Source organism: Curcuma longa, chromosome 4, assembly GCF_044706935.1.
Source record: "Curcuma longa cultivar G26 ecotype Majalengka, Jawa Barat chromosome 4, ITB_CL_G26_1.1, whole genome shotgun sequence".
NCBI classification, from domain to species: domain Eukaryota; kingdom Viridiplantae; phylum Streptophyta; class Magnoliopsida; order Zingiberales; family Zingiberaceae; genus Curcuma; species Curcuma longa.
In genome coordinates this window covers 19,949,477-20,019,604 of record NC_133864.1, presented here as the reverse complement: position 1 = coordinate 20,019,604, position 70,128 = coordinate 19,949,477, and the positions used below count along the sequence as shown (strand labels likewise).

General features: G+C 37.4%; 7 protein-coding genes across 8 annotated transcripts; 2 read left to right on the top strand and 5 right to left on the bottom strand.

The window, feature by feature from the left end:
- Positions 1-10,222: 10,222 nt before the first annotated feature.
- Positions 10,223-10,835, bottom strand: LOC141826145 (uncharacterized). Its single transcript, XM_074713392.1, has 3 exons — positions 10,776-10,835; positions 10,470-10,673; positions 10,223-10,379 (listed from the first exon to the last, which is right to left on the bottom strand). The coding sequence occupies exons 1-3, from the start codon at positions 10,833-10,835 to the stop codon at positions 10,287-10,289; spliced, it is 357 nt and encodes a 118-aa protein (XP_074569493.1). The 3' UTR covers positions 10,223-10,286.
- A 2,842-nt stretch (positions 10,836-13,677) lies between these two features.
- LOC141828561 (uncharacterized) lies at positions 13,678-18,705 on the top strand. 2 transcript variants are annotated; one of them, XM_074716015.1, is made up of 3 exons: positions 13,678-15,488; positions 15,578-15,770; positions 17,207-18,195. In XM_074716015.1, the coding sequence occupies exons 1-3, from the start codon at positions 13,987-13,989 to the stop codon at positions 17,228-17,230; spliced, it is 1,719 nt and encodes a 572-aa protein (XP_074572116.1). In that variant the 5' UTR covers positions 13,678-13,986; the 3' UTR covers positions 17,231-18,195. The 2 variants fall into 2 exon arrangements, with proteins under 2 accessions (XP_074572116.1, XP_074572115.1); XM_074716014.1 differs by lacking the exon at positions 17,207-18,195 and adding an exon at positions 18,209-18,705 and having other exon boundaries at positions 13,681-15,488.
- Positions 18,706-20,652: 1,947 nt separating this feature from the next.
- LOC141825925 (uncharacterized) lies at positions 20,653-21,796 on the bottom strand. Its single transcript, XM_074713186.1, has 5 exons — positions 21,419-21,796; positions 21,135-21,329; positions 20,981-21,046; positions 20,820-20,885; positions 20,653-20,742 (listed from the first exon to the last, which is right to left on the bottom strand). The coding sequence occupies exons 1-5, from the start codon at positions 21,785-21,787 to the stop codon at positions 20,653-20,655; spliced, it is 786 nt and encodes a 261-aa protein (XP_074569287.1). The 5' UTR covers positions 21,788-21,796.
- A 13,183-nt stretch (positions 21,797-34,979) lies between these two features.
- Positions 34,980-42,790, bottom strand: LOC141828187 (putative protein S-acyltransferase 22). The gene is made up of 9 exons (XM_074715563.1): positions 42,197-42,790; positions 41,978-42,091; positions 40,621-41,010; positions 38,865-38,933; positions 38,716-38,787; positions 38,366-38,494; positions 38,189-38,269; positions 37,615-37,809; positions 34,980-36,169 (listed from the first exon to the last, which is right to left on the bottom strand). The coding sequence occupies exons 1-9, from the start codon at positions 42,236-42,238 to the stop codon at positions 35,399-35,401; spliced, it is 1,863 nt and encodes a 620-aa protein (XP_074571664.1). The 5' UTR covers positions 42,239-42,790; the 3' UTR covers positions 34,980-35,398.
- A 1,648-nt stretch (positions 42,791-44,438) lies between these two features.
- LOC141826648 (eukaryotic translation initiation factor 5A-2) lies at positions 44,439-47,644 on the bottom strand. The gene is made up of 6 exons (XM_074713914.1): positions 47,572-47,644; positions 47,344-47,487; positions 45,846-45,968; positions 45,715-45,771; positions 45,561-45,635; positions 44,439-44,744 (listed from the first exon to the last, which is right to left on the bottom strand). Exons 2-6 carry the CDS (start codon positions 47,464-47,466, stop codon positions 44,643-44,645), a joined length of 480 nt encoding a protein of 159 aa, XP_074570015.1. The 5' UTR covers positions 47,467-47,487; positions 47,572-47,644; the 3' UTR covers positions 44,439-44,642.
- A 7,245-nt stretch (positions 47,645-54,889) lies between these two features.
- On the bottom strand, positions 54,890-58,917 carry LOC141828092 (uncharacterized). The gene is made up of 4 exons (XM_074715453.1): positions 58,857-58,917; positions 57,908-58,134; positions 56,985-57,732; positions 54,890-56,740 (listed from the first exon to the last, which is right to left on the bottom strand). The coding sequence occupies exons 2-4, from the start codon at positions 58,130-58,132 to the stop codon at positions 55,023-55,025; spliced, it is 2,691 nt and encodes an 896-aa protein (XP_074571554.1). The 5' UTR covers positions 58,133-58,134; positions 58,857-58,917; the 3' UTR covers positions 54,890-55,022.
- A 3,008-nt stretch (positions 58,918-61,925) lies between these two features.
- On the top strand, positions 61,926-65,828 carry LOC141828381 (glutamate-1-semialdehyde 2,1-aminomutase, chloroplastic-like). The gene is made up of 3 exons (XM_074715809.1): positions 61,926-62,212; positions 63,846-64,019; positions 64,631-65,828. The coding sequence occupies exons 1-3, from the start codon at positions 62,036-62,038 to the stop codon at positions 65,696-65,698; spliced, it is 1,419 nt and encodes a 472-aa protein (XP_074571910.1). The 5' UTR covers positions 61,926-62,035; the 3' UTR covers positions 65,699-65,828.
- The last annotated feature ends 4,300 nt before the right edge of the window (positions 65,829-70,128 follow it).

The following is a 70,128-nucleotide window of genomic DNA, read 5'->3' as shown; positions in this document are numbered from 1 at the left end:
TTGGCTTGGTGTTCAGCTAAGTCCAGTTCGTTATAAGTCAGTGTAGTCTATCAGCTTCTTCGAATGCCTCTATCTCTATTCTATCTACGTCAATTTGTGATGAAAGCGATTCCTACCTTGGGTCAGGAGCTCTCTTAAGCTCGGAAGTCACTGAACTCTCTTCCCTTGTTAAAAAATGGTCCCCCCTCGGCAAAAATCCTGGCTCCGCCCCTGAAAATATCTCCTATTAAAATCTCAAAACAACAACCAAATATAAAAAATATCATCATCCTCGACATCATCATTCTCGGCAGATACTTTCTATTTAACTTTCTGATCCTTCCATACTTCTTCTTTCCCTATATCAGAAATAAAACATAACAAGTATCATTTTATAAAAATAACTATAATATTTAAGTACTTAATACTTACTTCACCGTCATCCTTGATCTCACTAGCCCTAGTTGAACCCAAAATAATCGTACTAATCAATAATAAAAATATGTTCAAAATAATAATTCTAAGAAAAATAAAATTTATACACAACTAGGCTTATGAAGAATCATCATCATCACCAGAACCAAGAGGAATCTGACTCAAAATGAAACCTAACTAAAGATGTCGCATTATGAGATCTTATTGTCGGTGCATTTCTATCATTTCTTGATCTCTTTGCAATATTATCCCTTTCAAATTGCTAACCTTTTCAATTATATTTTCTATTTGTGCCTTTACTGTTGGTGGGATGGAAAAAGATGTACCAGCAACTCTATAGGTTCTACTCAAAAAACACATTCCCAATATCCTTCCCCCCTTTGGATACCCCACTCACCTCCAACTATATATTCAGATTATTTCCAACAGAGGGCTCATATCCATCATTGTCATCACTAGCACTTGAACTTCTCTGTGCTACCTCTAGCACATCATATTTCTCTTGTATTGTAATAGAAACAAATTTAATAAGTCAGATAGAGTAGGTATTAGAATCAAATTAAGTAAGAAATTAAGATCCAAATTTAATCAAAATCTTAATTGCTCTAGCTCTATTTCCGCTCCAAGTCTTATCTTTCTTTTAAAATGTGCGGGTAAAAGTGTATATAAATAATGACTCCTTCCTCATTTTCTTAACTAGTCTAAAAATATATTGTTAGAAATAATATAATAGTTTAAAATAAATTAAAAACTTAATGTTTATAAAAAAAATTATTAATCTATGTATATGCTCATCAATATTGATTGAGCCTCCCGTATATATCGTAGATGAGTCTCTAGAATTATAAGTTTGATTTGCTTTATTCTGGTGCCTCCTTTGTTTGTTCTCCTCTGTTTGCCAAAAATCGATGATCCTGACCCAATTTTCTTTGGTGATGCATGGTGGTATTTTCTCTTTAGTTTTCATATGATTAAGTACATGTTAAATGTGATCCCTATATTTTTTTTTAATGATTCTCCTTAAAGATGGCTCCCAATTGAATGCCCGCTAAAATTTAAAAAAAGAATTAATTATATATTCATTTTAATTTCATATATTAACTGAAGGGGATATATACCTTAAACTTATTCCACCATAATTATTTTGTGGGTGTTGGAGTGCTAGTATATGTCATTGAAGTCCCTCCTCAATATAGTTATTCACTATTTTATTGATCTCGTGAATAACACATACAGAATTTTAAAATCTATTATAAAATTCCAAACAAACATTGTTAAATAATTAAGAAAGTAGTTGAAAAATACTAAATTTTTAAATATTTATGAATCTCCATGAAGGACTATATACTCCTGAATATCTTGCAACTCAGTAGTGGACTGTTTGACTGAAGGGCCTAGAGACCGTAACGGCGACGGATTCGATGAAGGTGTATGAGATGGTCCTGCCAAATCAGGGTGGGACGTAAGTACAATGCAAGATACCGAAGCAGACTAGCCAGGAGTACTCCGTCTATGACCATCACATCGAAACTATCAACTAAAATTGTTAGGAGATAAAGTAATAAATATTTATTACATAATGAAAAATATGAAAAACTTACCATATTTGCTAACAGATCAAATTAAGTAGGTGCAAAATCAAACACCTAAATAATGTCACTTATAATGACTTATAAAAAAATTATAGTGCATTAAAAGACAGTATATAGACAATTAAGTAAGCAACGAGTTATATAAATGTATAGATTAAAATTAAATTTACTTATAAAAAAATATTATCATTTTTAAAAGATCTCCTTATTTTTTATTATATAATAACATTAAAGTCCTAATTTTGACATTCTCATAATGTTAAAATAATATATTCCTCGATCTGAAATGTATTATTTACTTCCTCTTATTGATATGACCTAAGTCCTCATGTTCTTGGGCTCTCCATAAAAGGCTTCATGCCAATGGAGATATCTTCCATCCTTTTAAACTTATGATCTTTTCCATATGTTTTAGATGTGGGACTATGTTTATACCCTTGCAACTCAACAATCCTCCCCTCAAACAAAGGACCACATGCCCCCCTCAAACGAAAAGCCTCCGTTTGATGTCCGAATCCTCGATCCACTAGGACTTTCTGCCTCTCGGTCTACCCGACCTACTAGGACTTTCTACCCCTCGATCCATCCGACTTATTAGGACTTCTTATTTAGCCGCAATTATGACTTTCTGCCTCTCGGTCCACCCGACCTACTAGGACTTCCTGCCTAGCCGCAACTAGGACTTTCTGCCTGGCATATGGTTAAATATGGTTAGATCTGGATCATGGCTCTTCCGGCGGTTAGTTTGGTGAAGAGCGGCCTCGCTCTAATACCACTTGTTAGTACCGATGAAATCAAAATATCTCCACAATAACATGATATTGTCCACTTTGGGCCTAAGCCATCATGACTTTGTTCTTGGGCTCTCCCCAAAAGGCCTCATGCCAATGGGGATCTTCCATCCTTTTAAACTCCTGATATTTTCTATGTATTTTAGATATGGGACTATGTTTGCACCCTTACAACCCAATAATTATGTGATTACGCGACAATGCCTCTCTAATAACTTGAACAAAATTATTAAAATTATCTTCAGACATATTATGCTCTGCTATGACATTCAATAGTCTTGCGGTGAAAGATAATTTAATATGACTGTCACAACCAGCCTACACAGATTTATCTACAACATTTAATATTTTTTAAAATTTGAGATTTGCCTCATTATTCATGTTTTCATGAACACTTTGTTCTTCTATCCGCTCCAATGGTGATATATAAGTAGTAAATATTTGTTCCTCTATTGGAGGACAACTAGAACTTACAAAACTTGGTTCGGAAAAGAAATTATGACTTCATGTATCAATTATCATTTTTTGATATTGATTTAATTGATTATAATAACTCCGATCACCACTAACTGAGACTTGTATATTTTGTCTAAAATTCTCATCAGATATGAATGATTCACCATGGCATATCCAATTAGTAATTCAGATTAAAACCAAATCTACAAAGATGTTCTCGAATTTTATCAGACTGTAAAAATTTATCATTATGATATTTTCTGCACAAACATCTTATCTTATCCTCATCTATAAACTCAACAATACTAGAAGCAAAATTCAAAAATTATTTCAACTCAACAATAAATTTATCAGTTAAACTCCTACGTTTAGATATGTTCTTTTTATATATCCAACTCATTTCTTTTTATATATTTTTTGTTTTCAATTTATTAACATATTAAACAAAACTATTGCATTTAAAAGTTACTACCTTATTAACAACAATAAGATAATTCAATTATGCTAAATTTCTATAGCAATAAGATAAATTATACCTAAAGCAAGTGAACCAAAATTGAGCGGATCAAAATACTTGAAGCCCACGTCAAAATTAGACCTGCATAAATAACATTTCGAATTCAACATTATAAAATATGTAGAAAAATATAAACTCATTTAATGAGTCATACAAACCCCTTTTTAACCTTAACCCATCTAGAGAAATTTGAAGCATAAAATTTAACCAATTTGATAAAATCTTTTAATCTTAATTTTTGACCCAATTGCTGGAATCTAATTGTATAATCTAGTACAATAGTAGAAATATTCCAATGGTTCCAACCTATCGCCCAGATTGTGTATAGGAAAATACACAATCTGGGTTGGCGTCCCAACGACGACAATCGGAGTCCCAATGATGCCGACCGACGCCCCAACAACGCCATATGCCAACCCACCCGCGACTAGCCTCTAAGCTCTGTATCCGACTGAAAGGAAACTAGAAGAGAGGAAATATTAACCTTAACATGACGGAGATGCACGTTGGGGCCAGGTCGACGGAGGAGAGAATCGGAGGAGAGGGGGCCGATGGATGAGAGAATCGGAGAGGAGGGGGCCGATGGAGGGAAGATTGAGATCGGGAAGGGGAATTAGGGTTTGCTGTCGCGCGTGGGAAAGAAGGGGAAGGAAAAAGATCGGGATTGGAAGAAGTTTTTAAGTTTTTTTGCGATGAAATTTATAATTCATCATCAATTTGATGATGAATTCTGGGTTCATCACCAATTTGGCAATAAATTTTGGATTTGTTGTTAATTTTTAACATATTTTAGGGTTCATCGCGCGCGGTTCATTGACACATGTGGAAAAGAAGGGGTGAAGAGTGTTAGGGTTGTTTTTGTGACGAACCCATAATTCATTGAAAATTTGGCAATAAATTATTTGTTCATCGCCAAATTGGCGACGAATTGAATCCATGATTCATCGCGAATTTGTAAACATATTTTATGGCCGTTTTCGTGATGAATCTAGAATTCATCATCAATTTGGCCACGAACTTTGCGACGAAAGAGATTTTGTTGCCAAATATTCGACAAAATTATTTCATCGCAAATGTCGTTCATAATTAGCGACAATTACAATTTTTGTTGATAATATTATTTTCATTTGATGACATATTTTATTCGTTGCAAACATTCATCACAAATTTCATATTATTTTATAGTATCAACTATTATGGCTTGTCCTCAACTGTCAATTTTAGCTTCGATTAAGTCTCAATTGTCGATCTCAGCCTTGGCTTGCCCTTAGTCGTTGACCTCAGTATCGGCTCAGTCTCAATTGTCGACCTTAGTCTCGACTCAGCCTCAAGTGTCGCCAACCATATCTTCGACCCAACCTAAGTTGTCAACCTCAGTCTCAACTCGATCTCAACTGCTGATCTCATCCTCAACTCGCCCTTAAGCGCTGACCTCATCCTCGACTCGCCCTCACCTTAACTCAATCTTAGGTGCCGACTTTGTCTACCTCTAAAGTTATTCAACATCGACCTCATCTCCTTATCCGTTCTCGATTCAAGTCCACACCCTATTGGGCTCCATTGAAGATGCGAGGTACAGGGATAAGGAGGCGATATAACCGCTTCATTCATGGGACCATTTCTTTAGAAAAATGGAGAGAACGGTAGCGCATATCTTGGAACATACCATAAACAGATACGCACATTCCAAAGAATTGACACATTGATAACTTTTTAAAAGGTTGTTCACATCCATAGGCACATGTACACACAGGCACAAATCCTAATTTTTCTTAGTCACTTTTTTTTGTAAAAAATCTCTAACTTGATCATCGAAGTAGTCTGCCAAGATCCATCCACAGTGTCATTCTAACTGTCTTTTGAAGTATTTTTCTCATTCTTTTTGACAGCGATCTCTGAAGAATGTGCACGTCAGTCCGTTCACTGACCGGTAGTTTGACTATCTATGATATTTGGCTGAAACATCAATGACAAAATCCAATTTAGAGTTGTTCGGAATCTTTACAGACTCACAAGTGAAGAACAATTTGTGGATATTGCTTTCAAATGGGGCATTCCTTTAAGAGCTGTGGAAATAAATACCATTCCACTAATGCAACAGAATCGATGGAGCATCATTTGGAGCATACAGTCTGTATGTTCCAATTTCGAGCTTGAAACCATGTCATCACTATATTATATCAGTTGTTCAATTCACCATTGAGGAACATGATGATACATTCCTCTACATTGATTCCCAGACTAGTTGCCACTCTGTACCAACCTGTTTTAGTCATCTTACAGTGTCTGGAACAGTGGGCTACTGATTCTATTTCATGTAGGAGTGGGTCTGACATTTTCATGTCTTTGCTAATGATTTTCTGTTTCGTCTTGAGTTTATAATCCAACCAAACATAGAGTTCATAATTCTGGAACTTGCTTAGCAACGTTGCTGATCTGAGAATTCCATAAGTCTTTGTCAGGTTTTTTAAATCTTAGTTGGAAGCATGAGTAACTGATAGGTACAACATATATAATAGCTGTTGACTCGAGCTTTTATTATAGTTTATTTTCAGTCCACTAAACAGTGAGAAGCAAGCTAATACATTAAACTTCAGCAACTTCTTCTCAAAAGTTGCTAATATTTGCTCCTGGAGCCATGCAAACAACCCCTTCATCCAACATTGACTAGCACAAAAAAGCTTGCCTGTTACCTTCATCTTTTCCCACCATTTATGTCTGGCCATCATTTTGTATCAGACTTAGCCAGCATCACCATAATTGAATCCCCCACCTTACCCTTTTTATCCACTCATCATTTAAGAACATCATCATTTAATCATGCAGGGCGACCAAATGAAACGGGGTTATGAATTACTGTGCATGGATCAACATGAGATTTGAGGAGAAGCAATTCATGTGGAGCTTGAGAAACGGCTATGAGATTCGAATGAATAGTGGCTGTCTGAAGGAGAGACCAGTGTGTGTGTTTTTTTTCCTGGAAGAAGCCAAGAGCTAATGATAGGGGGTGCTTTGCTTTACTCGCTATGATTTCATTTGTCTCTAGCCAACGAAAGGCCAACCTCGAATTAGCTGTAACGAAGATCATGAGCAATGCTCTGTTCACCATTATTGCAAAATGTGGAGTTAATGGAGGAGAAAGCGAGATAGTAAGTGGAAGAAAAAGCATAAAAAGATCGAGGGAAGGGGGGCGTCATTATTGCGAATCTTTGGGACGGCCGCTTCACCATCATCATCATCATCACGTGGAGGTGGCGCCCCAGACGATCAACGTCATCATCATGTGACGCCACCCTCCTCCTCCTTGCATCTCCGGCAGCATACCTCCTGTCTTTGCTCGCCTCTGCCAACGTCCCTCCTCTCTCCTCTGTTTTTAAAAGCAGAATTGTTAAAAACGCAGAGAGAAAAAAGAGCGCAGGGTCTAAAATCTCTCTCATCTTGCAGGCTATAAATACGCCCAATCCCCCTCAAGCCACAACGCCATTGCCACAAGTTGAGACCTTGTTCTGTCTCGCTTATTTCTCTCGTCCAATTCTCTCATAAGAAGGTACGTAATAAACCATGCAATTGCTAGCTAGCTCAACTTCTGTTACTGTTTGAGCAATGCGTTTCAGAAAGTTGAGTTTCTCAGTCAACTCTTTCCTAAAACCCAGATTGATTTCCTGTTGTTCGGAGAAATCTTATTTAAGATGCTGAATGGAAACTTGTTTTCTCAACTAGAATTCCATACGACTCTTATTGGAACTTGGCCATCTTTTTGCTTGTTGAATTTAGTTTTTTCCATGCTCATGCTTATGCTTATGCTCACGCACACAGAGAGTCGAGTCTTTGTCAGGTCACAGAGAAGCTTTGAGATTGATTTACTTTAGAAGGTTCAGTTCAGGTTCAGGTTCAGTTATGCATGTCTCTGTTTGCTGCCTTTTGCTTATTTTTGTTCTTGACTAGATTTCTCATGCTGCAGTACTTTACTTTTTCTCTTCTTTTGGGGAAAAGTAACCAGACATCTTCTTAAAAATAAAATCTTTTTTGGATCCACTTCCACTTGCAGACAGTCTAACTAGAGTCAGATTTAAACAATAATATATTACTTTCTTGTCTCAAGGTCTGCATTCCCTTGATGGAGAGGCTCAACACCAATCTCTACTTGCAGAACTGCTGCATCATGAAGGAGAACGAGAGGCTCAGGAAGAAAGCACAGCTTCTGAATCAGGAGAACCAAGCTCTGTTATCTGAGCTGAAGCAGAAACTGGCTAAAACCAACAGCAATGCTACCTCCAGCCCTAACCCTAAACTTCCTGACCTCAACACTCCACCTCCAGCTACCAATGGAAGCAGCAAGCACTCATCTCAGTAGCACTTTTGTAACTTATTTTTGGATGTTCTGGTTTCTGATAGAACAACAGAGTTTTGGATCCTAGCGAGGCCTGTAGGCTATCAAAGCAGTTCGTCATCTGTATCATCTACCCTAAAATTTAGCTGGAACAAGAAACCTTTGTGGTGTTCAAAAAGAATATAATTCCAACCTATTTGGATATGCTCAAGAACTCTATGTTTATCCATTGGCTACGCTGTAGTTGAATCTGAAAGAGAGTTGAAGTCTTTTCTCGAGATGTAATGATAGAAAAGTATTGCTGAGGGGACGAAGCGTCCAAGATTCGCTGTCGTGTAAATTCTGTGTGAGATTGCGAATAAGTGAAATCATTAATGAAAGGAGAGAAAGAAATAAGGTCAAAGACAAGAAGGTTGCAGTACTTGCACTAGATTCGCACAACGGGGAGACATGACCTTCGGTCTCCAACCACATCGATCGAAGTCGTTGACCTCGGGTAATCGTACGTCATGGCACTCGAGTTGCATGTCCTATCACAGATCTTGCCCGCAATGATCATGAAGAATATATATGATTAAAATGGGACAAATAGTAAAAGTCAAAAGCAATGGTGAGGTTTTGGTTTGTTTTACCTTGTCTTGTTTTATAATAAAGATGGTAACAAAGCAATGAATAAAACACTTATAAAGATGAGTAGTTGAAAGATTCAGATCGATTATATTATGAATTCTTCTACGTTGTTCATGTCTGAGATCGAAGATAGTGAATTATGGATCAGTTGTCTTCGGAGATTGATGAGTTTTCGATGATCTAGTGAAGAAGGAGCTTTGAAAATTTTTCATCAAATTCTACTATTCTTGTTGAGATTACCTTATGGATCCGTCACCAGTCACACAATACCAAGATAAAAGAAGGTAAGCTCAGAGACTTGTAAGCACCAACACAGTGAAGAGGAAGGCCAGAGGTGTCTCTGACTCGACGATTCCGATGTTCAAGTCAATCACTAAGGAGAAAAAGGAGAAATAGCTGAAGGAGAAGCAGGTTTTAAGATTTTGTTATTGCGTATCTGTGCTTGTAATATCAGGAGGTTATATAGGAATTATACCAGCTTGTCTTATCGTTAATTAAGTAAAATATCTGTGTAGTGAAGTTTTGTCAGAGGAGCTGTCTTTCGTTGTCAAAGGATCTGTGTAGTGAGATCTTGTTAGAAGAGTCATCTTTCGTTATTAAGAAGAATATTATCTTGTCAGAGGAGACATCTTATCAGGATCTTATCGTGATTATTATGGTATGAAATGCCCCTTCATTGTTATAATAAAGTCGCATCATTAGTCATGATATATGAGACAGATTGTCAGGTCCCATAACTTCTTGAGCGAAGGCGATGTGACTGTCTGAGAGATTTGATTGCGACGTGACTGACTGAAAAAGAAAGACCGAAAGGAAATCAACATGGCTTGAATATAGGAATATTGTACTTGATGAGTCGGGAGTAGGACTCTTGCTTTCGACACCTTGATATTTAATTTAGATAGAACGAGGAAGCTAAACTGGAAGTTAGATAGATCAGAGAGTTAAACAGATCGTGTCTGTCAAAGTCTGAATAGATAGGTGAATGGTCAAGTAAATGAGCGAGTGATCGAGTGAGTGGCCGAATAGAGATCTGGATGAATTGAGTGAGTCAGAATGGATGGGGTCCAATCAACCTTGGGTGATGGTCGAGTCTCCCTCCGCTTGTGCACCATGTCCGGATAAGTCACATTCCTTTTGTCTGACATGTCCCGACTAAAGATTGATCTTTACGGGCCAAATCATAATACCCATAACATCTATCATAATTTTTTTAAAAAAATCGACAAATCTCATATGTAAATTTTACTTTTATTTCGGATACTTTTCAAATATAAACATCTTCTAGAAACTATTAAGATAGCAACAGAGGAGATCTTCAAGTGTCTGAAACAAGTGTGGGCAGGCAGGAACGACCATAGATTTTTTTCTTCAAATAATCAATTTCGTAGGAAACTTCACACTAGAGTGCAATTAATATAGTGGTTTTTCCTTGTTCAAACATGCAGAAAGCCGCAGGCGCTCTCGACGACTCAGGCCAAAAACAAAGCACAACGGTGGCCACATTAAATGAAGTAATCAAATGCACGGAACAAATTGCTTAAGAAGCTCAACGTCTAATGGGAGTCCTCATTCCCAGCTCCCAGTCCCAGAGTGTTCTTCATAGCTTCCGCCGCCCCCGCCGCGGCGCCCATCACCTTCTCCCCTGTCTACACAACCACAATTATATGCATTCTAGTCAACCGTCGATCAACACATGCAAGCAAGCATTCATCAGACAAATCTACTGCTAATTTTACCTGCTGCATGAAGCTGCCCTGCCCGGCTTGGGCCGTCTCTCCTGCGGCGGAGTCCGCACGGGCGGATTTCTCCTTGCCGGCCTCCGCCGTCTCCTGAAGGCAACTCCCAGTCCTCTCCGCCACCCTGTCCTTTGCCTCGCACGCCGTTCCCTTCGCTGCCTCCGCCGCTTCACGCCCTTGCTCCATCACGCGACCAGTCTTCTCCTGCATTAATCCGTGCGCGACGAAGAACCGTCAACATCGTTTAAAAAAACTAAAAACTAAAATTAATTGCATGAATTTGTTTGTGAAATCGCTATACTGGACCTCCGCGCGGTCTTTGGCTTCGCCGGCTTGGAAGCAAGCGTCGTCTTGCTGGGATGCCATTGATTCCGCGCGAGTCCTCTCGATGGATAACTTATCAGAAGCGTTTGCGTTTGCGTTTGCGTTTGCGTTTGTTTGGTCGATCGGAGAAGTGGCAGGCGCCGGAAATTTATAGCGAGAGGGACCCTCCGCCATCGGCCGACGCATGCCCTGCTTGCTTCCCTTGGTCGACACGTTCCGGCACACGCGTCATCGTCTCGATTCGATTTGACCGAAGAAGAAAATATAAGAAAACGCTTCAGATTAATTTTACTCAAACCCAAGAACCTCACGGAGCTTGATCAGTCAGATTGCGCAGCGCAGCTCTCTCTGTTCGTTTTGCTTTTACCCGGCGGAATCATACTCCTACTGCATGACATATATAATCAAAAATCAAACTATCTATTGAGTCAAAAGTCAAAAGTTAAAAAAAATAAAATTTTCTGAAAATTTATATGTACAAATTTTGATTATCTCGATCAACTCGGTAGCTCTATTACTCGATAGCTTAACCATTCGATATCTCCGACAGTTCGACAACTCTATTACTCGGCACTCGGCCCCACCACTCGACAGCTCTTCACTCGGCATCTTTCGGTAGTTCTCGCCCACTCGCTATCTTTCGGCAGTTCGGTAGTTTTGTCACTCGGCACTCGCCCTCCATTCGATCAACTCTGTCACTCGGCAGCTCGACCAATCGGCATCTCTCGACAGTTTGGCAGCTCTGTCATTGGCAACTCGGTCATTCGGTAGCTCTGTCACTCGGCAGTTCAGCAAGTCTGTCATTGGACAGTTCAGCAATTCCATTACTCGGCAGCTCAGCTACTCGGCAATTCTGTCACTCAACAATTCAGCAACTCTGCCACTCGACAGCTCAATCATTCGGCCTTTCGATCCATTCAGCTACTCATCTAAGTCTCTTAGCCACTCAGCCACTCATCCAAGTCTTTCAGTCACTCAGCTATTCATCTAAGTCTCTTAACGCCAAACAGAAACAGAGATATTCAGCGATTGTTGCAGAATAATCTAGGGCGATTACAGAGTTGTCAGATCTGGTCCTCTTGGATACTCCTTTCTTCTGCACATAATGCCAAAAAGAAATAGAAGCAATCAACCCCATCATATTTGATCTCCTTGTACACTTCCATAATAATACCGCTCTAACAAACGTAGAGATGCCCTCTCCACGACTATATAAATCCTAAACAAAGTTTTCTCAAGGGAGTCTCTTCTTCTTCTTCTCGGCTGGCTGGTTCTACTTTCTAAATTCTTTTTCTTCTTCTTTAGCATTTTTATTTTCCCTTCCACGGAATACTAATTTGCGCGTCGGAGTGGCCTGTTGGAACTCTCCGACACCATTCTCACTTTCTGTTGAAGTGCATTTCAGATTCTTATCTTCCTCTCCCTCAAGCTCTGTCAGGAAGTCGCACACGTCGAATCGTTTGTTGACAGGTGGCTTGACCATCCACGACATTCAATCGGAACAAATTGGAGGCTTGTGATGTGGCGGATCCTAAGTGGTCTTATGTGGCAGTGAAGGTCAAGAGGCAAGCTGACATGGTCAGTCAAAGGGTCAACAGTCAACCTTAGGTGGATTGGCCCGACCCTCCTGACCTCTACGAATCCGGTCACTTAGCCTATCTCTCAGCTACTCCCGACCTCTACGAACCCGGTCACTCGGCCTATCTCTCGGCCACTCCCGACCTCTACGAACCCGATCACTCAGTCTATCTCTCGGCCACTCCCAACCTCCACGAACTTGGTCACTTGGCCTGTTTCCAGACCACTCCCTCTCTCATCCCAGAAGGTGCCAAAAGGCCTCAAGTGTGCGAATCCTGTTAGGCCATAAGACGGTTACGAGGTTGTCAGAATTGGTCCCCTATATCCTCGTGTTTGCACCTACTGCCAAAAGGTCAGAATATTCTGCATTGTCGAGCCATAGGGCGATTACGAGGTGGCCAAAGTTGGTCTCCCAGATAGCATCTGTTAGGACTACTAGCAGTAATTGTCAGAATTTGCCCCGTCCATTACGACAAGGATCTGTCCCTGTGCCAACGTGAAAATCCCTTCTGGTAAATATATAATCTCTTCCACATGTATGAAAATTCTTTCTGAAATCTGGAGCTACTTCATACACACTTCTTCTTTTTCTACTGACTTGAATGTTGGAGTGGTTTGTTGGAAATCTTCCGCACCTTGTTAATCTGTTCTCTTAGCTTCCTTCTTTAAATTTCTTTATCGGCGGACTTGATGGCGACTGATGACTTAACCGCCCACACCATCCAAACAGAACAACCCACACTCTCGTGTGCGAGCGCTGGCAAACGATGGCTCCCTTCTTGTCTCCCCCAACGTTCTGGTTCGCGCGTAACATCGTACGCGAGGGAAGAGGGAAAGAAGGGTGAAGATAACAGGGACAACAGGGCACGTGCAACGCATGTGATGTTGCGAGCCGTACAATGGACCGAGTTCTTGATTTTTTGGATTGTCGTCTGCGAAAAGGTGGAATCTGCCACTTTAGCGGCCTTATCCTTGTCCTCTTCTATAAATCGGTTACGTCGTAACCAACTCGACGGCCCCACGAGAACTGATTTTTTGGGTTGTCGAACTGTAGGGAGGAGACCGGATGAGGCAATTGGGAACGGCCTAATTGGGTTAAACCTTGCTGTAAATAAATATTATTGGGTATGATAGCTACAATTTAAAATTAAAATTAGACCGTGTCCATCTGGATCCAGAATCCAACCCAATCATTTGACTTGTCCACCTCCATCTTGATAAGAACACGTTAACAAATTATTATTTGATTGCTCACTAATTGCATGGCTTATCTTGCGCACATGGTCTTTATGGGTTTCGGATCTGGCAGTGCCGGACCCAAAATGCCACCGATATACCGATAGCTACCACGCTGGCCTTTCAAACCCCACCTGCTTAGCGGATGTTATTTTAGGCATAACCATGATCGATCCGGTAACTCCGATCCAGTTGCCGCTCGACGCCACCACCATCGTCACGACGCGCCACCGTGGCCGCCACCACCACTTCCTCTTTTTCTCGCCTCGACTCCGGCCATCTCCCAGCTCGGATCTTGAATCGAGCAACATCGGATGGTAAATCATGCCTAGATCGGACTGAAGAAGGAGGCGCGGCGGTGGTTCTTGCTCGGATCGACATGGAGCGGTTGCCGTCGGTGTCGCTGCGACGGGACCCTTCTGGGAGACTGCCGAGCACGGAAGCAGTGGCCATGAAGCCGTGGGTGTTGGCCTTTTGCATCATCCGCTTCGACCTGGAGCAGGGGCAGATGGTGGAGGAATGTTTTCCCCCGGATGCCCTCCCTCAAAACCAACTCCTCCTCGTCGCCTTCTCCTCCTTTCCTGATTCGATGTCTCATCACCACCTTAACCCTAACCCTAACCCCGCTCGCCGGACCTCTTCGTCGTCCATTCACGATTCCATCTTCTCCTTTCGCTTCCCCGGCGCAGCCGCCGGGGAGTTTATCTACGGGTACGTCTTTAACCGGAGGCGCCAAGACGAGCGGCTACGCCGAGGCGGCGAGCAGAAATCGGTTGTCATCCTCTCCGGTTGCCCTTATTCATCCCTCTTCCGGCCCCTGCTCCAGATCCTTGGCCCCCTGTGCTTCGACATCGGCCCCTCCGCCCTCGGACTCGTCGCCTCTCACGTTGCCGCCTGGCCGCCTCCCGTTCCCGGTACCCTCATGGACCTCCCTATTGGAAGCGCCGCTCTCCGGGTACATCTACCACCGAAGCCCAACGATCCGGCCGCCCCTTTCCCCCCTACCAACCCCTCCGTGCCCCACGGTCTCTTCCACGACGCTGACCTCTTCGGAAGCTTCCGCGGCCTCCTCCTCCACCTCTGGACTCTGTGGGAACTCATGCTCGCTGGAGAGCCCATCCTTGTTTTCGCCCCCACTCCGCCGCAGTGCTCTGAGGCTGTCGCCGCCCTAGTAAGCCTGGTTGCCCCGCTTCCTTTTGCGGTTGACTTTCGGCCTTACTTCACCATCCATGATCCTGACTTCGCCCGGCTCAATTCTCTCGGCGAAGGAGAGGCGTTCCCACCAATGGTCCTTGGAATTACCAACCTCTTCTTCCTAAAGACCCTTCGTAACATTCCTCATGTCGTCTCTGTGGGAAGCACCGGCGCTAATACCACACGGAATCTTTCTGCTGGAGGCCGTTTTGCTTCAACCGGGGGCCTCGGGAACAACTTTGGGCCGGGAAAGCTCAACCTTGACCAGCTCTCCCTGAAGAAGTTTTCCCCTTCTGGCTTCCTGAATGCGATGAAGCTGAGAAGAGAAGGTCCACTATGCCTGATGACGGAGCACAAGGAAGCTGTTTGGAGCCCCCACGCAGCAACAACGAAGCCAGACACTGCAGTTCTTAATAGGCTGATCGACTCTCCAAGGGTTGAGGAGTCTATGTCAGTGGCAAATAATGAGATATTGCGGCGTCATTTTCTAGAGCTCACGACAAACTTCCTTGCTCCTTTCGGTCCTTATTTGAGGGCAACCACCCCTTTAGAAGGAGCTTCTCCTTTTATGGAGCCGCCACCTTTGCCTCCGTTTGATGCTCATGAATTTCTCAATGGGTTGGCCACTCGAGGGCCGGGGAAGTTCTTGTCAAAAAGGATGAGGTCGAATTGGCTGGAGCTGTACAGGTGACAATGCTGATTGTTGATGGGCTTCATCACACTTTAACATGCTAGTAATGATTTTTGTCTTGTTTCTGATTGTTTTTCTTCATCAGACGGTTTTTGGAAGGGAAAAATTTTATGCCCTGGTTCCAAAAGAGGCGGGCAGTTGCAGAACAAGAACAGCACAGGTTATGGAGGCAGGCTCGGTTGAACACTGACATAAATAAGCTTATATCTACTATGTCCGAAGTCGAGATTGTTGATTCTTTCAATGCTATTGAGAGACATTTGATCGCTGAGATACAGGTATCTTCTTCTATCTGATAGATAAACTGTTGTAAAAAATTAAAACTGTTGTTTTTGATATGTCCACCAATTAAAATTAAGAAACAAATATCTCATGAATTTCATATTACAATAACACAACTGGTATTTTATTTAAACATTTTTTTGTGGTATTAACTCTCATCCTTCTTTGTCTTATAATTAAAATGAAAATTTATCTGCATCCTTTTGTTTTATTGCCATCTAACCTTTCATCATTTTCTATTTGCATGTCTTGCAAAATAATTTCTACTTGTATGTATGATATTACTTTTTGTGCAGTACAAAATGTATTTCATTATATCTGTCCATAATTTAACAGCAATGGGATTTTTTTCATAATATCTGAGGAATTGTTTTACGCACTTTGTTTACCTTGCAATGCCATTCACCTCTGGTGGATCTTCCTTTATGTCTTCCATATTACTTTCCTCACAGAGATATAACTATCCAATTTCCTACATAAATATCTCGTAAGTGTTATAATGCTCTTCTAGAAACTTGCTTATACAAAATCAGATCCAATTGGAGTTTGAAGTGTGAGGATATGACGGAGATCAGTTACAGTGGGTTTAATTCCTTTAGTTCAAGGTTGTAAAAGTTGTATGCAAGTGGTATGCTGTGATAGCACATAGTGGATATATGCTATGTTGATATACAGATTTTCTTTGTTTACAAATTATTTAAAATTGGTTACATTCAAAGTATTCTAGTGGCGGAAAACAGGAAAATTAATAAATTGAGTGCATTGGGTTTTTCTTCACTTAAATTTGGTAGTATATGGACTTAATAATGAGATCTGAATGCTAAGAATATTACTGGCACTATGTCCTTACATAATAAGGGTAGATCTGGTGACCATTAAGTTTCTAGCACTCAAAACCTAATGAGATTTTCTATCTATCCCGTGTTTGTCTACAGCAAAAAGTACCTATGAGCTCAATTGGTGGTTGGGGAAAATCATTATTATTGTGCTTTATTGGAAGGAATCAACGTGATCTTTAGATCCTTAAGTAAGGTTAGGTGACGCTTGAGCACCTGTATCATGATACGTCTCAATTAAGTGTTCTATGTAGGTGCTGGTCATTAGAGTATGAAATTCATGTTTTAAATCCTAGCCTTTAGGATGTTGGTGCTAAAGTTTAGTTTCTTTATTCTAATACCTCTTTCTTAAGAATGAATATATAGATCAGAGAAGCTTTTTTTAATGTTATGTTGGTTGTATGTTAGCCTTTGCCAATAAAAAATCCTTATATAGTTAATTGCTTTATTTCTTACATAGATTCTAGTATCGGTCTAGGGAAAATATATAATTCAGTTTATGCTGCTGCTCGAACTGTTCAAAATCACTTCAATTTTAAGTGTAATTGACTTTGTATGGTTTATGATTGCTCCCTCATCACCTTCAACCCTAACAGAGGTGTCACCCTGTTGGAACATAGAAGGTGCTATTGCCTCTTACAACCCCTGATCAAGATAAACTTTGAAGCTAGACCTCTTTGTTCGTGGGCTCGGAATCCATGTAGCACATGAAACAAAGGTCATGACTCCTCACAACTATCAGCCCTCTATTAACTCATAAATTTTTATCTTTGGGAGTTTTAATGGCTCCCATATGATCATGGTGGAACCAGGAAGAATTTGAGGACTTGTCTTATTCATATTATTCATCTTAAATATTTTAAGCGTTAGCACCCTATGATTGAACTTTCAGCTTCTGTGTACTGGTTATCTTGGCAATGACTGTTCTCTAATAAAATGAATGAAGGAAAGAAGAGGCTATTCTTCTATTTTCATTTTCTCCTAGTTCAGGCTTAATTTATTACCTGACAAACAAATTAGAGTTGAAGGTCATTATTTCTTAGTTTCCAAAATAATGGCCTTATCATTGTTGGTTTTGCCATTTAAGCGACTTATATCCATTTTTCTTGATTTTGCCTCTTTTTTGACTTCTTTTACAATTAGTTGTTATTGGTCTTCAGCAATAACATTAATTTATCCTAAACTAACAAAGTTTGTTCTCTTGAGGACTCTTTGCCCATTTTCATGATTTCCTCTGAGAGGATGGATTGGCATCCAGTCCCTTCAACATTATAATAAACTTATTACGTTTTCACTGATTAATTTACCATAGGCATTCGCTTCTGCTCTGTTTGCATGACGTTGACAGTATAGCTGTTAAAAAGGTGTTCTGCTCAACCAGATATTTGTTGGTTGGATCTTTGACATTCCATCTGTTCGATTTTCTATAGTTGCTTGGGAGTATAATTAACTTGTTGCTTCTTTCATCTCCGAGCACAAATGCAAACATCAAATTAATATGTATAATCTAGAACCTTAATCACTCAACAGTAGCACTGCTCATATGCTTCGCTGAAGCATGGTCCTGCGGTTAATATCTTTTGCATGTTCCTATGCAGCAACAGGGATCGGCTACTGAAAACTCTCCAACAACATGCGAGAAGCTGAAAGGAGATCTTCAAGTTGTATTTAATATGCTTCCAAAAGACATGCAACAGCTCATGCTTTCGAATCCTAAAAGGGCTGCTCTCCTTAAAGCCAGCACAGAGCCAGTGAAGACTCCTAAGCATTCTGCTATGCGGTGGATCGGTAGCTGAGGTGAAGGTGTCATTCCTGGTGAATCTGAATGATCCAATTGCAATCTTGAACAAGCTTGACCCTTTGTTATGTTCATGGAGGAACTAGATGTCAAAGGGTAAAAGGTTCAAAAATGAAAGTGCAGAAGAGAAAACAGTGAGGCAAGTGAGGAGAAAGAATCAGGAGCAGCCCAAAAGTTTCCACATCACTTGAGCTGAGTCTTCTCTGTACGATTATAATGAATATGTAATTCCATTCTTTCGATCAATTTATTGGAGCAACAGCTACACGAAAATGAATCACTCATGATTAGGATTTATTTCTTCTTTGATTGAACTGCTTGGATCCTCTTCTTTTTGTATTATCCTACTCACTTGGGGGGTCCAATGAGATTGCCTAACTGTAGCATGCCTCGATTATTTGTCTTGTTGCGCTTGTAATGATCCTTCTTGTTACCCATTAAGTGTATGTTAAATATGCTTCTTTTTACCTATTGCAGTTAGAACAATGATCCCATACTCTCTTAGTACTCATCAATTTTTTAGCATTATCGAATGATAAAATTTATTTATTTTTTACACTATTAAATTATGGAAATAAGCAAAAATGCGCATCTTATTTTTTGAAATCATTAGCATGATGTCCTATTTTGATTTGATGATGTCCTATTTTGATTTTTTTTATCAAAAAAGGATGTTTCATCCTTATGTATAAATATCCAACTATCATTTATTATACTATTCTCATTATTATTTCTTTTTTATATTTTTCGTTTAAATCTTGAATTGGGAGTGTGTTATAGTAATGAAATCGTAATTGATATACAGTTGTAATAGTTACGATTTCATAATTGTTACAATTGAGCTATCAAACAGTTGTAGTAGTTATAGTTTTGTAACTGTTACATAGTTGTAATAGTTATGAAATTGTAACTATTACAATTGTAAATGTTAAGGAAATTTTGAGATGACATAATTTTTATCTCGGTTGAATCACAAGATACATAATATATTAAATCAAAGTTCGTTAAGAAATTTATATTTATTACGTGTAATTCATAACGATCCAATTTTAAATAAAAAAATATTGTTTAAAGGCTTTTTTAAGGCTCCGAAGAATTATAATCCTCTTTATTTAAGGTTATTTTTTATGTTATAACAATTACAATTTATAGTAACTACAACGATTATAGTAACAGTTATGAAATCGTAACTGCCATAATTACATCTGTTGTAACAATTACAATACTATAGTTGTAATATGTATAGCATCTACGGTTTCATAGCTGCTACATATGTGGTAGTAACTACGATATCGTAACTGCTATAACATGTCAGACTGATTGAGGATTTAATATAAATGAAATAATAATGAGAACAATATTGAGGATAGTTGTGTCATTTTATATGGGATAGTCACCTTTGATTAAAAAAAAATTAAAATGGGCGTCCTTTTCACAATTTGAAAAACAAAAAAAAAAAGCCTTTTTGATTGTTTTTCCAACAAAACCCTAAAACAAATTTATTCAAAAATTCTTTAGTTCTCCTTAGACTTTATAAAAGTTTGTACAAATGCCTTTTTGAACGAGGCTGATAATTTTTCTGTAAATTAATGAAAAATAAAGAACAAAACAAACAGAACAAACAAACGTTTTTCTTTACAACTCATTTTATCTGCATGAAATTTAACGCGATCACGAAATGACATGCATCATTTTGCGTGTGTTAAATATTACCATTACTTCTCTTCATTCCAAATCATTTGCCATTAAGCTCTAAATTAGGTTCTTAGGCCTTTCAATTCCTTTACTGCTCCTATTATTCATCTGCAGCAATCCAGAATGATTAAGGTTCACAACCACACATGCTGTGCTATTCCTGTTTTTCTAGTGCCAAGCTAATGAATCTTCCACTCTTCTGTTCCTCTGTGCCAAGGTTTCAATTTCTATTTTAATAATTGTTTACTAATCCTCAAGAATTGTCATTTAATTCATGAAAAAGATCAGTTGACTTTGCATCCGTAATCGTTCATCCATGCATTAACTTCAGATGAGTTGACTTTATATGATTGAGATATATGTTTACTTCTTTCAGCAGAGATGCCCATGGGATTGATATATACCTGTATCGATATTTTTATCAATAGTACAAACTTAACATGAAAGACACTCAGTGTTGAAATGAGATTATATATATATATATATATAAATCAAACAATTTTGAAGATTGAAAAAAAAAAAACTCTAAATTGCCATTTGTTCTGAATGTCACAGTTGAGAGATGTTCAAGTCAATGCCAAGGTTCATGCCATTGTATGCAATGGGAGCATACATCCACAAGTCATCAGAGCTCAACAGCTGCACAAGTTAAATTATAACTTCTTCAGATACTGAAAATAAATTAGAGCAGAATTAGTAATGTAATTAAGTATAACCTTAATTTGGAGCTGCAAGAACTTGACATACTGAACTGCTTCTTCAAGCATTGTGCTAATGTCTACCTGTTACAGTCAATAATCTGTTAGCTCTTTTGTTTATTAACCTAGCTGAGCTTGAGGTTGAGGAAGAGGAATTAGCAGAATTCTGAGATGCTTACTTTTGTCCCATTTGGAACCAAGTTTTGCAGGGTTTTCAGCCTCTCATTGATCCTTTCTCTCCTCTTCTGTATTTTGGAAATGAACTTGAAGAATGAACAAAAGGCAAAGATAAATCTATAACCTTTTTTCTTGTAACTAAATTTTAAAAATTACCCTTGCGTACAGGCTTTGGGGATCAGTTGCTGCTCCTCTACCAGCTCTTTTCTTTCCATTCGTTGCTCCTTTCTGCTCGTTGGAGTCATCCTCCGAGCTGTAGCAACTGGAATTCTGTGAATTTGTGTCCTCATGCACAGCGCCGTCACTCTTCTCGATCCTCTTGGACAGTGAATTCTTCCCTTTCTTGGAAACCTAAGAAACAACATTTTTTAATCATACACAATCTAATCTGTATATTACCGCGATGCTTCACAATTGAAACAAGGAGTGGAAATGCTCACGGTGGCCGACTCCTTCGCCTTCTTCTTAGGAACTTCGAACATCGTCGTATCTGCATGATCCTCACCATTCAACTTTCTCTTCATGGTTGGTGAAAGTGGAGGCAGAGGCTCCGCCGCCATTTCCGAGCTCACATTGGTTTTGCTCAAGTAGTTATCTCCTACATAATTGGCATCTACATGAGGAAGAACACTAGCAGAGCTGGTGGCGGCGCAGCTGCCTTGAGTCGGACCAAAAAGATCACAGTAAGAACTGTGATCAGACCAAAACATCTCCTGAGAACCGAACAATTGCGCCATGACTTGGGATTCCTCTCCCACCATTGCAGCATCAAATGAGCTCCAGCTCGAGCCCAATCCCTGAAAATCCATGTTCGCAATGAAGACTTTAATTTGAGGTGGAGGAGAAATAATAATGTTGGTGTTGCAACCTTATTCAGGGAGAATTTATATACAGTAGCCAAAACATTGACTCTTTCATTTCACCACCATGTACATGCTCATCGAGTTTTTATTCAGACAATGACAATACAGCTAAGGAAGCTCCAATTATGCATTATAAAATCAAAGGAGGCAGGATTTGCTGCCGGGGAATATTTATAAATGGGAAGTTATATATGATCTTGCTAAAAAAAAAAGGGAATTCAAATGATTGAATGATGACGAAGTGATGGTTAATATCGGGCAATGGAGGATGGAAAGGACGTGGGAAGAGGATGAAGTCGTTAAGGCGAATTGATGCTTAGAAAACTGATAAAGAAATATTGCAGAAGATCGAAGTCGGCAAGTCATGGCGAGAGCTCAAGAACTGTTGCTGTTTTATGCCCGACAAGGAGGACGCACAGTGGCCCACTGTTTCTTGTTTGTTCTTGAGTTCTTAACCTCACGACCAAACTGAGATTCTTTCAGACTCAACGTCGAGTTGGAAGACAGTATCAAACCGAACCCCAAGAACCTCATTAACTCACGTTTATCTGTAAAACCAACACGTAAAACAATTTGTTGCATAAAAAACCTCATTACTTTATGCGGTCGTAAGAAATTTTTCAATGAGTTATAAAATTTTGCCAGCTCGATCGTTGGACGACAAAGTCGACGACTGCAACAAATTAATTCCATAAAAATTAAAGTATACGCACAACAACATGCCCTAAATTTAACTTCTGATCATAATATCATATTAATTTATCGTAATTATATTCCAAGTGAAGGCAAAGATGAGTGGCTCTTGGAAGAGGGCTAAGAGTCGATGTAGTAGTAGTTAATATTGTGCTAGCTAGAGCTGTTGCTTAGTTGGATATATATCATCTTATCTATGGACTCTTTAGTGATCCACAATCTCTAGCTATATCTAATTTCTGAGATTAATCCTTTTCTTTAATGATCGAATTACTTAAAGTCTTTTAATGACAGTTGTAGTCAGTCTCATTTAGGCAACAAAAATCATAAAGCGTGCGGGTTTATTGCATTAAAATCGAATAAAATGGCAGAAGACATGGTTCATACAAATATCTTATCGATTCGCATGTTCCATCAGTGATTAATCAAGTTCAGCTTGAGTAATAATTGAGTATATTATTTGGTAAAGAAAATTATATAAGGCTGTTGCAGGTAGAGACTCTGTAGGCGGACGCCCTCATAAGAATCCATATATATGGGCCTCGTACTAGTAGAATGCACTGAACCTGGTTCGAGGAACAGTCAGATGTGAACTGGCCTGCCACGGATAGGGATAGGGAAGGGATAGGGGGATAAAGATAATAATTTTCTCTGAATATGAAGATTTTTAGATATAGATATGCCATATTCGAGATTAAGTAAATAAATAAATATTTATATATATATCTTCTAATTAAAAAATAAAAAAATAAATATGATGTTCTCTTTATTATTTTTCGATTTCATCTCTTATAGTCTATAAATATTTATTTTATTTTTATTAAATTTTATTTTTTTATATAATATTAATTCTAATATATTTTTATTGTATGATGATAATTAAATGAAATAAAAAAATTATTAATATAGAGGATATTTAATTATATATGATGAATGTAGAGATGAGGATAGATATTCATCCTCCTATTAATAACGAGGATGAAAATTAAATACTCGGTAAAGATGAGAATGAAAATGAGGATGAAGATGAGGATAAAGAATATAGATTCTAAATAGAGATGAATATAATAAATAAAGATAAAGATGAGGACATGAAAATAATATAGATTTTAAATGAAGATGAAAATGAGATCAAATGATATAGATTATATTCTTATTAAATCCGATTCATTATCCATCCTAATTAGAGAGAGTTATATTGTCATTTCACTTCTTGGGAAAAAAACTGACTAGTTGTGATGTGCGCCACGATCTGGCCTCACCGGTGTCTTGTCGCTTCCGCATGAGCTCGCCAGCCTTAATGCGCATGATGATAAATTTCAATCAGTCTCATGGACTCAATCTTTGGAGATTATTCAACCGATTGGTCATATGGAAGTTTCCCACCGACCACCAGGCTAAATCGGGAAGCACATACGACAGCCAAATCCAGATGCCCAGCATCCTTTGATTGCGTTCCTCATTTGAAAAAAATTCTATAAATATGTCATAGTTGAGAATCAAATCGTGGGTCTTTAAAATCGCAATTTGAATGTCCTATCATTATACAGTTACCGACGGATTGGATGTAATTGTGCGATGAAATCGCGGCGGCAGTGGGCGTGGGTCAGATGATAAATATATATATATATATATATAGAGAGTTTGCGCGAGGTCAAACGGTTAGAGAGAAAATATTGTGCTTTGGGCTGTAATCGATTTTGTAAAAAAAATATATCTATATTCATTCAATATATATATATAATTAATTAAATAAATAAATTTAAATAATTTATTAAATTAAATAAATAATCTTAAACATATATATTTAATTTATTAATATTCATGAATCATATTTATCAATAAAATTTTAATCAATATTTAAATATATAAAATTTTTTAAAATGGATAAATAAATTTATATTATCAAATTTATTTAATAATAAACTAAATAAATTTAAAATATAAAAATTTCAAACAATCAAATAACTTTAAATTGAGAAATCAATAACATCTAAATCCACTAAATTCAAGTCAAACTCAATAAACTCATCATAAAAAATAAAATAAAATTAAACTTGAATAATCATTTCAATAACTTAATTCATTTTAGATTTAACTTGACAAGTTTACTGTCCTAATTGTGCTTATGAGATTATAACTTAATTTTAAAATTTCCTTATTTTGTTGTTGGTTCAGGTTCGTTATGGATCTTTGGCTTCGATCCAAAGTATGGTTAGAGGAACAAGTAAAATTAATATTCTAATAAAACACATTAATTACAATAATTTACAGATTTTTCTGAACGCAATTTGATTCAATCCAATTATAATTCAGAAATAAAATCCAAAAATTAATTGAATATGCCTTCGAATTAATTCAAAAATAAAACGGAATTAACCAATAAGAAAAGACAAAAAAGGATTAAGTTCTTGAATTGAATAACCCAGTCAGAATTTTTAGTTAATAAATTTCCTTAAAATTCTCAGTCAAAGAAAAGTTCCTTATAAATTAGATCGCAACAGACATTTAAAAAAAAAAAAAAAACCTTTCCTCCTTGTTTTGACCTCGTTCTCATTAAATCTATAAATAGACCTTGAGTCCATCTAATTGTTTACATACAGACCTTGAGTCCATCTAATTGTTTACGCCGCTGCCTTCGCCGTTTACGCCGCTGCCTTCGCCGCTTGGGTTGGAAGTGTTGGTCTTCGATTTTGGAAGAGAGGAAGAAGAAGACGGAGATATCCATGGACCTGGAGAAGCCCGCCGTGGACGTGAGTGCTCACGTCGGTAGACTCGTTTCGTACTGTGTGTTTTACTTTTACAATAGATCGTCGTAATTAATTAAATGCTCGTCGGAACTTGTATGCTCTGCAGGCTAAATTATGGATGGGCAACAGAGCGCTGCTCGTGGAAGAGCAGCGGCAACTGGAAGCTCAGCTACAGATGGTGAATGAAGAGAACCAAATGCTGCAGTCGTTATTGAGCGACCGTGCCGCTGAGAACTACCGCCTCCGAAGCGAAATCGCCTTTCTTGAAAATCAGCCTGAAAGAAATCAAGAAGACAACCTACAACTTGCGATCGCTGAGTCATCCAACTCCTCCAGCTTCCGTGCAGACGAGGGTGCAGTACTGCCGACATCCGGGTCCAAAAAAGGCAAAGAAAAGATTGAAAATTGTCCGGAGAACAACATGGACAACAAGAACAAAAAGCTCAAGCCGTTTCCTAACAATTCCGACGAGAACCCGCAAGAAGCAGCCAAGATTAAAAAAGCTCGCTTCTCCGTGCGAATCAAATGTGAAGCAGACAAGGTAACATCATGTCGACAAGTTTGATTATGATTCTAATTTAATGGGGTTAATCATGTGTGTAGAATCAAGATGGCTGCCAATGGAGAAAGTATGGGCAGAAGACGTCTAAAGGAAACCCGAAGCCCCGTGCTTATTACCGCTGCTCGATGGTCAAAGAATGCCCTGTTCGAAAGCAGGTAGTGTTTTTAGTTGATCAGATGATGATCTATGTCTTTGACTTCTCCCATTGATTGTTCACTGGATTCGATTCATAATGAATTTATAGGTGCAAAGGTGCGCGGAGGATAAGTCGGTTTTGGTCGTCACGTACGAAGGCGCTCACAACCACCCGCTGCCACCGGCGGCTTTAGCGATGGCGAAAGTCACCTCCGACGCTTTGGCGATGCTGTCGTTGGGCTCCATGCAAAGCGACAGCATGTTTATGAACCCGTCGCTCCCCTTCCCCTACGGCAACGTCAGCCTCTCCTCCTCGACGCGGTTCCCCACCATGATGCTCGACCTCACAAAAGACCCCAACAACCGGGGCTTTCCCTCCGGCCAGTTCCCGCCGCCGACATCTTCCGTCGGCGGCGGCGCTTCCCAAGTGGCGGCCGCGCAACCCAATGCCCAAACGTCCCTGCAACCGAGCAGCGCTAATGGCCTGCCGCCTTCTGTGTTGAACACGTTGAGCAAGAACGTGATGGTCAATCCCGACTTCATGGCTGCAATTCATGCGGCCATCGCTGCAGCCATCAACAGCGGCGCAGGGCCAAGTAATCAGCAACCGGCAAACGATAGCAGTTCGACAAGCTCGGATTAATTTACCCCTATGCAGGTAGTGAGATTTTGTTCATTCTCTGTTTTTACATTTCTGTAAACTTGAAATTAGATGAATTTTCCTTAGAAACAAATTCGATGGATATCCATCTTTCATTATGCGGACTTTTTAACGGTAGTCTTTGAAGGGTTAGGTAATTAGAATAAAAATCCAATCGTTCTGTTAAAAATGTATTTCTTTTCGGACTTATAAATCATTTTCATCGTCAAACAAGTATCAATATCAATTTTGAAATTGCTTATAATAGGTTCAAAGTGTTCAAACTCGCAACTCAAGACTGAGACAATCTTTGTGATAAAGCCACCAACTACTATTATTTCAGTCGTAGACTTTTCTATTTTAGCTAAGTTTTGAATAAAATGGATATCCATCTTTCGTTATGCATCCAGCGTTCTATTATGTATCCATAAAAGATTTTATAATTAGCCTTCGGTGCAAAAGATACCGATTAGAGGTGATAGATCATCACTTGGATAAAGATAAAAGTAAAGACAATCAGGAAGCTAGGGAAGGGAACCTTAATTGTTTAAGGGCACTTGTCAAGAATGCAAAAGGGCAAACAAAACTCCAGACCTTTACTGTCACAAAAATTTAGAATATAAAAATTAGGGTTTTGCTTCGTGTTGAATCCCTCGCTCGACCTCCTTTTAAAGGCTTAATCTGCGCTCTTCTCACCGGTGGATGCAGGTGCGAGAAGAAATCACGGTGGCCCTTCATTCTGGTAGGATCGGGCGAACGTAGGAGGCCTGGTCTTCTCGCGTGCGGCGGGAGGGATGCATGCGACCGAGTGAGCGTGAACCGGAGGAGGAATTAAACCGGACCAAAAAAGAGAACCCAAATTGATTTGAACCGATTTAGGGTTTACTGTAGCAAATTGGATTCAATCAGTGATACTACTGTTGGGATGTGCAATGTACCACTACAATAAATATGACTTTCCGCAGCGCGCAAAAAGTGTAGCGCACATTGCATACTGCAAATACACCCTACACATATTTACACGTTTCGAAAACGTGCACAGCGAAAATAAATAAATAATTAAAACTAATTATTACAACACCCATATGCAAATATAGAAAATAACAGAGTACAATGCATAACAAGAAATTAAAATTTTACAGAATAATAAATTATTCAACGCCTACGTACTTTATTGATGACGTTGAGTGAAGTTGGCATCAATCGAACGGTACTTGTTGAAGTCTTGCCTCTACTGGTGATCCATGCTAAGCTCTCTTCTGGACTACTTTCAAAATCATGAGTCGCGTCATTGTCTTTGGTATTAGCTGATGATCGATAACGATCGATTTAAGAGACAAAATCTTATTCTGAAAAATACGCAACAACATTTGTCGCGATCATTTTTGGAGTTTTTTAACTATCACTGAAAATCATATTTTTGGTATAGTTATCGGTAGTCAACCTTTGACCGTTGATAAAGGCAAATGGTCAAAAATCCTTTCCAATAACGATGGAATAATTCTCCGGAAGCTTTATAAGCTTCTGAGAAGATTATAATGTTATGTTTAAGAGGTATTCTAAGACAATCGTCTTATGGTTGTATTGTTAAATTATTTAATAATAAATAAAATTCACTTTTTAAGTGTATAATTTCTTACGTTTGATTGGATCTTAAACTTAATTACTGAATGTCTATAATACGATTGATAGCACGAGAGAATTTGTGATTAGATCACAACTTGTGAGCATTTCTACATGTGTAGAATGTATTGAAATTATCCCTAATCGATGAATTGACGATTTTGGACGTCATCGATTCTGTTAAGACTAGCACGTTTAAACTCTTTAGTTTGACAAGCAGCTGATCTCACTAGCTGGAGACATTTGATGTTGAGAGTTAAACGTGAATGCTGGTTAAAGATAATCAGTTCATTGGAGTGATTTGTCTTGAGACTTCATATGATTTTTATACATAAGTCAATAAAGATCTAAATGCAACTTAAGTAGGAGTTTCCTTGGACTTGCGGTATTCAAATCACCTTGGTCATGGAGGCTTATACTTTGATATCTTAAGCAGACATCTCTGATGAGGTGTGTACCCGAAATGATGGGGTATAAGTCAAAGTGTCCGAAGGTGTTTGAATAGCCTACAGAAGATTCACCACTCTCTGTAAAGAGAGACGTATACCCTACAGCCGCTTGTTGGGATTGTTACTAAAAGTCTTTGGCCAAAGCAGCACATGTCAAGTGTATGACACTGTTGGACACATGTACAAGTAACTCGAATCTACATGACAAGAACGGAGCTTAGGCAAGGTGTGACGTAGTCAGCCTAATGGGGATTAACACAGACAGACCATGTTTTGAACCAAGTAGGTATAAGACGGTGAAAGGAATGAAACACGTTTATTAAAGCTGCTGAAATTAAAGGTTTAGAAATCTGTTGGGATCGACCCGGTGCGTTGCGCGTTTTTCAAGCATATCATAATACACAGCGGAAGCAAAACAAGTAATAAACTAACTTATTACAACACACACACCGCACGCATGCAAGATACAACAGGTTGCACAGATTATAGCAATTTAAAATTTAAAGAATAACTTTTATTCTAGGTATACCTGCTGTATGACTTTCAGCGGAAAGGGCATGAAACGTTGAGTTGTCTCTATCGGTGATCCACGCCAAGTTTGTCAGGACGGCTTCTCAAGCTCGAGTCGTGTTGCTGGTTACGGTACTAGCCGTGAATCAGCAACGGTCGATACAGAAGAATACCCTAAAATCGAAAACGCGCAACAACACACGTTGCTTTCGTTTCCGGGGTTTTCTAACGATCGCCGGTAAACTGGTTTTACGGTGATCTTCAAAGGCAAGTGGAAACACTCCTTGGCAGTAAGCAGCTATCAAGTGGAAGCAAGCAAAACTTCCGGCACAGCAAGCAGCAGGACCTCCTTTACACCGTGAGCAATCAAGCCGAAGTAGCACTCAAGCTCTAGCAGCAGGAGAACAGGTTCTGGTGGCAACACTTCGGGAACCAGCAAAGTGAAGTTTTCAAAAGCAGGAAGACAAGAAGAAATAGTAGAAGGTTTCTTCTTCTTTGTGGCCGGCAGAGAACAGGGGAGGAAGAAACGGCAAAGGAAGGGAGAAAAAAAGGATTCTTAGGAGAATAAAAAATAGCCATCTTGTAGCCTCCTTCTCTTTTATAGAACCGAAACCCAACCCTTAAACTCCGGCCAACCCTTCCTTCCTTTTCTCACCGGCAGATTTGGGAAGGAGATCAAATCTCCTTCCTTATCTTGCACGATCAGCAGCAATCAAAGGATGTGTTGCCTTCTTTGTGTGCGCGACGCCTGGAAGAAAAGATTGCTTCCTTCTTGCCACGCGATTGGCCATCAAGGATCCCTTTCCTTTTTGGGCAGTCGGCGTCGGGCTGGAGAAAAACCATCAAGCCTGCGTGAGGAAGAAGAAAACCGGGAAGCAAGTGAACCGGTTTTAGGGCTTAGGTTTTCCATTGAACCGGGTTCAATGTTTAATGGTTCATTTGGTTTTGGTTCAACTCTCGAATTTGGTTTGGTTTGGTTTAATTTTGGTTCACAACCAAAACAATTAATTGAATAACCAAACGAACTCCGATTTGACCCAAACAAGTTTTGTTTGTTTCGTCTTCTCAAGACGAAGCTTGTCATGCCTTCCTTTTTGCCAAAATGCCTTCCAACATGAACCAAACCAAGTTGGTTCAATCTTTGGTTCAAAACTCGGTTTGTCTGGTTCACCAACCAGATCATTTCCGATTTTGGTTAATCCATCTTCATAAGATAGAATCCATCATTTGCCTTTGTCCGGTCTAACCAGATTTCTTCTGTTTTGAGAATCTAATTCTCAAACTCGTTTTAAGTCCTTCCAAACTTGTAATGCGTGTGACCCAATAGGTTTCCGGTTATGTTGGCCGTCCGAAATTAACTCCTAATTTCGGATCGATCATGAGTGGCACCTAGTAGTACATCATGATCCCCAATTGACCGAAAAATCAATAACTGATTTCAGAACAATTTCTAAACCCTTCAGCAGCTTTACTGAAACGTGCCTCGTTCCTTTCACCGTCTTATACCCGCTTGGTTCAGGACATGGTCTGTGTGTGTCAGTCCCCACTAGGCTGACTACGTCACACCTAGCCCAAGCTTACTTCCTTGTTCTGAGGATTCGAGTTACTCGTACACGTGTTCAAGAATACGTGTTGCTTTGGCCAAAGACTTTCAGTAACAATCCAAACAAGCGGTCGTAGGGTATACGTCTCTTTTATAAAGAGTGGTGAATCCTCTGTGGGCTATTCAAACACCTTCGGGCACTTCAACTTATACCCAATCATCTCGGGTCCACACCTCCTTGGAGATGCTTGCTTAAGATGTTAAAGTATAAGCTTCCGCGACCAAGGTGACTTGAATACCGCAAGTCTAAGGAAACTCGCACTTAAGCTGCACTGAGAACTTCATTGACATAAAAGGGAACCACATGAAGTCTCACGGCAGGTCACTCCAATGAACTAGCTACCTTTAACTAGCATCCACGTTTAACTCTCAACATCCAATGTCTCCAGCTAGTGAGAGCTACTGCTTGGTAAAACAAGGAGTATAAACGTGCTAATCTCAACAGAATCGATGACGTCCGTGTTCATCAATTCATCGACTAGGAAAAGTTTTAATACTTTCATAATTACACATGTAGAGAAACTCACAGTTTGGATCGTATCACAAATTCTCTCATGCTATGAAATATATTGTGGACATTCAGTGAACAAGTCTAAGATCCAATCAAACATATAAAATATGCACTTAAATAGTGAATTTATTCAATACAAATTATAATCATAAGGCGATTGCCTTAGGACACCTCCCAAATATAACACCGTCGTGACCGCCGGGCACGTACGCGCTCTGCCAACCACTGGAGGAGCTGGTTGCCGAAGAAGAAGCCAAGAAATGATAAAACAATTAATTTTTTATTGAAGAGAAACTTATTCATACATAGAATTGTGACAAGAATAATCTTTGAAATGAAAATATCAAACAAAAAATAATAATCTTATTTTCTCTAATACAACCGTCCTATCAACCTCAGCAGCGATTGCCATGGCAGCACCTCCACAGACCCAATACAGCAGCCATTCCCAACAGCAGCATCATATAAACAGGGTCACTCACTGCAGCAACAACCATAAGAAGTCACAAAACGGCCGCTGAAGTTTTAACTAATCAAGAATCCAACAAGGATATGTTTGAAAAAAAGAGGGTGCATTATAATTATACGAGTTTAGACGTCAAGTTAGATATGAAAAGATGTTTTAGTATAAAAGGGAAAGTTAGAGAGGAAAAAAAGAAAAAAACCTATTTTTCTCTTCCTCTCTCTTTGGGCGGCGGAAATAGAAGAAAACCTAGGGTTTTCTTCTTTTCTCTCCGAGTTTCCTCCTTCTCCCTTCCTCCTTGTGGTGGCCGACCAAGAGAAGGGAACTGGGGAGTCTATTCCGTAGGGTTCGGACACGCCGACAAGGGTTTTCTAAACACGCTAGAGTGTTCAGAGTCTTCAACCTTAGGATTTCGTTTGTAAGTGCAAGAACAAGGAAGTAAGTACTACTCACCTGCAGTAAGAGTTGTTCCGGTATTTTTCCTTTACCTTCGTAGCATGCTTTAAATAATTGTGTTCACTCTATGCAAAAACTCTAAATTATATGTAAACTCTAGAATTGTATGCATGTAGAATGATAAAGTGTTCTATTAAGTCCTTTTAGAGGTTTATGAGAAGTTTATAAGCAAAGAAAGACCAAGGTCTTGATAGGATCCCAAATTCAAGAATTTGAGGATCAAAAGCACACCAAGTGTTTGAAGAAATGCCAAGGTATTTTTCTATATGAGTACTAAAAGATAACAAGTATTTTACTTTGAAGAGGCTAGTACCCGACTTCCGAGGTTGTCGTAAAATAAATCCAGGTGACCAATTCCGAGGTCTTGGCCCTGGTAAGACCAAGGTCTTTACCCTCGTAGGGCTGGTGGCTCGCTACCCCAGTCTCTATTAGGGAGCGCGCTTTGGTACTACGCCTGGGCCCTAAGAGAAAGTTGATTATTATTTTGAAGTATAAAGCTATAAGTATTCGAACAAATAAAGTAAGTTTTACAAAAGTTTCAAGTTCCAGCAAGTTTAGTTAAGGAAGTGTATCAATTGCAATTTCATGTTTATAAGATGAGAATTTCTAGTACTTACATGATATTGTAGCATAAACATGAAAGATCACATGTTTTAAGTTTTAAGAGTTTCAAAGCATGAAAACTATTTCAATGAGCATGAAAAGTTTCTTATCATGAGCATGCAGTTTTAGAATTTTTGTATATATGCACATCTCAGTTTTGTGAGTTAGATAGTACTTACTAAGCATCCGCTTATAGTTGCATTTCCTCTTACTGCAGACAAAGGAAAAGAAAAGCAAATTTGAAGGAAGGCGACAAGGGGATGCGTGATGGTGTGTGTGATGCCTGGACTATGGAAAGCCTTGGGAATTTGCTAAGAGCATATTAAGATGTTTTTAAATTGCTAAGAAAATTTAGAGATTTTACTTTCTATTCATTGTTAAGAAGATTTCATAAATTGTTAGTTTTGCATATGTTGGGTATCATCTAGTATTTCTGTTGCTAATGATTAAATAGATTAGTTTTGGTTAATGTTTGTTAGATATTATGATTACATGTCTTTTCAATAAATATGCATGAAATTTTAAAGTAATAAAATGAACTAATGCTTAATTAGTTTTTGAGATTGATACTTTTGGCACATGAGGTATACTATTGATACATTGTATGTAGATTAGTTTTAAAGAGTGCAAGAAGTTCATTTATGATCCTTTGCATGCAAATATAGTTAGAAATGCTTTAGTTTGCTTTAAAACTATTAGTTGAGTGTTTAAATGGAGTTTAGAAGAAAGGCTGAAAGAAAGAAAATTGAACATGATAGAAGAATGCCATGGCAGCACCTCCACAGACCCAATATAGCAGTCATTCCCAACAGCAGCATCATATAAATAGGGTCACTCACTGTAGCAACAACCACAAGAAGTCGCAGTCGAAACAGCCGCTGAATGATTATCCTTACTTTGGATTTGCGATCGAAACGTAGTTCTAAAATTCTTTGCGCGCCGTCCAATTTTAAAATTAGCGACCAATATAAATTCGGTCGCTATTTTAACGATCGATATTTAATTTTCGTCGCTAAGTAGCGACCTATGTTTTACTTCCGTCGCTAAATAGCAACTGAATTGTAATCGATCGCTAAATTAGCGTCCGATTATAATTCTTGATGGCGATCAATGACAAAGACAAAAATGGCGAGTCAGCGCCCGGACAGATAGCACTGCTCGTGGAAATGAAGCGGCAATTGGAAGCCCAGCTACAGAAGGTGGATGAAATGTTGCAGGTGGCATTGGGAGACCGCGAAAGAAATCAAGAAGATGACACGATCGCCGAGCCGTCCAAGTCCAAAGAAAAGCTCAAGCCCGATGAGAACCCCCGCAAGAAACAGCAGAGATTAAAAAAACCTTGCGAATCAATTGTGAATCAAACATTCTCGACGCGGTTCCCCATGCTCGACCTCACAAAACCCAACAAGCCAGGCTTTCCCTCCGGCCAGTTCCCGCGGCTAACATCCTTCCGTCGGCGGCGGTGCTTCCCAAGTGGCGGCGGTGCAACCCAATGCCCAATCGTCAATGCAACCGAGCAGCGCTAACGGCCTGCCGCTCCATGCGGCCATCGCTAAAGCCATCAACACCGGACCGGGCTTTCCGTCCGGCCAGTTCTCGCCACTGACATCCCACTTCACGGCTGCGCTCCATGCGGCCATCGCTGAAGCCATCAACGCCGGGTCGGGCTTTCCCTTTTGCCAGTTCCCGCCGCTGACATCCTCGTCGGCGACGGCGCTTCCCAAGTGACGGCGGCGCAACCCAATCATCAATGCAACCGAGCAGCCGTTCGTCGGTGCAACCAAGCAGCGCTAACGGCCTGCTGCCATCTATGCTGCTGAAGCCATCAACACCGGTGCAGGCCCAAGTAATCAGCAACCGACAAACGATGGCAATACCGGTGGTGACTGCGACACTAGCCGTTTGACGAGCTTGGATTAATGAATCACATACCCAAGGTATGCACGTCGTCAAATTTTGTTCATTCTTTGTTTTTACATTTCTGTAAAACTGAAACTAGATGAATTTTCCTGGGAAACAAATTTATGTATCCACAATAGATTTGATAATTAGCCTTCGGTGCAAAAGATAATCAATTAGAGGTGATAGATCATCACTTAGATAAAAAGTAAAGACAATCGGGAAGGGAAGGAAACCTTAATTGTTTAAGGGCACTTGTCAAGAATGCAAAAGGGCAAACAAGACTCCAGACCTTTACTGTCACGAAAATTTTGAATATAAAAATTAGAAAGTTTTCCTAATGACGTTTTCAAAGCCAATTCAAACACCCAAAAGATCAAAATGGATGAATAGGTAATGCCACCACAAAGCTGTTGGCTTTGCCTTGACAACAACGATTTTAGAAATAGGCAATGAAACCACATATCAAACAATAGTTGCAATACCAAAATACTTCTTGCGAGAACAAAAATCCAGACTTGTAGATTGCATCCTTCGCCATCTTCTCAATGAAACTTCAGTAGGGAGGAAATTTTCACAAAAGAAGTACAAATGGCCATCCCATCAACTAGTCTATCCGATCAAAGGAAATTACTGACAGGTTTCATAATGGATGTTGCATTACTGTTGTCTAGTGTATGATTTTAAATCATCTGCTATCTGGCTATGTTCCGAACCAAGGACAATGCTTGCCCAATTTGACGACCTGTGAACAATCCTTGATGGAATCCGATCACTATCTTCACCTCCAGATGCTTCATATCCGTCACTGGTTGATCTTGACAGCTGAATACCCTTAGGTGGAACATTGCCTAAAGCAGAAAAAGAATTCATGCCTTGTACTTCTTCAGTTCCCGATGAGGATATCCGAAATGGATGGAGGTCAGGGGAATCCAAACTGCTCTCTGGGGAAGAGGAAACAGCTCTGGTCAATGACATTGGCATGCTTGGTCGAAAAGCATTCCTAGCTTCAAGCTGAAGAGGTGCTAAACTGGTGGATGTCTCTGGAGCCAAGTCACTTGCATTACTATCAGTTGCACTAGCTGAAATTTTGGCGAGAGGTTCGAGAGGAAGATCCATAGGAACCCTTCCCCTTTTGTTGATTCGCTTTCGGTTATCAGACCTCAGGGTCATTCTTCCACTGGCACTAGCACTGCCAACACTACTCTCTGTCTCTTGCTCCTGCAGAGTTTCTCGTCTAACTGGCTGCAGTATTTTGGATCTCTTCCTTGCCTGGGCAGCAGCTTTAGAAACTTCTTCGGCGTTAAGGCGTGCAAGTGTCCATGGATTAATTTTGACAGTTCCAGGGTTTCTTCTCTTCACTGGTTCCTCAGCCATCTTCTTGTTTGTGTGATTTGCAGATGAGCCAATTTCTGGGGGTACTACATCAAACTGAGAAAAAAAGAGGAACCTTAGCATGACTCTTGAAAGCAAAAGCTTTGCAAAACACAAATAGAATAATTTATATCCGGCATTATGTTAATTAGTAAGTTACAAAATGCCACTATCTGTTTAAGTTAGGCCTAAATATAGTTATCTACCTTTCCCTTATAGACTAGTGTGAGTAAATACAAAGCCTGGAAGTTTGGGTAGTTCCATAATTGTATCCAATAGCAATCATTGAACCGATCAAAAATGCCTTTAGTCACCTCATGAAGCTCTCCTTCTGCCAAAATCTATCAATTTTCTTATTGCAGCCCACCGCTCATGGCACAAGAAACCCTTGAGCTCCCTATTCATAGCCAACCAGACCTGGGCTCACTGGTGAAGAGAAAGGGTCATCTGATACCAGTTAATCCCCAGATACACTATCCATGAATCTATAATGCTTGTTCAACTTTGGGAATGCCCTTTATCGTATGTTATCACCATATTATTCTCTCTACTTAATAAGAGACCAAAGGATGAAATACACTTAAAAACATTTGGTGCTTGGAGAACTAACACCCATGAAACTTTTGGTGAAGGATCTCAGGAATAGCTAAGTGGCAGCGATAGAATCAGAACTTAACAAGGAAGATATAGCTCACGTGCAAGGCATAGAATGTCTAGCTTAATTTTGAACTAGAATTTCTGTAACAGAATCAAACTAAGCTCTACCATGAGACTGACAATCATTTACACAATTGAGTTGAAGCAAGATAACAGTTCAACTTGACATTACTCATTCACAGTCCTAATATTGAAGATGACATTCTATAAATCTATTAACGAACTGTAGACATTATCCTACTATCCAATTATCAGAAGTCAGAAGTTGGCAATGGAATGTGGATGCAATTCAATTTACGAATAGCTAATGATTAACTAAGCTGATTATTAGTTAGCTTTCCAGTGAGAGCTTGAATAAGAAATCACATGCAGCTTACAAGTTTGTTAGTTCAAGAAATTTCATAAAAAGGGGTTAATTATAACAACATTAACTACCATATTAGAAGATTTATTGCATCTTTCAAAATAGGTTCACAAGAAACCAATCATCTAAAGAGGTCAATGCATGAAAAAAAAAAGAGCATTCAAACAGCACACTGAGCACCATCTAGAGGTCACACCTGAGTACCCAAACCATTGAACCAGGTGAACAATATGCAAGTGGATTACATTTGTTATTTCAATTTTTATTCAAAAATAACATGAATAAGGAGAAATGAATCAAGTGCTGTTAAAGCTTTACCACTAGTTTTCCTTTTACCAAGAAGATCAAAATTTTCTTTTAATTAAATCAATTCCCCTCAAACAGTAAAAAAAAATCTTATTAAAAGTTTTTTTTTCAAAAATAATCTTAACCATGGTAAATTACATTCACAAGAACTTTCTAAATAATGAAAGTATGATACCTGATCTTCAAGGAATAATCTTGGTGGAGTACACCATGCACCACGATGGAATGCATTGAAAGAACTGGTGCTGCTTAGTCCAGTAAAAGAGCTCACTTGGGACATTTGCGGACTTTGCTGCCCACCAACAGCAAGTTGCTCCTGCTCCTGATCTTGCTCCCTCAAAGCAATAATGTAATCATAGGTGCTGATTCCCTGTAGCACATCCATGTAAAGTAGTATGAGCTAGTTTAGAAGTGTCAATTTTCTCCAGAATTGATGAATCAACAACGACATATGGTTCAAATTCTACTATTTGTTTTCCACTCTATGGAAAATCTATCACTTAAATTACAAGCTGTAATAGTTCAGTTGGACAATAAGTTTCAGTAATGTTCAGTGTGTATGCATGAATGTAAAGAATTTGAAAAAATAAAAAGATATATTCCTTGAAATAGTTTAACGTTGCTATATTCTAAAATAGAATAGAGATATTTGACCAGTTACAGATCTTTGTTTTATATAAATGTAGAAGAAGCTGTGTAACTAGTAGAGCGTTTGCTACGTCACAAGTAGAAATATGAAAGTAGTGTACCTTTTTTATTAGAAGAATATGGAAGAAGAAAAGTTGTGCAACTGGAAGAGTAGCAACCATGGCTAATAAAGTGCACACAGCCTGCATTATAGACACATTATTAAATTAGTAGCAGAACCTTGAAAAATCCTCATTATGATGTGTGATTTTCATTCATTTTCTCCTCTGAGTACTCACCACCACAATGACAAAGGGTGCCAAAGAAAAGCTACTACCCAACTTTGAAACAATTTCAGCAGAAAATCTCCTTCGCTCAACAAAGCACAGTATCAGCACAAGCATCCCAACAGCCCACTGCAGAATAAGCTGGCCCAAGGTGCACAAAGCATGGAGACCAATCAATAGTCAATCAGAATGAAAAGGACCTGACATAAAATGCATTCTATGTATCAGGTCCTTCACGTACTAAGAAAATTATATCTTCTAAGTTGATGCACACAGATGATAAATCTACACTAAGAAAATAGTGTCAATCAATATGATTCATGAATACGACTACTGGAATGGTAGGAAATATTTGTGCTTACCAAGAGAAGAGCAAACACCATGAGGATGAAGAACCTTTTGTAATTTTTTCTTCCTATGCAGTTATTGATCCACTACAAGGAAAGATGAATATTGCATATTACTACAAGATAACAAAACATATAAGGTTGTGAATGGAGAAAACTCTCACCCTGCAGTGATGATCAAAGCCATCAACGCATTTGTCACAGACTCTACAATGCTTACTATATTTTAGAACCTGCAATACATACAGATAGAAATCATTAGAGAAAAACCAAGTTAATGTAAAGCACATAAGATCTTTCTTTTCTTGAAAAGGATGTGTGGCTCATTGTAAATGACACATCTCTATCACCTTTCTCCTTAATAACCAATATTCTAAATTATCCATCTTTTATGGTTATGTATTCATCCAAAGGCCATCTAAGTTTGATCATGCAATCGAAAAAAGTCAATTACTCATCTTACTGTCCTATTCTTTTAAAGATATCCTACTGCGCCACGTGAGAAGAAGCACCCCCATTGCTTTGGTTAGCCTAGAAATTAGCAACTTATCACCTCCAATCCCAACAGTGACATCACTCTGAATTATTGCACATTTTCTCCATCCATTAGCAATCCAAACACCAGGACAGGAAATGGTAAAGAAATATTACCTTAGGTAAGATGGAAGATTAAAAGTATTGATCAGGAAAGGCCAATAGCTTGGGATGCCTCAAAGTTTTAAATTGTCCATGTTGGTTGGCATGGGAAAAAATTTTCATTCCATCTGCCGACCGGCACATGAAAAGAACCAAACTGCTGGCATGCTCCTATGATGCTTGAGGCCTAACACCTCATGTGTTCCTCTTCGTCATGTTTCTTCATTGCCGATTGAACCCACTGCGTCCCCTCATGAGCAGTCTTCTGAACAGCAACCAGATGAGGGCAATAGCTTTGAATGCCTTAAACACATGGTTTTAGATCTTGTTTGTGTCACTTAACACGGACAAAACTTTTCATTATGCCCGTAGACTGACATGTGAGAAAGCATAAAACTACTGGTACACTAATTTGGAACCCACCATTGATCATCATTTGACACCTCATGCATCCCCTCTACACCGATCAAAACTTACCGTGTTTCCTCATTGCTGATCAAAACTCGCAACATCCCCTCATTGCTGATTGAACCCACCAGTCTTATTCTTCTTTGCTCAACACTTGACACCTCATGTGTCCCTTTGTCACCGATCAAAATCTAATGTGTTCCCTCATCGTCGATTGAAACCAATTGTGTCCCCTCATTGATCGAACCCATTGTTGTAGTTCTTCTTCTTAGTTGTGTCCCCTCTTCAATGATTGAAACCCCTCCTTTCAATGTTTCTTCTCCGTCTCTTCCCTCTTCCTCTTTGGTGCCACCAACACCACATATCTGCACCATCGGCACGGTATTGATAAAATCCTGTTCCAGTCGGGGACCAAAATCCAGGCTCAAACTGAAATTTCGCACCTTGCTCAGACATAAAATAAGATAGCTATTCTTGCCAGGAAATCCATCATTACACCTTATATTAGTCAAGTCATTTCAATGGAAATAACTTACCATGTAGCAGTAACAGCAGCAGAAGATAGAGCTGGAAACTACAAAACATTATTAGCAACTGTATGTTTCAGTTTCCAGCAAGCAAGAGAAGTAGAGTGGGCGCACAATTGTACATTCCAACTCGAGAAACACCAGTGACAACTCATCAAGAAGTCATAAGTCCCAATTAATAGCAATAACAAATATTGCAGAAAAATACAAAGTTCTAAGTTCTTAAATTGATTTCATAATACCATCCAGAATTGAAAACAGCATTAAGGATAAGAAATCTGTGTGGACTTTCACTAAAAAACAGGTCAGTAGACTAGAGAAGAAACTTCATATAATCATCATGTCATACCTCAACTTCACACAGGCTGCAGTAAAACATGCCTTCATCGCTTAGTTGCTGTTCAGAAGACTGCTCATGTGATTGACACAAATTACACAGAAAAGACAAACCACACCAGCTCAAAAGTATTGCCAAAAATGTAGTAATGCACCCAGGTAATCTTCCACTTTCGAGTTCTGCATGCAATTCATGCCTAGCTGAATTGACACTCCCATCAAGTTGCTTTGCAGTGGTTATTTCAGCATTTAGTTCCTTTGTTGTATCTTCTGGTTTAGACTCTTTGGAAAAGGTTTGTTCTCTGTAGTCCCCTACTTTAAGAGACTTTTTTGGTTTGAAAATGCCAGGATCAGCAGGATCTGTTGCAGCACACCAAACGTATAAAAAAAAGACAGACACAACCTGCAAAGAAACACTGAAGGTGTCAATTTCTTTGAGCAGACTACTCTCTATATCTTTGAAATCAGATCTCATAAAAAATTGAGGGAGCTGTATACCGCATAGTGCATCCAATTTATATGCAAATTTCATACAATTTATGAAGTATGGCCAACTGAAAGTTCAACAGATAAAGAAATGAGTATCATCTAAAAATAAAAAATCACAAATATGTTATTTAAAAAATATCACACACCATGACCTTCTCGTGCTGCCAGATAAAACATGGTAATTTTCAGGTACTTGCATTTGAGGAAATATCTCATCAGGTCCTAAGCATCCAATATAATCCAAATTGGTTTGTCCATTTAGCAACAACATCATTCATAAATGGTCTGCCTAGTTGATGAAATATTCAGGCGTTGTCCTAGTAATTGCCTATTTGGACCTATTTGTTTGTGCTTTGAGACAACCAAGTGGTGCTATAGCAGTATCCAACCCCATCTAGTGGCATAGGACAGCACTTGTTATCCCAATACAAGCAAGTTTTCACAACATATTAAGATTCCTCAACCGAGTGAATACACATCTCAAATCATAGTTTTATAAGGACTTAAAGTCTCTCATATACCAGCACCTATCTACAACGATATGACCACTAAATTTCAATAGCTTGGAAACGAAACGCAGCAACAGCATCATCCTTCTATTAATATCGTAGTTGCGACCGTCAAATTAATCATTTTAGAATATGGAGGAAATCTCGTATCAATTAATGATTAAACTTGTAACTTAATGTTTGTGAATAAACTGGAATTTTTTGTTAAAATTAGAAAATGAGGATCAACATTGCTCGTAATTAATTTTAATAATGCAATTGATTGAAACAACAGGACTCAAACAAGCAAACAAACAGAGATGTGAGCTTTGAGAGATCTATCACGAGGTGAGAAGACAAAGAAATGACCAGGTCGCGAGAAGAATGACGTACCAGAGGAGTGTAAAGCCCCATTACCACATACTGAAACAGCTTCTTCCCAACGAAAGGAACAAAGAACACATAGAAAGCAAACCCGAGAGCAAGAAAAACAGCTATCGCTACCACCTGCACACAGTCAAGAAAAAATATAAAAAGGAGGAGGATGAATGGCAACTAAACCATAAGGAAACAAATAATAAGAGAAAAAAATAAAAGAAAATATATAGAGACCTGGAGAGGATGATAAGGAAGCTGCCATCCATGCTTCCTCATCTTTCACCCCTGGTTCAAGGCACAACCGCAAAGCCGAGATGTTGCAAGATTTAGATTTCACGACACCAAATCTAACTAGAACCCGCCCAAATGCCAAAGATGTCTCTTTTTCCTCTAAATCTCTCCTCCACGGGGAAAAGAAGGTGCAATAATGCGACCTAGGTTGCAGACAACAGGCCTCCAGCGCTACACTCTCAACAATGATGCCATTGACAAAGAAACAAGCGAAGATCACTCAAGATTTAGATTTGTAGAAACGAAACCCAACAAAAACCGATTTTTGTGCAGCTATAACCTTTCAAAGCCCCACAAAAAAAAAAGGAAACAAAACATGTCACAGCAGGCGGCGGCAGCACGCCACGAGCCTGAAATGCGAGAACCTCAACAGTGACGAAGGCAATGGTAGGGAGGGAAGCTGAGAAATATCTGTGGGAAGTGAGAAGGGAAAGGGGATTGTTGCTTCAGGAGCCATAAATGTGGTGAGAGGTGCAGAGACATGGGGAGACGCGATGAGCTGTTTGCTTGTTCTTGTCCTGTGAGCCTTTGCCCAAAGATCTGGTTGGTGGTCTAGAGGTAAACATCATCAATGAGCAGACGTAGTAGAGGAGGGCGTACTGCTTTTACCCTCAGCTGTCCACATAAATTATCAAGAGACCATTTTTGCCTTTGGGGCTCGGCTCGGGCACCCATTGCCGGGTCCATGCCAGGGCCTGTCCTGCGCTCCAGGGCTCAGGTTTCAGACAAGCGACAGGAGAGCCTGAGACGGTAAAGGGCAAATGCACATGGAGCGTGCACTGGGTGCCTACAATCTGCTCAACTCTCAGGCCTGCCCTCTCTCACTCTCTCTCCCGCTTCATGAGTAGAGCAGGTCCGCACTGTGGGTTAAATGTAAAACAAAAATCGATATAAAAGTGAGAACTTTCGGTAAATTTCAACATAAATGTTGGAGGATGCGGTGAATTTTCCTAAAGACAAAAAAAAAAAAAAAAAAAAAAACTCGAGCAGTGTAGAAGAATTGAAGGTTCAACAGTGTCAATTGTCGAGAATGGACTGAGATGCTGGCGATCTAATGGGATGAAATTCAAGCAGGTCCAAGCAACAATGGAGCGTTATTTCTCAAATTGATAAAAGACCATTATTACTATTATTAGATTAGGCAACTCCAGATTTTCCTAGCTGCCCTCCCTCCTGTATGGGGAAACAACCTTGCAATTTGTGGAAGTTGTTGTCTCTAGCTAAGGCCATCTTTCATTTGTCATATCTTCTTCACCCTCAATCATTTGAGCACAAATCCACAGCTGTTGTTTTATCCCTACCATTTGAGCCCATTCACAGACAAGATTCCTCCCCTTTTAAAATAGTAGAAAATGCCAGAAAAAAAGAAAGAAGACGAACTCTTCTTCACGTGAGGTTATGCATGAATCCGCGTTACCTGCTGAAATCATGGAATCTCTGTTTTTTTGTTTTGAGGATCAACCAAGATGAGATGCCCCTACAGGACAGCTCTTATCCCTGTCCGCTTAACTGTTTAGCAGATATGAGCTGTGTGTGTGGTTTCAATCGCAGCGGGAAATTGAGTACAAAACAAAGTCGTGTATTTGTTTGATAATGGCTTCTAACAGAGGTTGATACCTCAGAGAGCAAGTCTCTGGCAACTGTCCCCACTGCCAAAGTCTCTCAGGGCTACTTTGTGCGTTTGCGTTTGTTGTTAACAACTATTACACAACTATTTTTGTTGAGCAAATAGATCTACAAACTCTTGCCTGCTGAGTAAAACCAGACTAACAAGTCAAGTTATCACTGCAATTAGACACATTAGATTAGCATGAGAACTTTCCTGGTAGGAGACCAATCATTTTTCACGTGAAAAAAAAAAGAGAGAAAACAATCGACCCAAGCATGCCTGAGACTCTGCATGGCATTTTCTAGCTTGGGCCTATACTTTGAGTTGACTAAAGTGAGTTTTCCTTACTGTGATCATAGTGGTAGGGTAGTGCTTCGTTCTGATTGAAATCCTTGTTCCTTCCTTTTTTCCCCCTTTAACGGTTATCAAGAAAAGGGACCATCACCCAGTAGCTTCAGCCAAGTACACGTGATTGAAGCCGGATTGGGGGGGAATAAGCATCTACTGTATGGTCTCTGCAAATCTAACTTAGATTTGTTTCAACGAAGTCAAGATGATTGGCTACTCCAATTTGGATTAGATAAGAAATGATAATCCAAGCATGGGTTTATTTATCTCCAATTGTTCTGATACGAATTTAAGATACCAAAGTCAAAAGGACAAGTGGAATGAAGTAAAATCCTTGCGATAAATAGGTGTTTGTTTCTACCCCCCAATACTACGTCCAGTGCTCACGATAGCAACTGCTAAAATGCAAGAGCAGCGACTATAAGATGAGATCTACTTGGGACCGATGTCCTTCAACGCACAGATCTGCTCTTCACCCATCGCAGACATGACAGTCACCACCAGATCCTTCCCTTCTGCAAAACCATCTTTGATCTGCATCATGCAAAAAAACACACTACAATTAGACAGAGTAACCAAACTATTAGTTATATTTAAAATGACATTTGCAGCAAGTATTGCTAAAAATATACGAAGATGCGTCAACCATCAAATGCACTCCTAATCCTAACCATGGTAGGATTGCTCAACATTTTACGTCAAGTAAAACTGAATAGAGCATGTATTTTCTAATGGCATGCTTCTTCAAGATAAAAACACCCCTACCACCTCCATCTTGTCTGGTACAGGCAGTTAGGGATCAAAGAACAGGATGATGCAAAACTACAGCACATCAACAATCATATATCAAATTATTAGGTTGATTTTTTGGTAGAACATTATTTGCACAAGGTTGAACTTTTTATTCTCCATCTTGTGGATTGGGACTTGGGATAAATCAGAATAGATAATCAATCAATATGCAAAAGCAATTTACATAACAACACCTATGCCACTTTCTGAGTTAGAAGTTTCTATTCAAATGCAGTTCAGTGACATACTAGAGTACAACTATCACTATGAATGAATTATAGTTGACAGACTCCACATGGTAGAACTGTAAAATATAGTGGGTGAACAAATGGCATCGGAGCAAAAATAAAGTAAACCAAAATAAACAAATAAACACATGTCTAAACTAGGTCAAAGAATAACCACTAATCACCAGAAATGGAATAGAAATTGACAAAAATATAGTAACACATGCTTCTGTGGAGATACATAAAAGTTCCAATCAGTGTTAATAGATAAGCAAAGGGGCATATTGACAATCCATACACAAAATAGGTTGGGTGAATGTAGTGTTTGAACCTGAGCAAGTAAAGTTTCATCAGTTGGGAGTCTCAAGTCATCTTTAGTGCTTCCATTGTCAGTCAACAGACTAACCTGCAACATGCAGGAAAAGTTCCAAGTTCAACCACTGAGCAGATAAAGGAAGAGTTAAAAAAGCATGTTGATCTCATACAAATCCATCCTCAGAGATGTCAATAAGTTGATAATCAGTACGATTGACATGAGGAACCTACAATAGAATGAAAAACAGCATTAACCTTTATAGGCCAAAATTTCTGGAGATAAAAACTATAAGGCACTTACATCACAGTTATGAGAAGAAGGGACAATATCTTCAAGTTTTTTGGCATTGAAGATATCAATAGCCACAAAGTGGCATTTAGCATGACCATGTTTTCCAGTCTTAGAAGTTGAAACCTCTACAACCTAGTGGAACAATCAACAATATAAACAAAAGCATAGAATAATAACATGATTGCTGCATACATAAATTAAATAGAGATGAAAACTTGGAATTCATATTACAGAATCAGAAAAATTTGCTAATTTTGTTGTGATAATTTGGTGTAACAGCTAAAATTCCTCCAATTTCTTCACATGCACTTACAAAGAATATCCAAGATTTCTACAAACTATGGTTGATGACCAACATCTCCATATCTTTCACAAAAAAATCTCTTTAAGTGAAAGATTCCTTGTAGGTATTCCCAATCATAATCATGCAAAGGTTCTTACCACATAAGAGAGCAGCCTTAATATGTTGTCAAAACACAAGCAAACCATCTCATTCTGTCCACCGACCAGCACACAAAACTAGTGGACAACTAAACCCACACACTATTGTGACGACCATGACAAGTTCATGCATCTGTGAGCATCACATTGGTAGAGTCCATTGCAACGACAAGTTTATGATTGTATTTGATAATATTGTCTTTTACTTTAAAGGGTATATGAAATTGTTTTTAATTAGACACTTATCTATATTCTTTATCAATTTTTCAATTATATTTACCTAATTTTCAGAATGTCATTTGAATATGAAGAAAAATGATAGAGAGGAAATAATGAAAAAATGAGAGATAAAAAAGACAAAATTAAATAGTTCATCGCATTTATGAGGGCAATTTGTATATATAATTTTGACCAAACATCATTAATCTTAGTTTGCTTTCTAGATTTGGACGGATACATATCTAGGATTAGATTTTGTAATAGTAAATATGCTATTTCATAATTTTAAAAGGGTAAGTATGAATTGTCCCAACTTTCATTATTTAACAGGGCAATTATAACAAATGGAAGACAATTGAAGATTCTAGTCCTTGTTCCTTTAATCTGTTATCAAGCAACTAGAAAAGATTTGTGTATTAACTAACATGGTACCCTCAAAACTTTAAATCAATGTAACTTATAAAAATGCCGAACACATTCTTCAGAATAAAATATAAAAACTGTAATTGTTTTAATTTCTAAAACAAACAGTTACTATTAATCCGCATCGAAGTTATTTGCACTTCCTGACTTGAATAAAACAAAAAAAAGCATTTGAAAATACAAGTTAATAAATTGCAAATTAACCGAACAGAAGAAGGAGAAATAGGATAAGTGGATACGTGAAGTAACAGAAGTGAAACATATAACTCTGGATATAAAAGGTTCGAGGCGGCACCATAAGTGCGATAAAGAGCAAATTATCCTTCCCACTAGATCACGACCAAAAAGACGACGGTGAAAAAAAAAAATCAATGCTTTCACCAAGCAAGCAACAAATATGAGATCGGATCTAATTAAGACCAACCTTGCATGCTCTTCCCTTGATTACGATGTACCCATTCTTGCGGATGGTACCGGCTTGCTGTGGGTAGGTCTTGGATGCCCCAGCGTCGGCCTTCAACTCAAAATGATGCTCCTCGTCCGACATGTTTCCTTCCGGGGACGATGTCTGCATGTCAGCCAAAGAAATCAATCAAACCAACATCAACCGAATTAAATCGATCGTAAAACATAGATCCCAAGCCTCCACTACCAATTCAAGTCGCCGGAAAGGATGTAAGAAGGGTAACGGAGGCGACGAAAGTTGCGTAAGCAGCTTAAATAGCGGCGTACGCCCCTTGGTTAGGTCTTCGATTAAACACCCTAATCCTCTCATTGCGTCCGCGGCTGATCCACCCGTCGGATGCAGATCACGCGATCGTACGGTAACAGAGCATGCAGACCCCTTCAATTACATTTATGGCATACGGTTAAAACAGAATGGAATCTAATAATTAATTAAAATTAAATTAAATCGAATTTTTTTAAATTAACAATTAAATTTTTAAATAAAAATTAAATAAATCAAATCAATATAAAATATCGATTAATTTGATCAAAAATATAAATTAACTAAAATAACCGAATTATTTTAAATAATATAAAAAATTTATCAATTATTTGAGAATTTATAAATTTACTTACTTATTATTTATCAATTACTTTTTTATTTTAATTAATTTAATTTATTCAATTTAATCAAATAAAAAATTTTTAAATCAAATTAACTGATTTATATAACTGATTTTTTTAGAAAAAAATGAAATTCCAAAATAACTTAATCGAATTTTTAAATTTGATCGATTCGATCGATTTATTCAATTTAATTAAACTTTTATTCACCCCTAATTACACTTTCCTTTGAAGGCGAAATCACTGAGCCAAGTTGAACTGGGGCCAAACAAAAATTAACAGTTTTGATATATATAGTTTTATTATATGCAGGGGCGGATCCAGGATTTCATATTTGGGGGGGGGGGGGGGGGGTCATATAATGAAAACGATATACTCATTTGAACAAAAGAATTGCCCAAAGATACATATCAAGGACCTAAGTACAAACTTAATCACTTAAATAATTATATAAAAAAATAAAGAATAACTAAATTAACATTTATAATTCTTAGCACAAAAATCTAACATAGCATAATATAATCATTACATAAAATGCAATGGAATTAGATTACTACTTTGTGCTATACATCTCATGAAAGTATGAAACATTTGTCGCTTTCATTTTTTTATAATGAATAATGCAACAAGATCTACATCTTCTATTAACATTATCTAAAATAAATAAAAAAGAACAGAAATGCATATTTACCTTCACATCTATTCCATTGATAATATAGTCACTCCATAAAATTTCATATAATCATATTACTAATTTGTTCTATACATCCCATGAAACATTTGCCACTTTCATGATGCAACAAGATCTAAAATTTAAAAAAAAACATTAATGCATATTTACCTTCACATCCATTCCACTGATAGCAGCTGAAGCTTCTTCACTAGATGTAAAAGTCACAAAACTAAACCCTCCAGACATTCCTGTGATTAGCATAAGAAATCCTGTGATTAGCATATTTGAACAAAAAAAATAGACCAAGATGTACTAAAAGAACTAGAAAAGCTAAAGAAAATGGTAGATTTCAGTGCTGAAATATATCAAATGGTCTCGCTTGAACAAAATAATGTTCTTCAATTACCGGCGTTTCTCTTCTTCCTTGTGATCGACACCTACCAATCTCTCTGATTCGATGATCAAACCACCCAAGCCCTGGAAAGTGGAAACCAAAAAAGAACTCAAATCACAGCCCGAAAAACCCTAGAGATCAAGCTATTCGGCTAAAACTCACCCGATTTACTTCTTCTCTTCGACTCTTCTGGTCTGCCCTTCACGCCACTGCCGCCGCCGATTGACCCTATTACCGGCACTGCCCAATCCACCCTTCACTCACCGTCGTCCTCAGCCACCTTGCAAATCGCCGGCAATCCAAGCTGAAGTTGTTGTCGCCGCGCCTGACGAAGACACGAAGAAGACGGAGGCGCGATCGGGACCCAACGAAGGCAGACTCGCGATTTCTAGGTTTCCGTATCGGCTTATCGGGTTGGTTTAGGATCCAATAGATCAACAACCCATTAACCCTAAAACCTATTAACCAGTAACCCTAAGGGTTTAATCTAAACACATTAAAGGTTCAACTTGGGCTGGGGGGCCATGGCCCCCCCGGGCCCCTTAATACATCCGCCCCTGATTATATGTTACACATCCATCTACAAGCATCTAGTATTTTTTTTAAAAAAAATTACTTCTTTTAGCTTAAACTTGCTCACGAATGGGTATATATATATATATATATACACACAGATATGATATATATATATCTGTAGGGTTTCCTTCGTTTCGGCGGTCACGGTGGACGATGCGGTGGACGATGCACAGTGAAACTTCTCGCCACGTCAGATGTCGCGGACGGCTCGCGCAAATCAGTCGCGCAGTATATCATATCTGTATATATATATATATATATATATATATATATATATATATATATAAAGATTTGTACTTATTTAAGTTACTTAAGTATCCTCTTATGGTATAGAAGAATCAAATCTCACATAATTTATTTACCATTTTACCTTTGTTACCTATAAAGTGATGTTACTACTCACTTCCATTAATTTCACATTCCTGTAGTATTAGTTTCGTATATAATATTAATTTCTTCGATATCAAAGTCTTATACTTAGTCATTTGAAAGTTGTGTTTTTTAGATATTTTTTTATAACTCTAATCCAATCATAAAAATGCTTGTGTTTTAAAAGTGTTATGAGAGAGTAGATCGCAATTCATCTAATATATAACTTTCAGAACTAAGTATCTATTCTATAGCAACAATTGATACTAGACTAATTAGAATTTTTTTATTATGATGAAGAGAATAAGAAAATTTTAAGTCTTTCATGACCACCATCATAGAATATTAAAATATAGTTCACTATCTTTTTCACTAAAATAGATTTTCAAGTTCCTATTTAGAACTTGAGAACACTCATACTCGTTCATTTTCTTAATAAAAATTATATTTTTATAAATTTTAAATTACTATTAATATTTTATATTTTGAATATATTAGTTTTTAATGTATATTTTAAATTATATTCTTTATAAATATTATATAAATTATTTTTAATGTTTTATATAATATTAATAGATTAAGAAGATGAATTTTTAAATGAAATTAAAATATCATAATACATAATTAATATTTTGTATAAAATATCTAATTTAACTTAAGATTAAAGCATAATAAAAATATTTTTCTCATTATATTTTAATTATTAATACAAAGATAAAAAAAATATTTATAATATATTCATTTAGAATTAAAATTATATTATAAAAATTTATTATAACTAAGTGAGCATTATAATACTAAAGCAAAAAATTATTTAATTACATTAATTAAATATTTTTAAAATTTTATAAATATTACTATATATATTCCAATGACATGAAAAAAAATATACATTAGTGTAATTAGTATTTCATGTAAAAAAATAAACATAATAATTCAATATAATGAAATGAATATTGTAAAAATTGATTTGTTGAATTTCAATATGTCAGTATATATATGTGGAAATTTTTGAGGTCTCACTTTATTAATTTTATAAAATCTATCATATTATTTTATTATATTAGGACGCATCATAAATAAGTAATAATAATTTTAATTAGCTTAATTTGATTTTTTTTTTAATTTTTAATCTGTCTTGAACACATAAATTTAAAATATTATATACATAATGAATATAAAAAAATAAACCATCAATAACAGACTAACATATAAATTTAAATTTATGGATAGTTATAGTATTAGAATTAACATTATCAAATAATATTGAAAATATTTTATAAGTTAATTCATATTCTTCTAAAATTAAGTATAATAATTGAGAGATATTGTAAGGAGTATGTGATTCATTAAAAATTCGATATGCTAATAAATATTTTTGAATTATTTAAAGGTGTGTTTGGTTCAAATTATGATGTATAATCTTGGTTATGTGATTACCAAGTAATCACATAACTAAGGTTATAGATATAAAACATAACCTAATATTATTTGATTCAATTTATTTATTTGGAGAATATAAAACATAATCAGTTTTGCATTTACTATATTACCCATCATTCAATTTATTTTTAAATCAAATTAATAATATTAATATTAATGATGATAATAAATTAATAATATATAAAAAATAAATATAATTTATTTATAATTTTTTAAAATTTAAAATAAATTTATATATTTTAATAAAATAATTCATTAAAATAGTTATTTTAATAAAATAATAATTAAATTAATAAATATAATTCCTTAATTTTATTTTTTAAATTTAAAATAAATTTATATTTATTTTAATAAAATAATTTATTAAAATAATTATTTTAATAAAATGATTCATTAAATTAATAAATATAATCTGTTAATTTTATACTTTAAAATTTAAAATAAATAAATATATATATTAATAAAATAATTATTTTAATAAAATAATTTATTAAATTAATAAATATTATTTGATATAAATTTATTTTAATAAAATAATTCATTAAAAATAATTATTTTAATAAAATAATTCATTAAAATATTATTAAAAATTTAAAAGAAATTTATATATATTCTAATTAAAATACTTATTTTAATAAAATAATTTGTTAAATTAATAAATATAATTTATTAAATTTATTTTTTGAATTTTAAAATAAATTATTTTTAAAAAAATTTATAAATATTTAAATTAAAATTTATTGAATTAATTAATTTGATTTCAATTAGATTTCTTAGTACATTTTAATTAACTTAGTTTTAAAATTGGAGAGTAATTATAGAAAAAAATTTCGTTAACCTTCAGAATTATAGAAAATGTCAAGGTAATCATATTCCCGGATTATAACTCATTTGCTGATGTGGCAGTAATGTTATATTATTTGGAAATTGATCATAACCTGAACCAAATATATATGATTATCATTGATAACCTTGGACAGATAACTAAGGTTATCAATGATAACCCCTAACCAAAAGCTCACTAAGAGTTATTGACTAATGACAAGTTACTATATTACTCAATATCAAAACATAAAAAAAATTTATTATTTAGTTTACTAAATTATTTAAGTAAATATTTTTGTCTTATCTTATTAATTTGTTAATTGTATAAGCAAGTGTATATAGCTCCGGAGAACACATTTAGCATGTGTTAAGTGATTCTTGACAAAAAAATCTTCAAATGTGCATTTAGACTCAAAACTAAAAAAAAATATTTATAAAAACAAATCTCATTATTACTTCTCTTAATTTATTATTAGAATATTTAAATAAATTTGAATTAGTACCTCTACTAGTCGATAAAATTCTAGACAATTGAGTTTGAGAACGTTCGACTTCAAATTTTATCGGGTGTTTCATTTCGACGTGTCACTTCAATATAATGACCTATAGTTGTTACTCGATTGAAATTTATAGAAAACTTTGCAATACTTACATTTTGCATGTAATTCTCTAGATGAAAGAATGACTATCTCAAAATATTTAATAAAAATAGATCATTTTGAAGATAAAGTATACCGAATCTTAGAAGTATAATTACTTCCTTGCGTCTCAAGTGTCTAAACTTATTCTAGTTCATCATCGATAAATTAAATATGATCGAGATCTATATTGCTCTTTAGATACCAAGATGAAACTTTTTCTATTAAAATTAGAGAATTGAAGTTGAAAGTGATAAGATTTTAAAATTAAGAGATAAAAGTAGAAAAGATTGGGTGAAAAATAATGAGTTGTCTATTTATTTATAGAATTTGAAGAATATAGATATGAAATCATAATTATTGATAAAAAAATAATTAAATAATTTTAATTATTAAAAAAATACTTTTTCCTATTCCGACCCATTTTATCGGGTTAACGAGTAATCGACTCATCAATTTGACATGGATCCGATTAGATCTGATTCGGCCCCGACTTGGTTAGGTATACTCTGATCTATAGTCTTTGTTGCTTCTTATATTGACATGTTTATAAAGTGAGTGAACTATGGTTCACCTCATCCTTTCTCAAGAAACAAAATATGTTATCTTGGCAATTCGGTGAAGATTTTGTTGAATCTATTTTAGCCACTTCAATTTGATTGGAAAAGGCCTCCATTTGATTAGATGATCAAATCATTGAAATTTAACTACTCTAAATATTTCAGTAAAAGGTGGAATTCGTCACCCCAGCGGCCCCACACGATATGTCTTACGACCATCTGTGAAGAGGTAAATCGAGAAGCTACAGTTGACCACGACGGAGGAGGGCATTGCTTCGGCTTCGCCGAGATTCGACCCTTGCCCACTTCAGCAAGTCTGTTCCATCGTAATCAACTCAACTATGCTCCGAAGGCAACTACTCTAAATACGATTGGCTCATACATGTTCTAATTAATCGATCAGTTATATACAAATATTGTCGAACAAAAAAAACCTACCATTTTTGTTTTTGTTTTAATTAAAAGGACATCTCTTCTCGCTAGTAACCTACGTACAATTATCCAATGGTGTTATTTCTATTATTATCTTCTGTCTAAATCTGAATCAGTTGGACACGTTATAACATGAAACTCTAACTACCAATATGAATGATAGATGATCAAGTTGAATCTGAGTTATAGTAGTTATGATTTACTACAACCTGAATGGTAGATGATAAGATTGAATATGTGTTATAACAGCTATAAAACTGTAATAACGTAAATATTTTTAAATGAGTTAAGATGATTCCGTAGCTAGCAGCGCTTGACCGATTCAAACTTTATGTAAGAGATAATAATAAATAGTATTAAAAGATAATTAAATAATTATACATGAATAACTGATGGAGTAGGATGATGTAAGCTTTTGATAAAAAAATTAAAATGAGATGTTCTTGATCAGGCTTTTCAGAATTTTAAGAAAAGTGAGAGCAGAGTAATCGGTTCCAACTTTGGAAAAGAAATTTCCACTTCCAGATTTTATGAAAAGTGAAGTTATAATAATTCATTCTTGCTTTGGAAAGAGAAAAAGAAAAAACTTCAGCTAAAGTTGTCCTTGTCAGATTCCATCCTTTTAATTAAAAATGAACGTTTGGATGGATTTATCCGGCAGAGTAACAATTTAGTTTCGTATACAATTTTTAGGATGCTTGGTGAAAGGGAGTTGTCATGAAATTTTATTCCAACTGTATGGTTCCTGGGACGAAACAGCTACGCAGCCATCGCCACGTTGACTTTGTCAGTTGTCAACTACACGTACTAAATCAACTCAGAATCTCGGACTCTCGGTGGAGATACAACAATCGTCACGTTGACTGTGTCCATTAAACTTGATGGTCATGCTTAATGGACACAGTCCACATTGCCTGAAGTCAATTTTTTTTCACAGTTGTTGTAGAAATCAACAAATTATTCCATAGAATCTACAAAACTACCTAAAGGTCAGTGAAAATAGGTCCAAATCAAGACCGACATTTACAGTACTGTTTCTCATCTATAAATATACTGGTTTAACTGAGAAATATTGTATATCCTCAAGGACGACAAGGATTCTTGTGCTCCAAAACTACATTGTCAGGGAGCACAAGCATTTGCTGTTCCTTGCCTTGCGCACCTCCTTGTAGTCCTCCCCCATCCAATTATGCTGCTCCCAGCATTCTCCAACTCTGTGTTTGCTATGGCTAAAGTTCTTAGTTGTCTCCTCCCCCTTTGAGAACGCGACTTGTTTTTGTTCCTATTTCTCTTTGTAGAAACGGTCAGTCGTGACTTTCCTGTGCTTGTCATCCCTCCGAGCATCCGGAGATCCTCGGTCACTTCATGCCTCGACAATGATGTGAGTGCCGGAAGGACGTCATTCTTGAAATCTTTCCTTTGCCTTCTCTTCCTCATCGGAGCCCTGTGAGGCCTTGAAAGCATCGAGCACGTCGGCTTCTCACCATCCTTTGTCTTCTCTTTCTTAAAAGATTTGCAACGGTATTCGTCTGCCTCGAGTTCTTCGAGCTTCAATGTCATTGACTCGAAGAAATCCAATCCGTCATCACCAGAAGCTTCAAATGCCTCCGGCATACATGTAGCCATCTCTGCCAACAAATGCAAGGAATCACAAGTATATGGTGCGGGGGGAGTATTTGTGATCCTACCTAAATCAGTATGTGCATCTTTGGACATTGAAACAATAGCATCTGCAGCTGAAGTGATGCAAACATCCAAAGAGGGTATCTTCTCTCTGAACCTGTCGACGGTAGCAATTGGTCGATTGATATCGATGTCCATATTATCATCTTCCAGTTCTTCAGCCGGTAATTCCAGATCAATTTCGCAAGTCCATTTGCCAACATCCGCTGCCATAGGAAGTGAAGATGGAATTCCTACAGTTGAAGCTCCACACAATTCATTTTCAGTAACAGGTAGCTCACGATTCAGATTAATCTCGTTTTCTAAACCTTGCCTGCAATTTCTGATTGATTTTCCTTTTCCATGGTTGATTGCATGATCCTGGTTCTTGATTTTTAATCCTTGAAACTCGACGTTAAAATGCACATTTGATCTTGTGTCATTTTCTTTTGTGTCAGCATAGCCATTGCAAGATGACCATTTTCTAAGCCAAACCAAGCTGTCAGAAGCTTCATTATGCTTTCTAGCTAAACTTTCTTGTTCTGAAAAAACATGTTCACCACACAGGAGTGCCTGGTTCAAATTCAAACCCTTCACAGACTGAAAATCAACAAACTTTGAGTCCTTCAAGGGTCTTTGAGATTCAAATCCATTACTGTCACTGAGATTTGGCTTCCCAAGGTTGCTTTGCAAATGTTGTCTACTGATCAAAGAAGTCGAGTTCATTTGAATAGCATGACGATGATCGTCTGCACGGGATAAGAATAAATTATCAGGTTCCATCTGTGGCTGTGAATCCCCATTGCATTGTACTTTGTTACATTCAGGAATGCTGCTTTGTTTAAATGCATCCGAGTTCTTGAAGCAAGAAAGCCCTTGAAGTGCAACTGGATTTTGGCCTACAATCTGCATTCTATCTGTGCTAATCAAAGCGGGTGGAGATGCCGCAACATGGTTTAAGGACGACAGATTCATCAATGTAGGAGTGAACTGTGAAGCTTTAAATCTTGGATTATTCAAGTTAACTGCTAGACTAGCAGAATTTTCAACAGGGACAGTTTTCTTTGGAAACCAAATACCCATTGTATCTTGCTCCAGCAAGGAACTTGATTTCTTAAATTTCAACTTTAGTTGCTCAAAGGAACTCGGATATTCATTGCTAACTGCCCTACTTTGCCCTGTGCCAACCAAAAAATGAATTACTGCATATCAAACTGTCTGCAGCATAAACAGGAAATATGAACATATCAAGTTGGAAAATTTAAAGTTACAGAGACATGCATCATCGTTAAAAAAAAGTATGTCAAGCAACATGCTCTTGCAAGCTAAAACTATGAAAGTGAATGGCTTGAGATGTGTTGTCTTGTAGTTCAACTCTTATAGAGAAATAATGCTTCATAAGTTCACAAATATTGATCTTACCAGCACAATTGTCCAGCATTTGTTGTTGTTCTTGTGTTATCCCAACTGTGAGCGTGCCAAGGTTGTTTGAGCTGTCACCATTGTTGAGATAATCATGCGAAAACTTTGTTTCTGATTCTGTTGGTAGACAAGGCTTTGCAACTTCTTTTGAGAGTACATTCAGACCATCCAATTTATAGATATTTGAATCGACAGCTTCAGTCTCCCAAGAATCCTTAATAGGCTCATTCAGATCAGCCAACCCATGGATTGATTGACCATCTGAATGCCAGTTTGATTTTAGACTAGCTTTTCCGATTCCATGAATAATCCTGACACTGCCAAGTGTTAACTGGACACCATTATCATCCTGAATGCCATGAACATTTTCTCTTCCAATTTTTTCTGTGTCTTCTTCCTTTTCTATATAAGCGTCGGCAGAAAGATGGAGATCCAAAATTCTTCTAGTAAACCTCTTTAGTTCAGTTTCCTCTGGTTTGTTACTCTTAACACATTTCCCATGTTTACTTGGACTCATGTCTTCCTTGAGAAAGTATAAAGAGGCTTTGTTGTCGTCGATAACTTCTATAACGTTTGATGTAGTCATTGGCCGATGAGATGCATGCCATCTCTTTTCATCCAATTCAGAATGCAATGGAGACACAAACATGCTTGGATTAGGTGTCTGAAAATATCTGTTCATTTGTGTTTTCTTTAGCTCATGCATCAGCTCCTTTTGTATTCTATAAAGACGATGAAGCTCATAAACCTGGACCACAGATTGAAATTTTAACTGTAAGGAATTTGTGGAGACATTCTTTTATCTGTAAATTATAGGCAAAACAATTGAACTTCTTCCATGAAATAGATAAATACAAACTTCTAAATAAGGAAAAGCATCAAATACTCATCAAATCTAATGCAGTTTTGGTTCTTGAACAAACCTGTTTTCGGAATATAGCTTCATGCTCAAGCATTGTTCTCTTCAACATGTCTTCGTCGTATTCCGACCAGCTTCCGGCTGCCCTTGGTTTGAATTCATCGAACAGTTGCCTGCTGACAGATTTATGTTCACAGAACAGTGGCCAGCTGAAGTTTGGATCTTCATTTAGATCCCTTGTTGGCTGATAACCTGGAAGGTAGCTTTTGGAGTGCACTTTTGTTCCCATTCCTATAAATTTTCAAGAAAAAAACATTAATACCGATCTTAGGATGATGCTTTCTTTGTAGAAGGCAGCATGAATTGTAGTATGAGAGCTCTGGGATTACTTTCTTTGTGATAATTCTTGTTTATCAAGCAAAATACTAATTTACTGAAATCCACAAGACAGAATTGACATTCTTGCATTCTTAGAATATAATATTTTCACAAGTGGTGGTAAATTGCAGAAGAAGCATCTTTAGATCAATGCCTCGATTCCCGGATTTTAGGTGAATCAGTGCGCCAAGATCATGCAAAAAATAAATGGAGGATCTGTCAAATCGAAAAAGTAGTTCCAGTTCACATCACGATTTATCATACGAAACAGGTTCACAAAGAATTGCAGTTCATCAATGTTTTTGCAACGACAACGAGCGAAAATAAACTATAGTTAATCTCTAAACATACTGATGAAGCAGATCTAACGCATCTGCAATGAGGAAAAAGTCCAACAAACCAAACCAGAATCCAGATGAAGAAACCAAACTCTCCGTTAAACGCCAGAAAATGAAGGAAAGTCACTTGCAAAGAGCGCCTGAAAATTAACTTTCCGACCACAGAACAAAGGGAGGAGAAGCAAGGTAGAAAACAAAAACCGCATAGCCAAAAAGTGTTCCTTTTTACAAAACGATTGAACAGGAAGTTCGAACACAAGGAGCTAGCTAAAAAGAACCAAAAGATGCGAATTTTACCTCTGTGAGCAAGTGATGATTCCTAGAGAAAGAGTGAGGGAAAAATTTAATCTGCTGCGGAAGAACAATGGAAGAAGAAAAGGATCTGGCTTTTAGAGGCACATCAGTCGCAAAGGTAGAGAGGCAAGAGGAGGTGGAGGAAGAGTAGGAGAGGGAAAGGTAGAGACTTGGAAGGAGGACAAGGAGATCCCATAGAAAGAAAATCTCCACAACAACAAATGGCCTTCCGAGAACAGTGACAGGAAACTTGTCAACCTCTGGTCTCATTATTCTCTTTCTCACTCATGCTTTTCTTTTTTTTCCTTTTGGATTTTGTAGCCTACAATATACTCTCTCCTGGAATCCCACAATACTTCTGTACTTGACAGGGTGGGAGTTTAGGATTCTCATAAACTCTCTTCCCCACCTTCCTTATTTCCTGGTGCTGAAACAGTGAAAGAAGAACCCAAAAGAAAACAAGAAACATGCATCCAAGGCTGCTTGTTTTTTGGTTTTGGGCAGCAAAAGAGAAGAGAAAGTAAAGGACAACAACAGAACTCAAACTAAAAGACCAGCCATCTTTTCGTTCTTTATTGCACATAGTTGCAGCTTGCAGGCCTCGTCTCATGGATATGTACAGTAGATTTGGACAGATTGGAATCGAGGGGCCAACAAGCTCCAACGCAAAACCATAAAAATTTGGGAAAATCTCTAACAAATCTAATGCTTTTAATGACAAGTTCAGGTTGCTTACTCAAGAATTATTCTCGAAGAGAAAAAAAAAGTTGTTGTTAAGTGGGGGCTTTTCAGTGAAATCCATGAGTTTTTTCCTATCGTTAGCTGTTCTCCATAAAAGCTTCTATTCTGATTGGGATTGACCAAAAAGCAAAAGGCGAGTCATGTAATTGTTAGGATTGGAATCTGATGAATTAATTAAGTGAATAATAATGTCGAGCCTCAACAGCGCAGAGTCATGAAGAGCGCATGAACACCTTGAAGTTGAAGCAATGGTGAGGTCAGGGAAATCATGGTCGGGTAGCCTTCAAGGCGCATAAAGCAAGTGGCCATGGTGTGTCTCTGGCCGACATCGATCTTTCTTTATCAGGCAATAGGAGAGAGAAACCACCATTTTGTCAGGGCGATTAAACCTTGTAATACGACACAATGGATATGATATTCTATATTTACCCATAAATCCAACTGAAAATGCTAAGATCTCTTAGTATTAAACATATTTAACAAACCTTTCTTTCCCTCATTCAATATTATTTTTAAAAATAAAAGCTATGATTAACCGATGGGAGACTTTTCTATTGACTAGATTAACAGACTCTCACACTGTAACATAATGAACTAATTAAACTGAAGGAGATTAGTAAACCTAGTAATCACTTTGATTGATTAATCAGTCACCAGGTTATAATTCAAGAGCTACTAACATTCATGAGTCAGCCTGAAAAAAGCGCTAGCAGTTGATCAAAAGTGTTTTCTCTGCCACACTTGTTTTTGAAAGCAACTACACAGAAACACCATCCTTGTGCTGGTGCTAAAGAATAAAGATAGCCTGGCTCCACCCTCTTCATAATTATCTTACACTTCTTGCAGATTGAGGTGAAATAGAAATAGAGAATGAATTTAAATATTTTTGTGGAACTTTTATGAACTCAACAGATTTTCGTCAGTGTCTTCAAATCATTCTCCTATTGCTTGCAGGCAGCAGCAAGGCCCACAGAAGTCGGAGCTGCCACAGACCCACAGTGCCATGGCAGATCTTTCTGTTGCATTTGCTCATCGACTTGCCAACTGTTTGTTAGAATGTTTCTTAGAACATTTGCTTCGTTTGTTGATAAAAAAATTTAATGTTGATGACATTGTGTGAGAAATTATTTTTCATTCGGACAGAAAGAAATGATTTGATTTAAGAGCAAAGAAGTACATATCTTTTTTATCGAATCGTCAAAAGGACGTTTCATTTTAATTATTTATCAAAAAGACACCTCATCTCCATGTAAAATAGCACAACTATCCTTCAGTATTATTTTCAATGTTATCATGTCTATATTTCCAGCCTATATAATGAATCAATCAGATGCATGCATTGTATAACTACTACATAGTTGTAGCAATTACGATTTCGTAGTTATTACTATATAATTATAGTAGTTACGATTTTGTAACTAATACAACTAAACTATTATATAATTATAGTAGTTACAGTTTCGTAGCTGTTACAATTATAATAATTATAGTTTATTGTTGTAGTTGTAGCAGCTACGAAATTGTAACTATTATAACATATAAAATAATTTTAAATAAAAAGGATTAAATTTTTTAAAATTTTAAAAAAGTCTTTAAATAATATTTTTTTAATCTAAAACTGTGCCATTATGAGTTACACTCGATAACAAATATAAATTTTTGAATGAAATTCGATTTGATATATTTTGAGTCTCGTAATTCAATTTGAGATAAAAATTATAACCATTCAAAATATATCTAATATTCACAATTATAACAATTATGAAATTATAAATATTACAACTATATAATAGCTATAAAATTGTAATGCTACAATTATGTAGCTAGCAACTATGAGTCTGTAGCTGCTACATCTGGGTGTATATATGAAATGACGATTATTTTTTTAATGTAATGTCCTTTTTAGAGTGGTCAACTATAACTTTTCGATTTACTTCCTTATTGATGATCATGAAAATCGTGTAGGACCATTAGGGTGGTAGATTCCACTTTATGTTAAAAAGGATATTTTTTTTTATAAAAAAAATTAAAGTATCATATCTTTTTTATTTTATGATTAGGTAAAAAAGGAATGCCCTTTTCATCTTTGCCCTAATTTAAAGCTAATCTTGATAAGCTGACTTCAACAGATTAAAGATGAAACTTGCACAAATGTGAAAACAATTAAACTATGGAGTTTAGAAAGTTTTTATTTTCATATAAAATAATGGTAATAGTGAAGGAATGGAGGTTAGAACTTCTACCCTCCGATTTTGATCGGACGGTCAAGGATGTATTGTGCTTATCCTCATTTCAATCCGCCCTTCCCCAATTGCGTCGCAGCGTCGGATTCTCGTTCAAAAGCTTCGGCTACTGCGATGACCCGACGCTGTTGAAGTAAACACCAAACAAGCACCTTCTGCCCTTATCTCTTCTCACCCATTCGATCAGGAGGAAAAGCGATGGCGAGCGTCGCAGGCGTTGGGTTCTCATGGAGGTCGTGCAAACCATCCCTCCTGCCGCGGCCGGCGAAGCCCTCGCGCGCCGCCACGCGCCTTGCCTTTACCATTCGAAACGCCGTCTCCGTCGAGAAGAACTATGCGCTTCAGAAATCTGAGGAGATTTTTAGCGCCGCCAAGGTTTGCCTTTCTCGCCATCGCTTGGGGAATAGATTATTAGATCAACTCTTGCTGATTGCAAACTGGTCGGCTGGCACTTCATGGATCATCTCATAACGCATAAGAATCCCCAATTACTTGCATGATAATGACTTGTAACTGTGTTGGCAGTAATTTAGTTGTGAATCTTGGCGTAACCAAAGATATAGTTTTTTTTTAATACATTACTTATAACCTTGAACGGTTGAGTGTTTTCTAACATTCAAGGAGATTTGTTTATATTTTTATACAACCTATTTAAGAAAGGATAATTTTTTTGATGATAGCAAAATTTATCTATCTTTAGTCACTAGAGAAGTTTTGCTGGTTTGTTAATTTTTTGTTGTCAATTATGCAAATGAATGTTGGAAACGTTAACCAGTTGGATTATCTCAACTTGAGGTACTACTTTACTAGCTAACCTCACGTATCAAGTTCCTTTTAAATCTTTACATAGATACACGAGTGGCTAGGGGCTTCATGTCTCAATTAACACACTGTAATTTGGAAGTTTTGCTGGTCCTTTTTTGTTTCTTTTATCGCATTTCAACAGTCAGTATGCTTATTAGCCACAGCTTTGACCTGCAACACGTGAGATAAATACTTGGATTATGATCTGATCCTATTTAAACCAATGGCTATCTTTTTCTTATAAATTGACAATTTGTGCTTTAGAATTGAAATTTTGATGTGACCTAAACCTTCTGTACATTATCTGGACTCATAGGATGGACTCTTGAAGTTGTGCATAACTACCTTTTTGGCAACGTATGTGTGTGATCCATTTCATTCATATTGTTGTGCAAAAATTTTGAGTAGGGTGTAAATGGAGTTTACATTTGGAACATTGATCCTCTTTTGACTTCAGTCCACATTCTAGTTTTTCTAATTTCTGTGGCAACAAGATTTACTCATAAGTTAGATGTTGGCCAAATTTTTGAGGACATCTATTTAAGAAAAAAATAAATTCACTAAACTACTTTTCTCTCCTTTTCACAATTTGAGCAATAGCTGGCAAAATTGTTTATGTTTCTTTTTGTATCTGTTTGACCATCTTTTGCTAATTAACTTTCAGGTTCAGTGGAAATATCCAATTACCTTTCTATATACCACATTACTGAAATACGTAAGCTCAAGTTAACAGTCTGAAACTCATCTTGACCTATGCACTAATGCAAGTAGCCTCTCCTTAATGAGTTAACCTGGGTGTCACAATTTACCATGTTTACTTAGGTTTGACTTGACAATATCAACTTATACTTGGGATTGAACCCTAGTTAGTATGTGAGATGCAAAAGCAACTCCATCGATTACTGGTGTTCGCTTTCAATGGATTGACTAAACAATTCCATTCCATTTATAGGTGTGATTATTTATCCATCCGTTCTTAAAAATCAGTTACACATGTTTCTCTATATACATGTTCATCATTATAATGAGATTCTTGAATGATCATATTTTGGGGAAATAAGATTCCAATTTGTGATTAAGTGATTAACATGTTATTTTACGTACTTGCTTTCATACTCTATTCTCATCATTGGCTAGCTGACGGTTTGTCAAATAGTATTGCTATTATTTTTGAAGTGAACTAATGGAAGAAATTTTTTATCAGGAATTGATGCCTGGAGGTGTAAATTCCCCTGTTCGAGCCTTCAAATCAGTGGGTGGGCAACCAATAGTCTTTGATTCTGTTAAAGGTTCTCGTATGTGGGATGTGGATGGTAATGAATACATAGATTATGTTGGTTCATGGGGTCCTGCTATTATTGGGCATGCAGACGACAAGGTACCTTTCATTTTGTACATCACTTATTGGCTCTTAAATTTTAGTGTTTGACTTTCTCTTTCAAAAAAAATTCTTCATTAAATTGAAAGGGCATTCTTGAAATACCCTGCTCATATCCATTGGGAAGCTTTAACCATCTATTAGACATTCTGAGAATATAGCAAACATATTCCAATAAGGAAATGTAACTTTAGATTATCTTTTGATGATAGTCACCATATCAAATAAATGGAACAACGGTACTAGGATATTAGTGGGTATTTGGTTCCCTGATGTTTACTTGCTGGAATAATTGCAATTTTTTTAGTTCCTTTGTTATCCATTTTGGTTTTTTAGACATGATAATGTGTAGGTAGGTGGCTAAGTTTATTTGCACAGTTCTAGGATTCTGTCGAGGAATCGGCTAGCTTTGATCATTACTCTGACTCTCTCTCTCTGTGTGCAAATCAAATGCAACTTATCGTTTAATTGGCAAATTAGTTAGTATGGGCAGCATGTTTTTGATATTCGCATGAAGACTGATGTTGAGAAGTACCTAAGCAGTACGACAAAGTATTGCTCAACTATATTGATCTTAATACCAGTTTGCCTTTTTGGCCCTTTCATTTTAGGTGAATGCTGCCTTGATTGAGGCCCTGAAGAAAGGCACAAGCTTTGGTGCTCCCTGTGTGTTAGAGAATGTCCTGGCTGAGATGGTAATCTCAGCAGTGCGGAGTATTGAAATGGTCCGCTTTGTTAACTCAGGCACAGAAGCTTGTATGGGTGTTCTTCGTCTTGCTCGTGCATTCACTGGCCGGCAAAAACTCATCAAATTTGAAGGCTGCTATCATGGGCATGCCAATGCGTTCCTAGTTAAGGCTGGCAGTGGGGTTGCCACTCTTGGCCTCCCTGACTCCCCTGGTGTTCCTAAGGGAGCCACAGTGGATACACTGACCTCTCCTTATAATGACCTTGAAACTGTAAAGAAACTATTTGAAACCCACAAAGGTGAGATTGCTGCTGTCATCCTTGAACCAGTTGTGGGGAATGCTGGCTTCATCCCTCCAAAACTAGAATTCTTGAATGGCCTCCGTGAAATCACAAAACAAGATGGTGCTCTCCTTATATTTGATGAGGTGATGACAGGATTCCGTCTGGCTTATGGTGGGGCTCAAGAGTATTTTGGCATAACTCCTGATCTAACCACCCTTGGAAAAGTGATCGGGGGTGGTCTTCCAGTTGGAGCTTATGGAGGCAGGAAAGACATCATGCAGATGGTGGCTCCTGCAGGACCAATGTACCAAGCAGGAACTCTTAGCGGCAACCCATTGGCTATGACTGCAGGCATTCATACTCTCAAGAGGTTAACAGAGCCAGGGACATACGAGTACCTAGACAAAATTACCTCTGATCTTACCAATGGAATTCTAGATGCCGGGAAGAGAGCTGGGCATGAAATATGTGGTGGCTATATTCGTGGAATGTTTGGGTTCTTCTTTAATGCTGGGCCAGTTCACAATTTTGATGATGCCAAAAAGAGTGACACCGCTAAGTTTGCAAGGTTTCACAGGGGTATGCTGGAGGAAGGTGTGTACCTTGCTCCCTCACAATTTGAAGCAGGATTTACAAGCTTAGCACATACTTCTAAAGATATTGAACAAACAATTGAGGCGGCTGAGAGAGTGCTTAAAAGGATTTGAATGACTGATCCACCTCCCGAGTGGTTAGCACCCTTTGTTATCTTTGTTCAACTTTTTTGTAGCTGATTTTGTCTGCATGTGTTGTAGTTCCATGAAATCCATCTTGTAGTGAATTGATAATGTCTGTTCTGAGTTCTTTGTGGTGCATCAGTAGTCTTTTTGCAACAAATGTATGGACATGTATTCTTGTTCAAACGGCATGAAAATAATGTATCTCAGCTACAGATCTACAAAATCACTAGGCATATATATATAGACCTTGCATTTTGACTCGTCAAATCCTGAATTCTATGTTGAAACTTTTCAAACCGGACTGATTTCATCTCCAAAAACATTTGTTTTTGCTCATGTGGATGAGCTAAAACTAAACAACAAACGCTAAAGCTGCTCATATGCCCCCATGTCATTTACTGAGACCATAATGTTCTCTAAATTTCACAAGAGGAACCTCAATCTTTTTCCTTCATAACCAAATCAACCCTGTGGTACCAGAAATATTCTTCACAACTGGTCCACCATCACTTCTTGATCTTATCTTAATTCCTTATTCCAAAAATATTATTTTCAAGTTCCTGTGGTGGGAAAGGTTCTGCTCAATTTAGATTCCAACAGTATAGCAAAAGGCACTGATATGCTAGAAAGATCATGAAATTGATTTCCCCTCCAAAACGCATCAATTTTGGAGCCGAAAGTGCATCTAATTCCTACATATTAGACTTTGACAATAACCCATGTCCTTGAACACAATTAAGTTTGTGGCATTCTAATACTTTGTCTCTTCTCCTGTCAAAACTGAGTAAAGGTAATCAGTCACAGTGCCTTACTTTTTTACTGAAGAAGCTTCGCATATTGTATAAACTTGCTTTGCTATGACTTGAAAACCTTGACCTTAGCGGATTGCTAAGGTCAGAAACAATTTGGAGAAGACCTAATCTAAAGGATTGACTGTATTTATTTGCCTTGGGATAATATTCTCAAATCATGGAAGACAAGTTTTTTGTTTTTATGAATTCCATCCACTTGATCGTATCATTTAGAGTAGACAAGTAGATATTTAAAAGATGGAATATGCTTTTCCAGTTTAGGTAAGAGATATATATAATAGAGAGCTGAAAGCAACTAGTTGCAATGTTGTTATAGATTTACAGAACATTTGCTTTACATAATGAAATTTGAGAATGAACAGAATAATTATTCTTGAGGAATAAAGAGTAAGAACAAAACAAGAATCTGTGTTGAAACCACAGTTTCAACATATTAAAATAAATATTACTAGGTAATTAATATAATTAAGGAATAGTGAAGCAGATTTGACTGAGAGGGAATAATAATTCTTTGATAATTAGTATTCTAGGTTCATGTTGGAATTCATTACAAATGAAATAACTATTCCTATAATTCAAACATGTAGTTTAATCATCAACTCTTGTAAATCTAATGTTCCTGTTTGAGACCTGGTAGGGTGAGCCATTAGTGAACTATTTTCTCTGTTGACCGGCTTCCAATGATCTGGCGGAGAAGGGATTGTCCGGATTGCTATAAAACTTGATGAGAGTTATAATGGAGGCCAAGGCGGACGTTGGCTTAGTCACTTCGATGCTTAAGCAAGATTTCTGGAGGAGAAGAAGAACAGTAGATAATAGAGATAGTGCTGGAAGATGAAATGTGCACATACCTCTACCCTCTAATGAGGGTTGGTTTATATGCCTTCAATGTGGGAGGAATGATGTCCATGTTCTTCACATCCTGATTGATGAGATGTTACCTACAAGTATGGATAGTCCCATCATCACACTTTGAGGGTCATATCATCTCATGTCTCGTTGATCATACTTCCCACGTCTATAGGGGGAGACGTCATATCGTCATCCCTCAAGGTCACATCATCCCACTTCTTGTAAACTTGTCATTCCATGTCGGCCCTAGGGAGTTGGTATAGGTAAGTTGTTGGGGTTGAGCAGAGCTAATCAAGTCGGGGCTGAGTAGGGCTAATGAGGTCGGTGGTGCTGAGTAGAGCTGATGAGGTCGGTGGTGCCGAATAGAGCGGATGATGTCGACGGGGTCGAGCAGGGCTAATGAGGTCGGTTGGGCTGAGCATAGAGCTCGACTTGAACTCGATTTGAGCTCACTTTGGATCCGACCTGAGTACGACTTTCTTTGACCATCACCTCAGTTTAACTCTTGACCACCCTCCAGATGGCACATGGCGGGCTCCTATCCCTCCATATCATCTAACATAGATAATTATATGGTTTCACTAGTGTTTCAAAGCCTAGATTTACTATGGTCGTAAAGTATCTAACAACTTATGTTACATTAGACTCGCGGATGACTGGCACATACATGAAGTATGAAGAGCCCGTGGACTTGTGCAGTAAATCAGTTCAATACATGATCCAAACTACTACTTAGATAAAATTAACGCCATATTTGGCAGGAGCATATCCAAAGAGCAGTGGTAGGATTGCTTGTTACTGTCAATGAGATCATGAAGGTGCTCGAACTAAATGAGATTTTCAATAATTTACAGCGAGGATCTCTAACAAAACCAAGAGAGAAATTACAAGATTAATCTACTCATGCTATGCTGAATTGTAAGACTATTTGTTGATACCTACATTAAATCAGCATAAAATTAGTAGAATGAGTGACCACATAATACCATTCGTTGAAATTCAGTAGAATATATTCTGTACGGAGAAAGAGTGAGAATAGACTAGCAAAATGGCTCAGAGAAAATGACTTGTAGAAGAGAGAATTAGATATTGAAAATTTTTAAGCTCGATCTCCTTTCCTTCATTATAAATAGGGGTAAATTTCTGAAGTACTCTTGTGTCAGTGGACTCGGTCCTTAAGAAATAAGCTCCTTAGAAGAGTGGCCTTGCATGAATATAAGATCCTTTCCTTTGGTAGCCAAGGATGACTTGCCTAGGATCTCTCTGAGATCTTTCTTCAGAAATGTCTGCGTTCAAATTTGAGTGGTTTATAGGCAGTCTCCTTGGCTACTCTAAGTGGCTCTTATTATTCATGCTTGACCTTATTACTCTTCTAAAATTTCCACATTCCTTTGAATCTATGTTAGAACCTATCGTGAAGGCAACTCTACAAATTGTTAAGTATGCTGTTTGAAATGATAGTTAGTGTTTTGTCAAAAGCATGCAGTTAATAAATTCTAATCTCTCTATATTACTCTGCATAATCTTCTGTACCAGAGTGTTAGCCTTTCTCAATAAAGCAGCAAGGAAACTAAGTTATCTCTAGATTCTCAACCCCCTCTTATGTTTCAGTCACAATTATGCTTTATCTCAAAGTTTCTCCCTTCAATCAAACTGAAAGTGAGATCGGCTGTGCGAGTTTCCTAAAAGTATGACCTTAATTATGTTGTTACGAAACTCCTTAGTGGGATTTTTTTTTTCGTAAAAAATATTTATTTATTTATTTTTTCCTTGGTTTGCTATGTTGATTAATTGTTCCACCCATTATAAAGCTCTAACTGCACTACTCCTTTAATTTGATAATTTGTTGTGATTGTGACCAGTACTCTAGCAACACTTGTTGATTAGATACTGTCAAAAGAATTGTTGATAGGATCAAATACTAGTAAGAACTTAAATCTCTCAGTTCAAACGGCCCTTCTCCTATGCATATATTCATATGTGCTCTGCTATATTTTTGAGACTTGCTATCTTACTTACCTCTGTAACCACTTCTTATATGTTTATTTGAACTCTTAAAATTTGTATCCTACTTAACACGTTCATATTATATTGCAATTATTTACCTTTTTAACAGAAATTATTCTAAGCTGACCTATGTTCAATAGCTAGTAGTGGAGTGATCAAGGAATTAAGATTCATAGATAGGTAGTTGATTTTACTTCTTTGTGTGGCTTAAACTGATGGATTTTGTACGAATAATATGATTTTATTGTTAGATTTTTTTGAGGTGTAACAGAGAAACTTAGATAAGTCCTGCTCACCAAATGTATAAAAAGTCCTTTCAATATTCTCCAAACTACTCTCTCAATATATATTTTGTGAAACAAGAGCTTTTTTTTCATGGTAAATGATGAAATAGTCCTAATCATGTATATTGGTCCCCATGATAGCGAACGAGATCATCTGTATCGGATCTCTATTGCTGTCCTGCTCACCCAATGTATAAAAAGTCCTCTCAATATTCCAAACTACTCTCTCAATATATATTTTGTGAGACAAGAACTTTTGTTTTTCATGGTAAATGATGAAATAGTCCTAATCATGTATATTGTCCCCATGATAGCGAACGAGATCATCTGTATCGGATCTCTATTGCTGTTAGTGCTTTTAGATAATGTGTAGGGCTTAGGTATTAATAGTGCTGTTGATTGCTCCAAGTCGTTTACTGAATTGAAGAGCTATTGGTTCCTTCCCCTGCTCTATTATGCTTCT

What these genes read in the sequence shown, in the direction of transcription:
- LOC141826145 (XM_074713392.1), bottom strand. Translation starts at nt 10,835, where the DNA reads ATGGCATCCCAGCAAGACGACGCTTGCTTCCAAGCCGGCGAAGCCAAA. An exon ending in AAGCCAAAGACCGCGCGGAG is followed by an intron (nt 10,674 to 10,775) that starts GTCCAGTATAGC and finishes GGATTAATGCAG; the next exon opens with GAGAAGACTGGTCGCGTGAT. An exon ending in AGGGCAGCTTCATGCAGCAG is followed by an intron (nt 10,380 to 10,469) that starts GTAAAATTAGCA and finishes GTGGTTGTGTAG; the next exon opens with ACAGGGGAGAAGGTGATGGG.
- LOC141828187 (XM_074715563.1), bottom strand. Translation starts at nt 42,238, where the DNA reads ATGAGGAAGCATGGATGGCAGCTTCCTTATCATCCTCTCCAG. An exon ending in GCAGCCTGTGTGAAGTTGAG is followed by an intron (nt 38,934 to 40,620) that starts GTATGACATGAT and finishes TATGTATTGCAG; the next exon opens with GTTCTAAAATATAGTAAGCA. An exon ending in TGGTGTTTGCTCTTCTCTTG is followed by an intron (nt 38,495 to 38,715) that starts GTAAGCACAAAT and finishes ACCTTGGGCCAG; the next exon opens with CTTATTCTGCAGTGGGCTGT.
- LOC141828561 (XM_074716014.1), top strand. Translation starts at nt 13,987, where the DNA reads ATGGAGCGGTTGCCGTCGGTGTCGCTGCGACGGGACCCTTCTGGGAGA. An exon ending in AATTGGCTGGAGCTGTACAG is followed by an intron (nt 15,489 to 15,577) that starts GTGACAATGCTG and finishes TTTCTTCATCAG; the next exon opens with ACGGTTTTTGGAAGGGAAAA. An exon ending in ATTTGATCGCTGAGATACAG is followed by an intron (nt 15,771 to 18,208) that starts GTATCTTCTTCT and finishes GTTCCTATGCAG; the next exon opens with CAACAGGGATCGGCTACTGA.
- LOC141828092 (XM_074715453.1), bottom strand. Translation starts at nt 58,132, where the DNA reads ATGGGAACAAAAGTGCACTCCAAAAGCTACCTTCCAGGTTATCAGCCA. An exon ending in AAGCTATATTCCGAAAACAG is followed by an intron (nt 57,733 to 57,907) that starts GTTTGTTCAAGA and finishes TCTGTGGTCCAG; the next exon opens with GTTTATGAGCTTCATCGTCT. An exon ending in AATGCTGGACAATTGTGCTG is followed by an intron (nt 56,741 to 56,984) that starts GTAAGATCAATA and finishes TGGTTGGCACAG; the next exon opens with GGCAAAGTAGGGCAGTTAGC.
- LOC141825925 (XM_074713186.1), bottom strand. Translation starts at nt 21,787, where the DNA reads ATGGATTTTCAGGGATTGGGCTCGAGCTGGAGCTCATTTGATGCTGCA. An exon ending in CCCAAAGCCTGTACGCAAGG is followed by an intron (nt 21,047 to 21,134) that starts GTAATTTTTAAA and finishes TCCAAAATACAG; the next exon opens with AAGAGGAGAGAAAGGATCAA. An exon ending in TCTTGCAGCTCCAAATTAAG is followed by an intron (nt 20,743 to 20,819) that starts GTTATACTTAAT and finishes TAACTTGTGCAG; the next exon opens with CTGTTGAGCTCTGATGACTT.
- LOC141826648 (XM_074713914.1), bottom strand. Translation starts at nt 47,466, where the DNA reads ATGTCGGACGAGGAGCATCATTTTGAGTTGAAGGCCGACGCTGGGGCA. An exon ending in TCAAGGGAAGAGCATGCAAG is followed by an intron (nt 45,969 to 47,343) that starts GTTGGTCTTAAT and finishes TTGTTCCACTAG; the next exon opens with GTTGTAGAGGTTTCAACTTC. An exon ending in CTTCTTCTCATAACTGTGAT is followed by an intron (nt 45,772 to 45,845) that starts GTAAGTGCCTTA and finishes ATTCTATTGTAG; the next exon opens with GTTCCTCATGTCAATCGTAC.
- LOC141828381 (XM_074715809.1), top strand. Translation starts at nt 62,036, where the DNA reads ATGGCGAGCGTCGCAGGCGTTGGGTTCTCATGGAGGTCGTGCAAACCA. An exon ending in AGATTTTTAGCGCCGCCAAG is followed by an intron (nt 62,213 to 63,845) that starts GTTTGCCTTTCT and finishes ATTTTTTATCAG; the next exon opens with GAATTGATGCCTGGAGGTGT. An exon ending in TTGGGCATGCAGACGACAAG is followed by an intron (nt 64,020 to 64,630) that starts GTACCTTTCATT and finishes CTTTCATTTTAG; the next exon opens with GTGAATGCTGCCTTGATTGA.